Here is a 55,886-nt window from a genome sequence, read left to right as displayed (position 1 = left end):
TTTTACAGCAGCATAGTATTCCATTGTGTAGACGTACCACAGTTTTCTAATCCATTCATCTGCTGATGGGCACTTAGGCTGTTTCCAAATTTTAGCTATTATAAATTGCACTGCTATGAACACAGGGGTGCATATATCCTTTCTGATTGGTGTTTCTGATTTCTTTGCAGTTGACAATACAATATTGTATGACTTTCAGGTGTACAACATGTGATTAGACATTTATATAACTTATGAAATGATCACCCTGATAAGTCTAGGACCCATTTGGTGCCATACATAGTCATTATAGTATTATTGACTATATTCCATATGCTATACTTTATAACCCCATGTTTATTTTTATAACTGGAAATTTGTACATCTTAATCCCTTCCCCTTTTTCATCCAGTACCCAAAACCCCTCCTATTTGACAATCATCAAAATGTTCTCTGTATCTATGAGTTTGTTTCTGTTTTGTTTGTTTACTTATTTTGTTTTTGAGATTCTACCTATAAGCAAAATCATATGGTATATCTTTCTCTGACTTATTTCATTTAGCATAATAACCTCCAGGTCCATCCATGTTGTCACAAATGGCAAGATTTCATTCTTTTTTGTGGCTGAGTAATATTCTATAATATATATGCACTACATCTTTATCCATTCACCTATCAATGGATACTTAGGTTGCTTCCATATCTTGGCCCTTGTAAATAACACTACAATGAATATAGGGGTGCGTGTGTCTACAAGAAAACATTTTAAATGCATCACAGGTGAGTCTGACCTGCATCCCTGACTAAAAATCAGTGCATACAAGTATCTGTTAATATACTACTTAATTTATGATTTAGGCTAATAAAAGAGCAACAAAAGTCCCAGGTATAAATAACTAACTGAGCATGATGCTCTACTAGTACAAATACAATTAAGCTAAAGGTGATATAGATTTTAAAATGGCACTCAGCATTTCCCCATGTGCCAAATTAAACAGTTTTGTGAATAGACAACTTATAAAATGTCTATCTGCCCTAGAATGGCTCTGTATCTTCCTACACAGTTTGACAGAAAAATGTGTTATTTTAATATTCCTATCTTTTTGGAAATAAATGTATGGCTCAGCCTCTCACTTCCATACATTGTCCTTAAGCTGCTGTAGAGCTGTAATTGCAGAGCTGAGGGTGCTCCTGGGCAATACTGAGGTTTACCTGTGTGGGTGCATTCGGCAGTCAGGGCACCTCCAGTTTCAAGGGTTAGAAATAACTCACGAAACCTAAGGAATGTCTCCTGGCTTCGTGTACATTTACCCACTCAACAAATATTGATGGAGCACCTGGTGTCTGCCGAGAAGGATGCGGTGGCGAGTGAGACAATCTCCTGTCTTGTGACCTTCGAGAATGAGCTTGCTTCAGGCATCATTGTTTTCAGAGACTCAAGAAACCTCTCCCCCTTCCTTTGTTTTGGCCATTCCAGCCTCTTTGCTCATTGGCTTTATTCTCATGTGTCATAGAAAGACTCCCTCCAAGTGGGGAGACAGAATTCCTCCTTTTGGCAGCCTCCCTTCCTAAAGGAAGAGAGGACCGCTTCCATCCCAGCATCCTTCCCCCAGGCCTGATGGAAGGACTCTGATGCATCCTGCCTTGGCATTGTCTTTCATGTACCTGAGCCTTACACCCAGGGGAGGGGGCAGGGATACAACCAGTGCCCCGATGAAATCCGAAGGCCAACTCCTGTGGTCCTGGTTTGGACAGCAGTCACGCAAAACCATGTTGGGTGGTCAGGGGTCATTCCCCAACACATAGAAGGATTTTAGGCCCCGAACAAAGACATCCACCATCCCATGAGTGATATTTTAGGGAGTATAACGTGAAAAATGTGAACACTTTTCTGTTAAACTTTAATCTAGCTTAATGTTAGATTATTAAAACACTGTTTTTAAATTTTTTATTGAATTTATTGGGGTGCCACTGGTCAATAAAATTACATAGATTTCAGGTGTACGATTCTATAATACATCATCTGACCCCAAGTCAGGTCTCCTTCCATCACCATTTATCCCCCCTATACCCTCTTCTACTTCCCCACCTCCCTTTCCCTCTGAAAACATTGTTTTTAAAGTGGCAGCAATTCGGTAACTTCTGTGAAATAATTTGAAATCCACTGGGGAAACCAAGCGTGAATCCCCTGCTTATTTTGAGGCAGCCTTCACAAGATGCTTAGCAAAAGATTACACAATAAAATGAGGTCCTTCTAAGACAGCAGTTCTCAACCTGTGGGTCACGACCCCTTTGGCAATTAAACGACCCTTTCACAGGGGTCAATTAAGACCATCCTGCATATCAGATATTTACATTACGATTCATAATAGTAGCAACATTACAGTTATGAAGTAGCAACGGAAATAATTTTATGGTTGGGTCACAACATGAGGAACTGTATTTAAAGGGTTGAGAACCACTGTTACTGGGGTGGGTGAAAGACAGCATTTGACTCTGGTCACTTCCCTGAAGCAGGGGATGGGGTCAAAGGTCAGATGAGGCACTCAAAAGAAACAGAAAACACTAGAAGAGGAGGGTGGGGGGCGGGGGGGGGGGGGGGTCATCTTTCTCTAGGGATCATTCTGGAAAAGTCCCAGAATTACAGAGTTGGGTGAGAATACAGAGGTGGTGGTGAGGAAAAAAAATTATATTGTGAAGTAAAGCACTAATTCAGTGGCTGAAACTTCAGAGCATCAGGCAGCGAGTAAAAGAGAAGGACAGGGAGGGTTCTATTTTTCTATGGAGAGTGTAGGAGGAGAAACAATGAAAGCAGAATTGCCAAAGAGACATTTCAGAGAAAGATAATGCATAGGAAAGGGAAGGGAATAAGAAAAGAGGGCAGGGTTAGGATAATAGCTAACAATTATGGGTTACTTACCCGTGCCAGGGAATGTTCTCTGTGTTTTCATGAACTATTGTATTTATACTTCATAGCAACCTTCTGAGGCAAGTACTTCTAATATTTACATGTTACAGAAAGGAAATTGAGGCTGAGAGAGGTGAAGGAACTTGTCCACATCGCACAGCTGGTAAGAATTAGGAGGTTGGAAGTCAGGCAGTCTGAGTCTAGCACTTGCACTTGTACCGAGTAAAAATGAGAGCGAATTCATAGAAGAATGGTTGGAGAAAAGAACAAGGCCTACAAGGTTTTGTCTGAAGGTCAAAGCTGTCTTTTAATGTGGTAATGACTGTGTATGGAAACAAATTCAGGGACTTGTAATTCTATGGAAACTTACATTACAATAAAAATGGTAAAAGATATCAATCTGCTTAGAGTCAGACAATGACTCAGTTATTCAAACTAAGGAGGAAGATTAGTGGTCAAAGTGAAAATCATATAGTTTGCTTACAACACATAGGATTTGAAAAATAACTTTGATGTGTTCTTTAATGTTATTATTTTAAAAACCTGATTATAATTTATCTAAAGTATTCCAGTCGTGTTGTTCCTCAAGATCAGTGGCTCTCAACCTTGCCTGAACATTAGAATCACCTGGGAATCTTTTTAAAATCCTGATTTCTGGGCCTCATCCTCCGGAAATTCTGTTTCTTTGTTATGGGGTGAGGCCACAACATTAGTAACAAAGAAACAGAATTTCCGGAGGATGAGGCCCAGAAATCAGGATTTTAAAAAGATTCTCAGGTGATTCTAATGTGCACCCAAGGTTAAGAACCACTGCTCAAGATGATTCTTAAAACAAAAATTTAAATGTACAGAGAAAATATGAGATTCTAGGATTTTAAAGAAACATTATTTATATCAGAGAGATCTGAATCCTCATGAATCTTGTATGTAAACTGTATTTATGATTGATCAATATTAACACCACGCAATGTTATTTGTACTGTGTGTCGGACCAGTCATGACTAAGAAAGCCTGGTGTCTGCTCTGATGGTGCTTTTAATCTCATGGCACGTTTAAACTAATTACTAAAATTCTGCGGCACACCAAAACATGTATTTATTGCTGATCTGACAAAAAGTAGGTGTGACTTTGATTCATTCACACCAGATAGCTATTGTGTTGACTGTTGCCATTTTTTTTTATTTGACAGTCTAGGGAAAAGACGTCAGTGCTTCTGACTAAATAGTCAGGTATTGCATGTTTTAAAAATTCTTGCGGTGCACCGGTTTAAAATTGTTGCTCTAGACCCTAATCAGCATCTGTTTTTGCTACCCTGGACCTTGGCAGGAATATCTGGACTTAGAGCAAGAAGAAAAAATGTCGCCTTGGGCAAGTCACTTAACCACTCTGAAGAAATTTCAACTTCATTTTGGTTAGATTTAAAGATTTATAAGAGTATTTTGTAACATAAATATGTGTATTATATATACATATATACATACATATATTCTAGACATTATTCTTATTGTAATTCATAGAAAATTGTTTTTTTTCTTTTAGAGAAAATTTTCAGAAAATAATGTATTTTCATTAAAATTTATCTGTACTTATGAGATATAGCAATAATGTGCTGTGGGATAGGATGTAGAGTTAGAATGGCTCTATATCTAAAATCTGCCTCATTTAGAATAAAAATATTGATTATACACATAGCCTAGAAGATATGAGTTCTCTCAAATGTTTTCCTCCCACTCCTGCAAACTCAACTGCACTTAATCTAGTCTTTCATTCTTTCCTCCCATCTCAGTCTACACGGGGACTTTCCTTCTGACTAATTTTCCCACCTCAAGGAACTTATCTGATCAATTGTCCAAAAAGAGATATTATCCCTCTAGCTATAGGTTTTTCTCTTTCTTTCCTCTCATAGCTAAGATTTTCCACAGATTTCTTGATACCTCTTTTCCCCCTCTGTCCTCTTAAACTCACTGGAATCTTGAAACTGCTATATAGGATTGCTCTTGGCAAAAGGCAACCAATGACCATCCTGCCACTAAAGTCTGTGGACGCTTTATGTTATCTTACTTGGTTTTTCTGTGGAGTTCAAGGACAGAGTGAATTTGAGGTACATTTGGGACATTCAAATGGAAATGTGGGTAGGTAGTTACATTTGCAGATCTAGCGCTAAGGAAAGAAGTCTGGGCTCTTTGGATAGATTTGGGAGTTTTCATTGAAACCATGGAGCGTATCGTGTTAGAAGGAAGAGGACCAAGAAAGGAACCAACATTTAGGAGATCAGCCAAGGAAGTACAGTTCATGAAGTTATTGAGGGGGAGGTATGGTGGTTTTAAAATATGGTTTTGATTGTTTGATACTCTTTCTTAATTCTCTTGAATGTGGGCTGGACCTAGTGACTCCCTTCTAAAGAACAGAATGAGGGTCAGGTGTTGCTAAGTGACTTCTGAGGCTGTGTCATAAAAAGGATGTCTTCACCATGTTTTCTCAATCTCTGAATCTCTCGTTCTGATTGAAGCCAGATACTGTGTTGTGAGGACACACAACAGCCCTGTAGGGAGGCCAGTGCCTGGAGAGGCCACACGGAAAGGCACCAACTTGCCGATCAGATTAGTGAGCTCCTTGAAAGCAGATCTTCCTGCCTCAGTCAAAACTTCAGATGATTCCGAGTCTTTCAGCTGAGACCCCAGAAAATGTGACGAAATAAACCATTCTCGCTTTGCCCCGTTTGACTATTTGACTCATAGAAACCATGGAATAAATAATTATTGTTGTTCCAAACTACTATTTTGGGGTGATTTATTAGACAGGAATAGATAATTAATTCTGAGGAGCCAGATAGGCAGGAAAGAAAAGAATTTGGTATGGTAATTTAAATTAAAAACAAAACAAAACACACAAACTTTATTTTTTCTATTGTTAATTCGTTGTGGATACACAGTGACTCCTTGTATTTCTCTTGTTATTACATTTAAAAAATTGAGACATCATTACATACAATAAACATGCACAGACCTTAAATGCTGTTCAGTGAGTTCTCACAGTTGTTTGCATCCGTGTAACCACCATCCAACGCAAGATACAGAAGACTTCCGTCACCCCACCAAGCCCCCTTCTACTCCTTTCTAGTCAGCTCTCTCATCCCAAGACCAAATCACTTTTTAAATTCAATGATCACAAGTTAGTTTTGCATTTTTATTTTTATTTATTTATTTTTTAATATATTTTATTGATTTTTTTATAGAGAGGAAGGGAGAGGGATAGAGAGTTAGAAACATCAATGAGAGAGAAACATCGACAGGTTGCCTCCTGCACACTCCCCACTGGGGATGTGCCCGCAACCAAAGTACATGCCCTTGACCGGAATCGAACCTGGGACCTTTCGGTCCGCAGGCCGACGCTCGGTCCACTGAGCCAAACCAGTTAGGGCGCATTTTTATTTTTATATAAATGGAATTATGCAATGTTATTTTCTGTCTGGTTCCTTTCGCTCAGCAAACTATTGGTGAGATTCATTCATGTCATTGCCTATATCAGTAGTTCACTCCTACTTATTAGCAAGTAGTATTCCACTGTATGAATATACTGCAATTTACTTATACATTCTTCTCTTCTTATTTCTTTTGGGGAAAAAAAAGTTTGTCTTTTTAAGTTGATTTTAGAGAGAGAGAAGGGAGAGGGAGTGAGAAACATCTGTTGGCTGCCTCCTGCATTCCCCCAGGAATTGAGGCCACAACCAGGGCATGTGCCCTAACCAGGGAATTGAACCAGCAACCTTTTGGTGCACAGAACAATGCCCAACCAACGGACTCACCAGCAATAGCCTCTCTTTATTTCTTAAATAAAATAAGTATATTTCTTCTTCATTATGGTGGACATGTCAAAATTACATGGACAAAACTACATGTACAAAGTTATGTGGAAAAAACTGTTATCATTATAAATATCATATAAATAGGTAGAATGCATTAGGGAACGATTGATAGTAACCATCTCTACAGACTCTTTATAGAATGAGAGTTATAAACGCTCTGTTGACCATAGTGAGTACACTGCCCCTAAGACATTTAACTTGAAAATACGAACTGTTATGCAAAAAATCATAAATAGGTCAATTATTCTGAGAAGAAACTTGAGCCAAAAGACACAGTTAGAATTAATGGCACAGAAATAAAAAAAATGGAAAAGAATAGAGAGTCATTTGTTGTACATACACACACACACACACACACACACACACACACACAGATCAGCAATATTTCTAGACTCATGTATGGAGGCCAGTGAGACATATGAGCCAATGGTGAGTTCAGTTGTTCTCATTGGAGTGTCTGATACTTCTTTAAATCAAATCTGACTGAGCATCTTTGATATATTTAATTACACATTAGAGATTTGATATAGACCTTGGAACTGTAATAATTTTTCCATGAAATCTTTTTTTGTTCTTGGTGAGTCAAAGATCATGTGTTCAGAAATATGTGGGTTTGGAGATTATTTTCAGGTGGATTTCCCAAGGCCATTTTGTTAATGACACTACAGTGGGGTCTTGACTTATGAGTGTCCCGACTAATGAGTTTTTTGAGATACCAGCTGTCTCTCGGCTGATTTTTTGCATTGAGTTGATAATTTGAGTTAACGAGCTCCTCTCGGTCTCGGAACGAATTAAACTCGTAAGTCAAGGCCCCACTGTAGTTTTAAAAAGAGTTATCATCATCCCAGTTCTGAACTTCTAAAGCAGAAACACTTGGAAATAATGTTGAATTTGAGATACAGCAAAGAGAGATACTAAGCTTAATTTTGGCATTTGCCCCAGAGGATCAAAATAATCTCAAATCCTTTATGGTGACTACTCTCCTGCACTTTCTAATTTATAATCTCGTCATTTTTGAGTTATAGGAGCTGCCAATAGAGTATCTGAAAACACTTTGTTTCTACTTTGCCTTTCTTCCCGGTAATATAAATATCTGAAGAGGTTATTGCTTACCCTATAAAAGAGAGGCATTAGAACTTATGAATACTAAAGAAACCACATTCATTTCTGTTAAACTATGTGAAGAGCTGGAAACGGTGATTTTTCTCATGGAAAAGATGTATTAAAGGGAGTGCGCTCCCTACTGTATCCGTAAGGACCTTTTGATCCCATTTTAGCCCTGATTACTTTCTATTAGTAACCTTTGGACAACTTTCCTCACCCTGTTCTTCATTTCTACTTTCCTGTATGAATTAAGTGAAAATATTGTCCTCATAAATATTATCTCATGGTATCGCCAAAGATCAAGCCCTCGGGCCCAGATTCCAGCATGCAGCCAGAAATCTGAGCAGGTGGGAGGCCCCCATACTGCTGCCTGCTTCCCTGGAAGCTCAACACTGGAGTCAGCCTAGACGCAGTGGTCGGCAAACTCATTAGTCAACAGAGTCAAATATCAACAGTACAATGATTGAAATTTCTTTTGAGAGCCAAATTTTTTAAACTTAAACTATATAGGTAGGTACATTGTTATTAGCTTAATTAGGGTACTCCTAAGGCTTAGGAAGAGCCACACTCAAGGGGCCAAAGAGCCGCATGTGGCTCGAGAGCCGCAGTTTGCCGACCACTGGAGAGGATTACAATTTTATCTGGGCTGTTGTTCACTGCTACTGGTTTCATTTGAAACTTGTCTCAGCTAGGCAATTAAAAGGAAGCCTTTAGAAAAGAAAGTATGTACAACTGTTTTATAACTGTGAGCCTCACTAGTTCTGAAACTTAAAAGACAAACCTACAGGAGCATCCTATTATTTTGTTTATTCTAATTTATACCTAATTCAGTGATGGCGAACCTATGACATGCGTGTCAGAGGTGACACGCGAACTCATTTTTTTGGTTGATTTTTCTTTGTTAAATGGCATTTAAATATATAAAATAAATATCAAAAATATAAGTCTTTGTTTTACTATGGTTGCAAATATAAAAAAATTTCTATATGTGACACAGCACCAGAGTTAAGTTAGGGTTTTTCAAAATGCTGACACGCCGAGCTCAAAAGGTTCGTCATCATTGACCTAATTTAAGGTTTTGAGGAATAGGGATATTTTATTCTTTTTTTTTTTAAAATATATTTTATTGATTTTTTACAGAGAGGAAGGGAGAGAGATAGAGAGTTAGAAACATCGATGGGAGAGAAACATCGACCAGCTGCCTCCTGCACATCTCCCACGGGGGATGTGCCCGCAACCCAGGTACATGCCCTTGACCGGAATCGAACCCGGGACCTTTCAGTCCGCAGGCCGACGCTCTATCCACTGAGCCAAACCGGTCCTGGCAAGATATTTTATTCTTAACTAAATGACAGCTCAGCCAGTATGGTTAGCCAATAGAGCCTGTATCTAGTTATACATTTGGAATAGGAATAATGGTCTCCATCAACTATTGTATATAGGGTTGGGCAACGGTAGGTTTACAGTTGTAATATAAATACATAATACAATAATCTATAAATAATAATACAAGAATAAACTGGTTTTGTGTACTCACAACTGTAAGCCTACTGTTGCCCACCCTGTATATTATGGTGGTTAATCAAGATATTTTTGTACAGTTCTCAGGTAGCTATAGGTTCAAGGCCAATAGCTAATTCTGTGATAGATGAAATACTACCCATGATCATTAAATTGTTTTAAATCACAAACAATTTAAACAGCCTAACACCCATTTGTTTGCCTATAGGTAATTCACAAGAGTTCACATTTGGTTACCTTCACCTCCATCCCCAAATAGGGGTGTGACTTATTAATCTGGTTACTTAATAATTCTGATATTCATTTTGCATCTTTAAACGTGGAAACTGTAATTATAAGGTGTTTCTAAGGAGTAACAGTAAAGTATGTAAAGCACCTAGCATGTGTTTGTTACAGAATAGAATAGATACTCAGTATTTGGAAGCTCTATTATTCATACTAACAAATAATTCCAGGTGGTCAGTTAGCTTCCTAAAAATGTTTAGTATATTTACATTGAAAAAAAAAAGTATTGTTCTGTTTCGTTTATGTTGTTCTCAGTCATGCCCAAATCAGGTGGGTACCTTGTGTAACACCAGCTTTTGTCTGTTCTCCCTAGAAATCTTAATGGTGTAATGGCCCCAAAGCAGCTGACAAGGACCCTATGTCAGTGCAACTCCTCAGGTTGAGGGCTGCTTCTGCTGCTCTAGGGGGAACAGGTGGGTGCGAGGTTTGGACTCTGCTTTCCAAGCTATTGCAATGCGTTCCACGGACCTTATTTTTCTCACTGATCCAGAAGGAAGGTGGAAGGAAAACAATGACATTCATAACATAAGGAAGAATATATTTTATATCTTCAAAGGTACCTTTGTGTGGACTAACTAGGCTGTTTCAAGGAGAGCTGATGACAATTAGGGTATAATTCTGAGGAAACAGAGCAGAGTTAGACTTTAAATGTGCTGAGATAGAACAATCTAGGAGTATCTATTCTAGTATCTTGGCAACATCATTTATTTTTTTAATACAGCTTTCTGATTGTTCACATGACCATACCAATGTGATATATAAATACTCCAAAGTGAAGGGATCATTTCTTAGTGGTTTCACTGAAATCCTAAGTGCTACTGAGAAGTATGTGGGAATAAGAAGAATCAGTTTTATTGATTAGTTCTATGACTTTAGGCAGGGGCCACATTCTGTCTTGAACATCCTTAATATTGTCGCACACTGTAGGTGCTTTTAGAATTTCTTAAATGTAGACTGAGACAAATGCGGGAGTCCTAGGTGCATAATAACCTCCCCCTAGGCACGGTTGTGGAAATTAGTGAAGACTGGCTGGGGACTCCACATAAACAGTTAAAAGGGCTTTAAAAAAAGAAATACATGTGAGAGAGTTCACAATGAGCCCAGCATCTCTATAAACAGTTATTTCAAAAGCAAATACCTCAATGGGAGAAACGCCTTTGTCAGTTGGATTGCAGAACTTAAAAAAGAAAAAGAGCCCATGCCTTTGTTGGGAAAGAAACAGTTTAGCTCCTGGAAACGATTTCACAGCTTGGAGCCCAGCGATGCCTATTTTAGATTAAATTGTCTATTAATTAAACTGAAATGATTTAAACATTCGTCACCTTGCATTGCACCTCTCAGAAAACAAACAACAACAACAAAAAAAAACCCTTGGGGTTTGGAATGATGACAACAGACATTCTCCCCCAGCCCCTGCCCCCCCCCCCCCCCCCCCCCCCCCCCCAAGCAGCCCGCCTGTTTAAAGGATTGAAGAGGCCGAGGCACGGCTCCCACGGGCTTTGGGCGAACCCTGCCCGCGGGCCCAGCCGGCGCTGCGTCCCAGCGCGTTGGCAGTTGGCGACCCCCCTCGACTCCCCCCTGTGCTGCGGACTCCCTGTGGCCTTTGGAGGCCCGGCCAGTCGGCTCCAAATGTTTTCCATATTTGTTCAGCCTCCGTAATCCGAATACCAGGGCAGGCTCAGCCCGCCCAGCGCCGCTCGGGGCCCAGTGCGCGCCGCACACGCACGGTCCCACCCACGCCGCCGCCATGGGCAAGGACCGGCAGCCCCGCGGCCAGCGCAGGCAGGGGGGGCCGCCGGCCAGGGACGCCACCGGGCCCGACGACATGGGGCCGAAGAAGGGCACGAGGGCCCCCAAGCAGTGCGGGCAGGAGGAGGCCCGGACGTGCTGCGGCTGCCGGTTCCCGCTGCTGCTCGCCCTGCTGCAGCTGGCCCTGGGCATCGCCGTGACCGTGGTGGGCTTCCTCATGGCGAGCATCAGCCCCTCCCTGCTAGTCAGAGACACTCCATTTTGGGCTGGGATCCTTGTAAGCATCAAGTCTGTTTTGCCTAAGCGCGTTTGCCGAGCAGGAATGCAGAGCCGCATGGTCGAGTCACCACTAACCCAGCTGCATGCGCCCCTCCCCAGCTCCACGCCGCTAACTCGCCCTCTGCGCGGTGCCGGCTGCCTGCCGCGCTGGGTTTGCCGGGGCCAGGCTGGGCGGCCCGAGGACTTGCGCCCGCTCTCCTGCTTGTTGCTCCAAACGCCTCCAACCGGCCTGACTCTAAACGCGCTCTGGACCTGGGGAGGCCACAGGCTGTTTATTTTGATCCAATTGAACAGTTTTCCCCCCCGTAACAACAGCAGATCCACTTTGGCTTTTTCCTTATCCTCGTCCCTGGGCCCCACCCCTATCCCTAAATAAGTAACAAACAGAGAAGTAGTTCATCTTAGTAAAAAAAAAGTAGGTTTGGAAAAATTCTGCCCTTGGAGTTGTCCTATTGGTTCGCATTAATTTTATTCTTCACAGTTGAGGTTCCATTAGTACATCTTTACAAAATAGCGGTCTAAAGCAGGAAACGCGAATACAGCGAGCACAGCCTTAATCTGCTGGAGTCTCCAGTGGGATAAATCCAGGGCTCTGGCCCTGGCCGAGGTTTATTTGGGACTCTGCTAATGGATGTACTGTTCTGGGCAGAACACTGCTCAGCTGTTGTGAGTGTGGAGACGCACCGCATACTTGGCTTAATTAAATGGCTTCTTTGATGTGAAATGGGTGCCATGTATTGAGCACCTACTGTGTGCCTGTCCTGCTAGAGGCCTTACATATATATTTTTTTTCTAATTCCCACATCATTCTTAATCAAAGACTTCTTATTTCATTTCTCAAGTGAGAGAACCGAGGGTCATGAGTTGCCAAAGTTGCCACATCAGCCAAGTTGATTCCCTTCTGCACCAGACTACACGTGCACTTTTCTCATTGAGCCACACTGCCACCACATTTGGTTTGTAATTTATATATATATATATATATATATATATATAGTCTGATTTATTTTTTAAAACCTCTTACAGAATAAGGGTCCGGAATTAAGAGAAATGTCCTAAGGTGATTAACATGGCATTTTTGTATAGAACACAGTTTTAATACTATGCTATATTATGGTGCCTTGTGGTTTACCGAAATCCCATTGATCCATGAAACAACACTTTGAGGTGGGAACTGTGTTTCCTCTTTGGACAGGAGGAAACAGATTGAGAGAAGTTAAGTGACATTCTCAGGATCCAGAGATGAAGAGTGGCAGAGTCAGGCAAGACTGGAATCACACTTCTGGCTCCTCGTCTCATATTGCATCATTACTGCTATTACTGACCACGGGAGCTATAACTCATAGAGCAATCCTCAAAATAATTTTGTATCAGGGCAGATGTTAAAAACAACTGATAAATATGCATCAAGGTAGGGCTTTCCTAATTAAGATTATTTGAACTCACAAATTCTGGCAGAGCAATTTAAAACTTTTAATTTGTGTACTAAGAATCCCCACGAAATTACCATGATTGGAGTTTTCTAAATAAGTGATTTTAAAAATAGCTTTTCACTAAGATATACTGGGTATTTTAGTCACCCCAATGACTGTCAAGTTACGAGAGGACTTTAATGCTAGGCAAATTAAAAGAAAAAAGGAATGAAACTCCTTCATCAGTGGTTTTGAATATCATCTGTGAATGTGTTTTCTATCCTTTCTTTATTTCAACTTTGAAAAGCCCAGTACCAGAAAAGCAAATTAGATGGGAAGAAATTTTGTTTTGATGTTTAAGGCATGACCATACAAATCATGCAACTCTGAAATTTCAGGAGCTCCTGTTTGGAGTATCCCATGGATACTCCCTGGGTGTGGTACAAAGAGTATTATCTATAGCCAGGTCTCTCTTCTTTCCAGTTTTCTAGTTTATAATGTGGGATCTACTTGAAGTTTTTTTTTTTTTTTGTAGTGATATCTGTCCCGGTCTTTATAACCTTAAGCTTTCTTTAGAAAACCTAGAGTGTATTTGTAGAGCAGAGCAGCTCGTGGAGATGCCCTGAGACAGATGAGGAGTGCCTCCGAGGAGCCAGGCAAGGACAAACTCTCACCCCAGCTGGGCCAGCGCTGCAGGCAACATGACACTGCCTCCCACAAACACCGTGCTTGTCGTCCTCATCTCACTGTCTGTGCTTGTGCATGGGGCACTCTTCCAAGCTTTCAGGGGTGGGACAAGGCAGGATGGGGACGGGCAGACGCATAAACACTGCACCTGGTGTTGGCCCTCCCTCGGCCATTATTCACTGAGTAACTTGGAGTGAGTTAGTTAACCTCTCTGGGTTTCCATTTTGTCGTTGATGAAATCTATAGTAATCATAATTCCTACCTCTTAGGGTTGTCCTGAGGATTAAATAAATTAAGACATGTTCTAATACTTAGGACAGTGCTGGCTAATGGTGAGTATTCACTGAGTCAGCTCTTTTTATTAGCAACGAGTGAAACCATCATTGGTAGTGGCACTCTTCAAATTAGAAGTGGCTCTATTCTATCTCTGGTCTTGCAGAACTGTCATTTTGGACATGCTACATTTTTTCCAGACCAGTTTGAACCCCAAAGGAGATATCAATTTGGCTCTCCCTTTTTCTGTTCTCTACCAAGTTACTATTAGCAGTCTTAGTGGTATTACATTGGTCCAGTACTTTCTGAATCTCTCTGGAGGTTTATAAAAATTAACTTGGAGGAAAGACCCCCCCCCCCCCCCAGATCATTTTGCCTAGAAATATGGGGTGCTTCTGGCTCTGTTTAAGAGAACTGTTAGACCAAAGCAGGGCAGGTCAATCCCTGGGGCTAAGGCAAAGTCGAGCCCCCTTTCAGAATTTAGGCTGAATTCAAGCAGGGACCCCACACTGATGCACTCAACCATCAATAGCTTTGCATGCTTAATTCATGTTACTTGTTCATTTTTCAATGACCTGAGGATTTGGGCATTGCCATTCCCATAATTGAATCTTGGTATATGGACAAAGCCACTGAGGTGACTTCTTGTTGACCAATGTTTCAGATGACTTGATGAATATTCAGGAGCTTCCTGGTTATAGATTAAAGAAGCCTTTGGTGATCTATGACCAGAGAGTCACGTCCAGTGAAACTTTAGGAAAACAAATAGGCTGTTTCTTGCCTATCCACAAATGTGACTTCCTCATATCAGAGAAATGACTGAAGTATTTTTACTTCAGTTACAGAAGGTTGCTGTAAAGGAAAAAAATAGAATGGAGCCACTATGGAGACCAAAGTAGCTTGTCAACGTGCCATTCTTCTCTCAGATTTCCTTATAAAGGCTTCAGGATTGTAAGTCATACCACTATGACAATACAAAGGGAGACAGGGTCTTTGAGGATGAACTTGGCTAGAGGCAGGGGATCCTAAGTAGTAGACATTTACTCTGCTTTTTATTCTATCAGTGCTTGAGTAGCTGGGTCAAATAGGCATTTAGGGTTGCTCATCATTCCAGAATTCTTACTGATGAAAAGTGAGTATGGATTGAAGGAATCTGAGAACTTTGGGCCATTAATTACTTCTTACTCAAATGAATACAATTTTGGAGTAGGTGAAGCATAACATGTTTGAACATTGGCTTACTTTTCTTCATTCAGTAACATTTGTTGGGGGTGTCCACTGTGCTAGGTATTGGTTGAAAAATAATGAATTATCTACCAGGAGGAGATCTCCAGAGATCCGGATGGACCTGTGCCTTTACCATATCGGACAGTAATGAATACTTCTGATTACAAAACTTAACCCACACAAACATTTTTAAAGCCCATTTACCTTTCAAAGCATTTCACTTACAGTGATTTATTTGTTTTGGCACCTCTACTCTGAAGTCAATTTAAGAGCAGACTCTTGTCTCTCATCCCCAATGGGGATGCCTAGTATTTGTTAGTCTCTTTGGCCCTTACAGGTAATATTCTCATGAAAAATAGGGGTTTCCTTGCCCTATTGTAGTTTTTAGCTTTCCTCATTCTTTCTCTATTGCTCCCATACCCCACCCAACTGGAATAAAAATCCTGATATATATATTTTCACATCAGAAAGTTTAAGGAGAGGGCTTAAAAGGAAGGGAAAAATATTTCCTTTCCTTAATATCATTCATAAAACTCACTGTATGAATCTGTCATGATTAAGAGTCTTGTCAAGAATCTGACATACTCTAAGGAGTTCAAAATGCAGATTTATTCAATTTTAAAAATCTATTTTTAATTTGACTTAATGGAAGGGAAAATTGAGTGGTTATTTATTTTAGAATAGAATATACCCTGAAATTCACAATTAGGTATATGATATATAGCAAGTAATTGTTATTACCCATAATTTATAAGTAGAGAAACTAAGACATGATGATTTAGCTAAATGATTTGATCACAGTTATGAAAAGAAACTGGAAGTGAAGAAAGCTTGGCATTGGGTTATGGACAGATCCTAAAGCAAGTCAGGAACTAAAAATGGTATCAATTTTCTATATAGGTGTATTGACATTTGAGCAATTTAATCGGGAATTATATTTTAGAAATATATTGCATAATAATGCATTACTTTTTATATTGGGACTTTAATATGCTTCCAAAAATCTAATGTTGCATATATGATACCTCTGGGAAATAATTTTATCATAGCAACTGTCACAGGATTATTGGGAGCTGAGAGGTGATAATCACATGGCCTAACTTAATTTATTATAATAAGTAATGGTAGGAAAATTATCTTATATGTGAAGGCCTCCTACTAAGTATAAATAAAATATAATTGGATTAATGGGGCAAACAATTAAATGTAAAATGTACGTGAAAATAAAAGGGAATATTAATAAATTTAATCACATGTTGCCTGAAAGAATTTTAGGAACACAGAATAAAGAATAAGGCAGGTTAAGAGTGAACAAAATCATTTAAAACTCAGAATATTAGGAGAAATGTATTTTCCCCTTTCAGCTAGCCTCATACTAAGCCAGATACACAAAGGCCATGAGGGAGAGTGCTTAGATAAGGAGACAGTGATCCCTGAATCTTCTTTCTCATTTTAAGATAAGGAGGAGAAGGGAGAGGGCCTGATATTTTCCATCCAGTAGTGTGACTATGTTCAACTCAAAAAGTCAATCTCTGGATACTTTTGAGATGTCAATCATCATTTGGTTTTATTTATTTTTTTTATCATAGAAATACTAGTATATAGAATTTGAGGGTAAGCCAATCAAAATAGAGAAATTTATTCTCTAAATATATTATATGTCCATGGAGATATTATGTATCTCCGGACACATAATGGGTATCTGAAAAGTGTGGAATGGAACTCTATTTGTTTATTCTATACTTGCCATTATCAGAGTTTCTGTTTGAACTTATGAAAAAAATTTTAAACTATGGTTGCAGACAAATTTAAGCTTATTGGTAGCATTTAAAAGAATGCTGAGGTAGTAAAAGAAATCTCGTGGGGTCCTGGGTTCCAGAAGTATTCAGAACACATTAGATTAGTATTGTAGAGACGTTTATTTCATGACATAAAATGCCTGTAGGATTAAAAAAAAAGGAGGAAAAAGAGATTGTTGGATTTATTTTACATTCCCCTAATTAGAATAAATTAGGGCAAATTAGGATGTATATAACTGAATGCTGGGTGTCTTCCTTCAACAAAGAAAGCAATGGCATAGGTTTTTCCAATATTTGGTCTAACAGTTTCTTAGATTGCCAATATAATGTCTGCTTTAAATTTCTTCTGAGGAAATGGATGTTTTCTGACTGTTTCTTGCCTTTAGCCTTGTCTGTGACATTTCTCTGAAGGGTGTTCTTTAACTGGGTCTCTGCCTGTGTTGTACACTGAAGGGTTAGCATCAGCATTAAAGGTTATACACAAGGGTATGTGAAGAGTTCAGTTGCATATTTCCATGTTGCTGTAGGACAGTTATGGAATCTCATCATTAAACTTTAATCAGATATCATTTCACTGCAAAATACAGTTCATTTTTTAGGGCCCAGATCCTGGCAAACTAGAGAAATGCTGATTAAAAGAGCCCATCAAAATCTATAGCTGGATGGCCCTCATGTTGTATTTTAACTCTGTAGTTTTTGCTTCTTGTGAATATTCAAGTCCAGGTTTATTACAGCGAGTTCTTAAGCTGAAGAGGAACATCTTTTTTTTTTTTTTTTAAAAAAAGAAGAATGTTGGCAATAGTATTTAAATCATAAACCATACATAAGCCTTTTTCAGAAGAATCTCTTTTAAACGGTTTGGATGCTGCCTCAGATCTCAGTATATTGATATAAAACTTGGCAGGAGTAACTGTCAGATGCCTGAGCGAGGCAGCACACTCGATCACCCTGGTTAATTTTAAAAATCATATGTGTATGCCTACACATGTGGCAACAAGCAGAATACATTTTCCGTTCTTTCCTGGTCTGCTCCAGCAGCGGCAGGTTCTGGCCAGGGTCCCCTTCCTGGCTCGCAGGAGGCTGCTTTCTCACTGTGCGCTCACATGCCTGTCCTCGGCGCATGCGCGTGGAGAAAGGGAGTTCTCTGTTTCTCTCTTCTTCCTATAAGGCCACCAGTCCTGTAGGATCAGGATCCAATCCTTATGACCTCATTTAACTTAATTACCTCTTTTTTTAATGGTTATATATTGAACATCATTTTTTCTTTATTTTTCCATTACCATTTATCCCTCCTATACCTGCCTCTACCCTTCTCCCCTCCACAATCACCACACTGTTGTTCATGTCCATGAGTTCTTTCTCTTTTTTATTCTTTTTTGCTGAATTCCCCCCCCCCCCCCCCCAACCAGCTCCCACCTCCTTGAGCTGTCAGCCTGCTCTCTCTATATGAACCTTAATTTCCTTTTAAAAGCCCATCTCCAAATTCAGTCACTTTGGGCATTAGGGCTTAAACATATGCAACTGAGTGGGGGGGTGGGGGGGGGGCGGGCACAATTCAGTCCATAGCACTTTCAGTGAGGGATATAAGTGCATACTTTGGTCATTCTTAAGCTTGTCTGTCCGCTTATTCACAAAGGCTCTGTGGTTTTCATGGAACAGCTAGAAGTCTGAATGTTTCTGATGAGAATTCTGAACCAGTAACCTGACACGTGACGGTGCATCGAGGTGGTGTGGCTCTGTGCTCACATGCAACATATGGAGGCGGTTGTTTTAACTGTGTTTAGCGATTTTGTCTTTTGTCAAATTTCTGTAAAAGTAGAACACAGTCGCTAGCGAGTAGTTCTGAGGGTCGTGTAGGCAGTTCTTTGCTGCATTCGCTCTCTAAGGCTGAGGAGCCTCCCTTTAGTGCTGGGAGAGGACTTGTCCGGTTCTAGCTGGTGATGCCTTGGCTTCTGGGGAAGGAAATGAGGGGGTTGCTCGTGGTGCTGTGAGGATGCTCAGATGGCAGCAGTTAGAGGAGCCCTCTGTCCTCTGAGGGGTGGTGATCTCATGCGCGGTGTTTTCAGAGCTCAAGGAAAGCCTCTCAGGCCTTCTTTGCAATATGCAGCCACTGCTTTCATTTTTCATGATGATTCTGAAAATGAGAGTCATACTCTTGGTTTTGTGGAAAGGGCCAGAATGACACCCCCCCCTCCCCCCCGGGTGTTCCCACCTTGGGCCTCTTGATGAAACATCCTCTTATAGGAAGGAGCCTGCCTCTCCCTGGTAGCCCTTCCCTTGGGCAGGCCTTCAAGGGCTGCTGGTAGATCCTGTTTGTCCTGCTTGCAAATTCCCACTGGCCTTTGCTTTACTCTGTCAAGTGCTGCACACACCCCAGCCATCCCAGAGGGAAAGGCAAGATAAGACTGATGAGAGCTGTCCAGTGTGCCTCGTTCCACAACTGGCCCAATCCCAGTTCCAAAATGAGTGGCAAATGAAGGCACAGCCGGCGTTCCAGAGGCACCCAGTACTACCTCCGGTTTGATTTTTGAGCATATTGAAGGTCGATACTCTTGATCTAATGTTGCTAGAACCGTGTGCCCTGCCTAGCACAGTCCTGAATGTACTTGAGTGCTGTGTGTCCCGGGCGCCGGCTAAAGGCCAGCGAGTGAGTGGGCTTTAAAAAGCACAGGGTTTGTCCACTAATAAGCCTTCTCAGATTCTGCCAAAGAAGTGCTACTGGGGCCTGCGTCTGTCAGTGCAGAAATAAGCAACTCCCCGGCTCTGGCGGGGTGGGGGTGGGGGGGGTGTCGAAGGGCTGGGAGAGGCTGCAAGGAAGCTGGAGGATGCTGTTTCAGGGGCATCCCACTCAACTGTTGCTTTGAAAGTGTTGGATTCAGCAATTCATTGTAATGAGCCATGCAACCTCCCCCCTGTAAGATAGGGTATTATCAAGGCTTTTCTCAGGTGGAAGATAGTGACAGGTGACAAGAGAAGAGGGGGAATTGCGAATGTGTTAACCAGACCCCGACTAGGGAGAGAATTTTAGCTTTATTACTGGTGGGTGGGGGCGGGGGGGAGGGGGTAGGAGAGACAAAACGAAACACTTTCCAGCTCCTTCTAAAGCAGTGGTTCTCAACCTTGGCTGCACATTAGAATCACCTGGGAATCTTTTTAAAATCCTGATTTCTGGGCCCCATCCTCTGGAAATTCTGTTTCTTTGTTATGGGGTGGGGCCACAACATTAGCAACAAAGAAACAGGATTTCCGGAGGATGAGGCCCAGAAATCAGGATTTTAAAAAGATTCCCAGGTGATTCTAATGTGCAGCAAAGATTGAGAACCACTGATCTAAAGTATCAGGTGCGGCACACAGATCAGGCTATTAGGCACGGGCTGAGCTCGGCCTCGCATTCAGCTGCGCCAGGAAAGCTATGAAGAAGGCCCTTTCCAGGATAAGGGAAACAGATTCCAGTCGGAATCAGTTCTGTTGGAGGGTGGAGGGTGCGTGCAATTAGGGAGAACACGGGATGACTCTCCCTTGGAGCAGCCAAGGCCAGGAGAGGGTAAACTAGGGCTCATAAGGGGAACACGTTATAATCAATCTAAGGTCATCTCCCCGCGACTGCACTCAGCTTCCAGACAGAAGTGCGTTTACACGTTACTTGTTCAATAGGGCATTTCTCTCGTGCTTTCAGCTGGTGAGATTCCAAACCAGACGGATCCAGCGCACGCTGGTTGGCTCCATCTCATAATCTTTCCATGAACAAGTCGTGTGGGGCTCCTGTTCAAGGGCTTCCATCGAAGAGCTTTGAGACCAAATGTAATTTTTGAAATGAGCATAGGGTGACCGTAACTATTGTGTTACAGAACCCTCGATAAATAATTCTCACTCAGTCACCGAAGCCAGTGCGTCACAAATTTTTCCACCTCGAGACCTCCCTGAAGCCTCGCTCCTCACACACACATCACAAAAAGCTCACAAAAAGCTCAGTGTCTCGCTAACCCACGTTGCCATGGGAGGGAAGAGGAGAAATGTTGGAGAGGATGCAGGCTGCTTGGGGACACTGACCTCGTCATGCTGAAAAGAACAAAAACACTTTTCAAAGGAGAAATAATATCATATATTCCTTAATGTGCTGTTATATTCTGGTTTCTGTGTGTGTGTGTGTGTGTGTGTGTGTGTGTGTTTTAAAGTGCTCTCAATTAGAAAGCCACTTGATAATATTTTTTGAAGGTTGAACTGGATGGTTCTGTCATTCATACTCCTGCTACAGTGTTATATAAGTGAATTTATATTGATTTACTGTATCACTGCTGTATACTGTGCTATTTCCTACGTTTTTATTTATTGTACTATTTCAGATAGATGAACCAGGCATATTAATGTAGAATTATCTCTGCAGTCATTTCTAAAGAGGGACCTAATTTGAGAACCTACTTAATTATGCCTGAGTAATAAAACACAGCTTATAACTATACTCCTAGAGTAGACAAACCCACATGTACATGATTCCTTTCCCTTCTGAGGACTTGAGAAACCCCACAGTAAAACAAATACACTATAGGTTGTTTTATTTTCCTCACAAATATGGAGCAATTATACCCCTCCTGTTGATTCATGAGCAATGTTGGAACACAATCTTCGTTTCTCTTACATTCTTTGAAAATGGATTATTTTGCAAAGTAGATATTTATAAAACTTATTGACGGTTAGCTTTTGATCAGTCATCACAAGGACGAGTTAGGTGGTTGATAAGAAGTAGAACAGAACCCTATGAAAGAAAGAAACTTTTCATATCTTAACCCGTGTCCCTTTGTCTTTCCATATGTCAATCCAGTGCTCTCAGGGGCTCCGTGTCTGGTAGAAGACACACACCTACAACTAACTACAATGCAGTTTAAAAAACCAAGTGCTGAAGTGGTGCCCTGAAGAGAGTATCGCAGTGGAGGGTGGAGTTAGTCCTACCTGGGCGGTTCAGAAAAGATAAGGGGAGGGCAGACTGAGATTGTCGGAGGGGCTCCAGCTTTGCAATAAAGCAAATGTAGGTAGACCTCTGGGTCTACTAGTTTGTAACTATTGTAAAATTTTTTTGGTTATACTTTTTATTTTCATTTTTGTGTGGATTTGAATAAGTCTGAGCAATTCTATGATTATTTTTTAATTAGGAAAATTTCTAAGTCTATAATAGCCTACGTAGAGAATAATAAAACAACCTCCTACTTACATGCAGATTTGTTAAGTTTTATAGGCTGTATTTATTAGTTCTATCATTTGAAATTCAGGTGACTTAAATTCTGAGAGAGAGAGAGAGAGAGAGAAAGAGAGAGAAGACGTGTGTACATGCTTCTATGCTGGCCTTCACTAACGAGTTACTTCTTCATGTGTCTTCTATAATTGGTTTGTGAATTCATTTTCCAAAAGGCTTAATATGTGATAATTTGGTGTGGCCTATTGGATAGTATAACCCTTCCAGACGGTTTGTCTTGCCAGGTGTCCCCCTGGTATCATGAGCCAAGAGCCACAGTTTTCCCTTAACCTACTTATTTCAGAAAATTTCAAGCATACATAAAAGTTGGTAAAATAATTTAATTAACCTCATCAACCAGCTTCAATAATTATTAACTTATAATCAATCTTGCTTCACTTGTATGTCCCTGTGGTCCATCCATATCCATATACTACACGCTGGATTATTTTGAAGTGAATCCCAAATGTAATATCATCTCATCCATAAATATTTCACTATGTAAGTCAAAAGATGAAGACTAAAAATAAAGTACCAATTACACCTAACAAGGATCAAATCAGAGTTCAAATATCTATGATTAATTCATGAATATTTCTTCATAGTGTGTCAAAATCAGGGTCTCAATAAGATCTACAAACTGCAATTGGTTCATATATTTCTTTTTTTTTTAATCAAAGATTTACCCCCTCTCTTTCCTTTCTGTCCTCTCTCTCCCTTCCCTCCCTCTCGCTTCCCTACAACTTATTTATTGAAAAAAGCCAGTGTTTTTCTCCCCAGGATTTCTGTCAAATTATTTTCTACTTTCTTACCTGAAGAGTTTTCAGGCCATTCAAGTAGTAGGAAACCCTCAAAATCTTCACCCCACCATCAGCTGAGACAGAACAATTTTTGTGATGCTGTTCAGTGCTAGTGGGTTAATTATTTTGTGGTCATGTAAGGGTGTAGCCTACCTTTATGCCATGGTCTTAGCTCCATCTCTTCACCTGTAGAAGCTCAGAACATTTAAAAGTGTTTTATAGGAAGAAGGGTTTCACATCAAAGTGAAATTATTCAGAAATAAAATTTCTTGATGCTTTAAAAAATCTTTGAATTAACTTGCACGTTTCTGAACCTTTCTGAGTCACTACTTTCTATAGAATGGGTAATATTATTTTTTATTTATTGCATTGTTTTAGGGAATGAATGATGTAATGTATACAAAGTGGCTGATGCATAAAAGGTAGCCTTTCTGGGCAGAGGAGGTCCTTGAGCAGGGTTTGGAGAAAGAATATTACTGGATTCAAAATGGTTGAAGGAGGAGTACATAATTAAAGGATGAAGTAATTAAAGGACATTTTAGGTCAAAGGCACAATTCGTGTCTTATGACTAGTAAGCTCAGTTTTCATTCAAAACCAACTTAATTACTTCACAATTCTGTTGTTTGTGCACTTTGTCTTTTGAGGATATAATTGCAGAAATTCCCAGCAGTTCCCATATAATATAAAACTTAACATGGATATACAAGTCTGTTCTATTCTTCAAATAAGACCAAACCAAAGGAATTCCACTTGAATCCGTGATAAGTCATACACTAGCATAGTTGTCAGAGTTCCTCCCAGTTTCCTGTGAGTTGATGAAACACTCAGTTGTGAGTTTCATTGATTTAAAATGATGAGCTATTTGCAATCATTGTTAAGCAAAGGTTTGGAATTTACAAATTGCAGCAACTTTGCGCTGGTCCATCTCTTGCAGATCTCTTTGGCTTTCCAGCCTCACTTTGGCAGGAACATCAAGGAAAGCACACTATATCCATAGGATTTGGGGGATTCACATGCCCTGCATCTGACTGCTGGTCACAAGTTCCAACTTCTCAGTTCCATCAGGATCGTTTTCTAGCTTTCTTTCCCCATCTTTCTATGCTTGTACAACAGATCTTGCTAAACTACACGGCAATGCAAAGTACAGTACAACACTGGTTAAGAAAATCAAAGATATATGTCATATGTAAAAGGATATAAACATCTATAACATTCATATATACATCAAAATTGCATATGTATATGTCAGATCAAAATACTTGAACAAATTTTACAGTGTTGCTGACGTGGACTATGTAATAAGTCCTATGATGGTTGCTTCTGTACTGTACATGTTCTGACCTTTTCTTGTCATTATTTCTGAAACGATACAATATAACAGCTATTTACATGGTATTTACATTGGCTTAGGAACTGCAAGTAATCTAGAGATGATTTAAAGCAAGCATGTCAAGCTCACAGCCCGCGGGCCACATGTGGCCCACAACGAATATTTTTGTGGCCCAGCCAATATAAAGGTGTAAGCAGTTATTTACAATTATGAAAGGAAATACGTCTCCCGTCAGATCCAGAATTACTGACATTCGCCTTGGGTCAGTTTTGAAAGTAATCACTGCAAATAAGATTTCCCCCGAAGTAGGAAAGATAGTAGCAGAGAAGAGATGCCAAGTGTCAGGAAGAAAAATTAATTTTATCATTGCTCTTGTTCTTTTTTTTTATACTACACTTTTTGAAATAAACCTACATTTCTATGAAAATTGAAGCTTTTGTTTTTTTGCGGCCCACATAAACTTAAACCTTCTTTATTTGGCCCATGTTAGCCTTTGAGTTTGACATGCTTGCTTTAAAGTGCACAGGAGGATGTGTGTAGATTATGTACAAAACTATGCTGTTTTATATAAGGGACTTGAGCATCTACAGATTTTGGTATCTGTGAGGATCCTGGAACCAGTACCCCACAGAGGAAATCTGTATATTTTTGGTTATGGGATATTTTTAAATCAGGATAAAATCTGCCACTTTGAATTAGAAAGGATGTGACTTACAAAGAATGTCAGCCTCATTCGTAAGTGCTCCTTAACTTCTTGGCCAACCAAGTAGAGCTTTTACCACAACAGAGCAGGCGAATGTGCTCTCATCGCTGGCAATTTCATGAGCAATCATGTCCTTAAGAATTGCCTCATTAAAAAAAAATGATTGCCTCATAAATTCTTAGAAATTTTACGTTTACCATTTATTTTCCAAGGAGATCTAGCTTTAGCAATGTTCTAAGTAAGAGTAGGCCTGCTTTTGTTTTTCAATTCAATTAATAGCACATAAATCATTTATTTTGAATCAGTTTGAATGTCTTTGCATACTCACAGGTGAAAAGTCCCGTGCATTTACAGTAATTCAGACATAAAATCTGTCAGGTATGTACTCCTAAGGCAAAAGGATAATTATAATAATAAAAGGGGAAAATGACTGAATGGAGATGGCTGACCAAGTGTTTTTCTCTTTAGACCCTGAAAATAAATAATTTTCTAGGACATAGTTTCACCTAGATCTCTATCAGCTTTAAAAAAATCTCTGAGGTGTCTTTGTAAAATAAATATTACAAATAGTTCTCTCCAACCGCCACAGAAAGATGTGGAAATGCACAGATGGGATGTATGTTAAACCCAACCTCTTCCTGGGCCGGGTGGAACTTCGTCCTTGCATGAAGACAACATTTCTGCACTAGAACTCCCTGTAGGCAATTTTCACTCTAAAGAAAAATAAGAGCAAAACAGTGAAGCTCTAGGCAAATGGAATATCTTCCTGATATATGTTAGGCCAAGTAAAACAATTCTAAGCAAAAGGTGCTAGCTATAGCTTTGTTTGTAGTGGAAAATAAGCGACTACTTTGAGCTTGGTTTAATAAAAACCAATAATAAACATTTTTTGGTAAATTATATTGTGTCCCGGGTTCTAATGCCTGTACATTAATATCTGTAATGTTTAGAGGCAGATGGTTAGTCTGCTCCCTCAGAGCGATGGTCGACTCTGCCATAGATTCATGAGTTTGAATCTTACATGGCTATTACTTTTGGAATTTCCCATTAATATCAGTGCACTAAGTTTGGCTGAAACAATTATGTTTTTTTTTTCAAATTTAAAAAAGTAATATTAATTTTGGATCTGTTATGGAGAGAAAATTTTTTAGCTGAACAGCATTTTTTTCAGAAATTAAATGCTTATCTTTGTAAAACCACAATAGTAACCAGAGAAATACATACAGTATGGCATGGTTACCAAGATTGGCATTTCCTGGGTAGTGGATAATAAAGAGGCTTGTAGCAGAAAGGAAAGAAGTTGTAAAATGCTAAGTGTTTGTAAACTGTGTATGTCAACACTATTGGAAAGATTTGAGTAAAGTGGGTTCTTGCTATGAAAGCAAAAGTAGCCCAAGTCACTAAATGAAAGCATTCATTTATCTGACAAATATGTATTGACTTCATGCGCGCTGGGTATTTGGTAAGCCCTTTCCATATGCTGTCTTATGTAATCCTCACAGCGATTTATTGTTATCATGCCACTGATGATGAAAGTGAGTCTCAGAGAGTTTAACTTGTCCAAAGCCAAAAGCTGAAAGTGGTGGAGGTGGGTTTTGAACTCAGGTCTGTCAGATCGAGAGCTAAGATATATTGCTTCAGTCTCTGTCTTTTGGGATGCGGCCCATTTTGCTGTAAAACTTTATATAGTTACTCTCTTTTGCCCCTTCTCCGGGGCAGGTATGTTATCTTTTATGGCACCGCTGAGATCATAGATAACTTATAGTGGATACGTGTTGTTAAAATAACAGAACCAGCAAGGCTCTCCTAAGAAACAATCATGAGTCCACCATCTTATTTTTTAAAATATATTTTTATTGATTTCAGAGAGGAAAGGAGAGGGACAGAGAGAAAGAAACATCAATGATGAGAGACTATCATTGATTGGCTGCTTCCTGCATGTCTCCTACTGAGGATTGAGCCAGCAACCTGGGCATGTGCTCTGACTGGAATCAAACCTGGGACCCTTCAGTCCACAGGCTGACACTTTATCCACTGAGCCAAACTGGCTAGGGCCGCCATATTTTTTTTAAGGTGTTGCTGGGCATTACTAATCCAATTCTTAAGAGAAATATATCACTTTAAAGACTTATTGTTTGTAGTTTCCTAATTACTATATATAATATTTATGGGGAAAAAGAAGCTACGATGATAAATGCCATGTTCTCCATAGCCCTTCTCAACAACTGACATACATAGACTTATATGTTTACTAGAGGCCCGATGCACAAAATTCATGCAGGAGTAGGCCTTCCTTCCCCTGGCTGCCAGAAGGCACCTGGGACCCGGGCTTCCCTCACAGCCCCAGCTTCGTCCAGAAGGTCGTCCAGAAGGACATCTGGTATAATTAGCATATTATGCTTTTATTATTATAGATGATCTGCCTCTCCACTTTAAAGCATTGGCCCTATGGAGGTAGTGATTTTTGTCTCTTCTGTTCACTGTAGTATCTCCAGAGCTGCAAAGAGTACCTGGCATGTTGTGGTAGGTACATAATGAATATTTGTTAAGTGAACAGAATGAGGTTATTTCTAAGATGTGATAGAAGCCTACATTTATATGTATCATTTATTTCAGCTGAAACTTCAGAGTAAGTTATAGTAGCACAGTTTGAGGTTATATGAGATGGAAAAAATAATGCCAACTATAATTCCAGGCACATTATTTATGATCCTTAAAACAAATTATAAGCTAAGCATTATTTTCTCCCTTTTATATATGAAGAGACTGGGTATCCAACACTGTGTCCACCTTCATGCAGCTTAGACACTTGTTTGGACCTCAAGGATTGTTCTTTCCACTCTGTCTCAGGAGTGGGCTTCAAGCCACTCAGCACAGGAGAGGAGCAGATGATGGAATGTTCTCCAAGCCTCTGCAGTTCTCACTTCACTCACAGTGCTGTCAGAATCCCACCAGGGAAGCAGCCAGGCCAATAGTTAGGTGGTAGGCTCTGTGCTTTGACAGGTACAGCTATCAGCTCTGTATTTGCTGTGAGATCTAAGAGCATAAAACCTTTCTGAGTTTTAGTTTCCTCACCTACAAAATGGGGTGAATAATAGCAACTACTTTATAGGATTTATGGGAAAGCCAAATGGGATACTTTGCAGAGTGCTTAGGTTCATTCCCGGCATATACAGCAGTCCCCCTTGTCTGTGGTTTCATTTGCCATGGTTCCAGTTACCCACGGGCAATGCCATTCTGAAAATATTCTGTGTAAAATCCCCCAAGTAAACAATTCGTACGTTTTAAATTGGGTGCTGTGCTGAAGAGAATGATGAAATCTCGTGCTGTTGTACTCCATTCTGCCTGGGACGTGAATCATCCCTTTGTCCAGCGTTTCCATGCTGCGGACACTCCCCACCCATTAGTCACTTAGGAGCTGTCTGGGTTATCAGATTGACTGTTGTGGTATTGCATTACTTGTGTGCAAGTGACCCTTATTTTACTTAATAATGGCCCCAAAACACAAGAGTAGTGATGCTGGCAGTTCAAATATGCCAAAGAGAAGCGATAATTCCTTTAAAGTGAAAACATGAAAGTTCTTAATAAGGGAAGAAAAAAATCATATGCTGAGGTTGCTGTGATCTACAGTAAGAACAAATCTTCTATCTGTGAAATTGTGAAGGAAAGAGAAATTCATGCTAGTTGGCTGAGAGAGAGAGGGAGAGAGAGAGAAGGGAGAGAGAGAGACCACATTCACAGAACTATTATTACAGTATATTGTTTAATTGTTCTATTGTATTATTAGTTATTATTGTTCATTTCTTACTGTGCCTAATTTACAAATTAAACTTTACAAAGTATGCATGTATAGGAAAAGACATGGTATATATAGGGCATGGTGCTATCCACAGTTTCAGGCATTCAGTGGGGGTCTTGGAAGGAATCCCCTATGGATACAAATTACAAACTATAATTTGTAATTACAAACCAATCTCACATGGCAACCAGATGCTTCTGTAAGAGAAGGGCCTCAGAGGAGGCAGAAATGTGGTGGAGGTGCAGAAGTGTGCTAGAAGATCTCTGATGAGTTTGTGAAAGCCGATTGTGCACATCTCTTCCTGACTCTGTGAGCAGTGACTTCAATTTGGTAGCTTGGAATCAGCCACAACACAGATATCAGCCCCTGCCCCTGCAGCTGCTGGTTAAACATTTCCCAGCATGCCACTGTAGAGGCGGTGCTGTTTTGGAGGTATGGCTTTGCTTTCACTCCGGTGGAGTGGGCCATGCCTGTCAGCTATAGCAGAGTGTCACATCACACACACCAACTGATGACGAGAGAGGCTTCCCAAACCAGCAACCAGACACATGGAGGCTACAGGCTCTGAAACGAGGTCATATTTAAGTAGCAATGAAGACACAGAGTTCCCCTCCATTTTAAGGACTCCCACAATGGCAAAGACTAAATTTCTTGATGGGGAAACTATTATTGTTACATCTTGTTATTATAATCAACTCTTCCGTAGGAAACTCCACTAGTCAGTGAATCACTCTAGACCCGTGGTCAGCAAACTGCGGTTCACGAGCCACATGCGGCTCTTTGGCCCCTTGAGTGTGGCTCTTCCTAAGCCTTAGGAGTACCCTAATTAAGTTAATAACAATGTACCTACCTATATAGTTTAAGTTTAAAAAATTTGGCTCTCAAAAGAAATTTCAATCGTTGTACTGTTGATATTTGGCTCTGTTGACTAATGAGTTTGCCGACCACTGCTCTAGACCCCTAACCATTCCGATAGACCTCACACCAGGTGTCAGCGTTTAAGAGACTGTTTTTTGCTTAGACTAGTGGTTCTCAGAGCATGGCCTCGTGACCAGCAGCATCAGCATTACCCAAGAATTTGTTAGAAATGCAAATTCTAGGTGCCCAGCCCAGACCTACTGGATCAGAAATCCTGGGGACAGGGCCAGTTTGTACCAGGCCCTTCAAGTGTTTCCCAATCAGGGGCCTAGAATTTGTCTTGCCATCAGGCAGTGGCAATGAGAATCCAGTAAAAAATGCTTAAGTTATGCTAAAATATTCTCTCCCAGCCTTCTGAAATCTTGATCCAATATGCATCCTTTAATAGATCCTCATGAAATGTTCTTTTGTACATTGTTTAAATCTCTAACACACTGTGTGCTAATCAGCAGTTCTCCTGAGTGAGCCTGCATTCAGTTGACAGCTTGCAATAGAGTTATGGTTTCTTGAAAATGATTTCTAATATTCTAGCTTAAATTTTATTGAACAGATGAAAATCCATAGGAATGCTCTTGAGAAATATCCAGAGGAACATTTACAGTTCCACTGTATCTCTGTTCATCAGTGGGCTGTGCAAACATGAGAAGAGAGTTCATCTTGTTAGTATATTGACTGAGTGAAAGCACTTTAAATACAAAAATGAAAAGTTCATTAACTTACAGAAATAGAGTCACATTTCAGGTACACGCATGGCAGGGAGGGGGGTGGTGAAGAAAAAAGGGAGAGAAACCTTCAAAGGCGTTTGACCAGGGAAGGTTGTATTCCCCAGATAGCCCTGTCAAGCAGCTCTGTCGACAATGAAAAGGAGAAAACAAATAAATTGGAGGTTGTGTGAATGTCACAAGACCAGAATATAAATACATAAGACACCGAGAGAAGTAAATACCACAAAATATCACATAGTGTTTTAGGGTGATACCTTCTAGCTTGGCCAAAATGAGAAAGAAAAAATAATATGTAGGTAAATCTCCATCACAGTGGTCCAGCATTCACCTTTTGCTCATAGTGCCAACCTTCAAAAAGACACCGCTGTATAACAAAAACAAAGACAAGATCCGGTGTGTGACAAGACTCAGGGCTCAGACATCTAGAGATGGGTTTAACATTCAGAGAACATTTCAGCCCTGTTAACTTTCTAACTCGCAAGAGAGAATGCAGTCTTCCCTCTGAGCAGACAAAGAATATCTTTAGACAGGAAGCAGAATTCAAGACTTAGTTCTTCTTTTCACCCTAAACAAATTGTAGAAACATGCATCCAAAAATGGGTTGAAAATGATGGTGATTGTCATTTTCTCTTTTCTATTAAAAAGCACTTCAAGCTTTTCTTAGCAACATAACTATCCATCTGGTCAGGAACTAAATCTCAGCAAGCTCTTAAAGGCCAGCGGCCCTTCCTTCAGCACTGGTTTTCCTGATGTCACCCAGTTCGTATATGGCTTTGCAATCAGTGACACCACCTGTCTGCCCCAGGCCTGGCCCAACAAATGCCTTCTTGAAAACCTTACATAACTGCCTTTTTCCTGTTCTACGGGCCTCACGCACCATATCGAATGGAAGCCCTGGCCCAGAATCCAGGAATGTTGTTCCAGATAGGGCTGGCGGGTCTCACTGCTCATTACCATGAGCTCCCCCTCCCCTGCCTGGGAAGCCAGAACACTCTGTCTCCCTGGTGTGCCCACGTCCTGCCAGCTCAGGAAACAAGACCCTTAGTGTGGCGCGAGAAATCTGGTTTCCTCCTTACGGCCATAAAGACTTCATTTTTAAGTATTTAATAAATAAAGAGGTGCCGAAACCGGTTTGGCTCAGTGGATAGAGCGTCGGCCTGCGGACTGAAAGGTCCCAGGTTCGATTCCGGTCAAGGGCACATACGTTGGTTGCGGGCACATCCCCAGTAGGAGATGTGCAGGAGGCAGCTGGTCGATGTTTCTCTCTCATCGATGTTTCTAACTCTCTATCCCTCTCCCTTCCTCTCTGTAAAAAAATCAATAAAATATTAAAAAAAAAAAAAAAAAAATAAATAAATAAATAAAGAGGTGATGTTTTATCATGCAAAGCTGTAGGTAAGAAAATGAAATACCACCTCCTATATCAGTGATGGCGAACCTATGACACACGTGTCAGAGGTGACATGCAAACTCATTTTTTTGGTTGATTTTTCTTCGTTAAATGAAATTTAAAAGGCGAAAGATTTATGCGGTCTGAAGAGAAACCAGAGCATGGTTAAATGAAATTTAAATATATAAAATATCAAAAATATAAATCTTTGTTTTACTATGGTTGCAAATATCAAAAAATTTCTATATGTGACACGGCACCAGAGTTAAGTTACGGTTTTTCAAAATGCTGACACGCCGAGCTCAAAAGGTTCTCCATCACTGTCCTATATCCTATTGAGCCCTATCAGAAGGCCAAGAAATTCTAGTATGTTGAATTAATCAGACTTTATAGCAAATATCATATACAAAGACCTAGAAGTGAAACTTTAAAAAATCCAAAAGGAGCCTTGGCTGGTGTGGCTCAGTTGGTTGAGCATCATCCCATGTACCTAAAGGTCAGCTGGTTCAATTCCTAGTCAGGGCACATGCCCAGGTTACAGGTGTGGGAGGCAACCTATCTATGTTTCTCTCTCAATCTATGTTTCTCTCCCTCTCCCTCTCTATCTCTAAAATTGATACATAACATATTTAAAAATAATAAAATAAAAATCCAAAAGGATGATCAGTTCCATAATATTTAGACATGTCATGATGTACAACCATGATTACAAGAAGTGTATTTGAGGTGCTTTCTGTGCAAAAGAGTTAAAGGTTCTCCATAACTGGGTAACTCCCTTGGCCCTTTCTGTTTTTACTGGACTCTCTCTGGATGGTGCAGCATTTCTGATGATTTCTGCTGCTTTCCGAATGCTGATGACTAACAAATGCTTGTCTCCAGCACACATGGGTCCACAGTTCTGGACTCATGTGGCTGAGCTTTGAGTGGGCATCATCATTTCCCACTCCCAGTCTGCTCCTCTGCTTGTATCTCACGACTTATTAAATTTCAACACCAGCCACGTGGCAGCTCAAGTCAGGTAGCCAGCACCCGCCTGACCCCTCCCTGTCCTTCAGCTCTCACATCTAGTCAGTCCTTAGAGCCTATGTATTCTGCTTCCTGCCTGTCACTCAAGCACACCCACTCTCTATTCCCATTGCTACCCGAGCTCAGTAACTCATCATTTCTCCAGAGATGAACAGCCTCTTAGCAGGTCTTCTTCTCCCAATCCATTCTTCTCAGCCAGAAGGACCATTTTAAAAGTCATTCGAGTTGATCATATCCTTTCTCTGCTTCAAATGAACTAACAGTCCTTTGTGTCCTACTTCCTGTCCATCTCTGTGAGCACATTTTTGCTGTCTCTTCTCTTATCCTCTGAACTGGAGCTGTCGGAGTCTTTGCATGTTTGTTCTGTGTTTCTCCATGCTTTTGCATCTGTAACTACTCCCTCTACTCTTCCTCACCTCCTTCTCCCAGCTAATTTCTTCTTATCCTTCAAAACGCATCTTCCTCCTGGGAGCTTCCCCAAGTTATCCTTGGGTTAATCACCCCTTTGGTATATCCCAGCAAACAGGGTCCTAGTACTCACACAGTATTGTGACTTTATTCTCCTCTCTTTTCCCATGGGGCTGAAAGCTCATCGAAGGCTGAGACTATCTTTTCACCTCAGGTCCCAGAGCTGTGCACAGGGCCTGGCTACTGCACGTCCTCAAAAAAACTTCAGTCTATCGACTAAGTGAAGTCCTCTGCAATGAGGTCATACGCTCCTGTGCAACCTCTTGCTGGAAACCAGCCTAGGTTAAGGCTATGAAGTAGATCCTACTGAAGTGGGAAAATGTGTTCAAACAAGGAACAGAGTTAGATTTCTAAGATGCTACTCAGTGAGACTGATTATTGGAATGTGTCTCTCGTAAACACAAAGAAGAAATCTTGGCAATTGCCAACTTTCGTACAGCAGCCTCGAGGGACAAAGTCAGATATGTGGGAGAGAGCCTGACCATGTGCACCTACAGACAGACACTAACAGGGAGCACAGGCTCGCGCTTAGGGATTTAACAATCCCTGTAGAAGTGGGTTTAGAAGCCTCCATCTTGTTTGTTGCTAATAAACAAAAAGAGGACCTTTTCCCCATTCTGTTCTGTAAATTCTTAATGTGAGAATACATAGTAGGCCTTTCCAGTCCTTATCAAACGTGTACCTCACTTAGATATATGTTTAAAATGAGTTTTGAGAAAGAACTTCATCCCTGACTTGAAAGCATCACCCACGATGTGGGCTACGCAAACAACTTCACTGTCATAATATCCAAATCGTCCAGTCCGCTGCTGGAAACCTGCCTCTGTGGTCCTGTCTGTTTTGCTTTCTACCTGGACTTCTCCAGTCCATACCATGCTCACATATTTTAAGTCTGAGTCTCTCCACTAGGCATGTTATCTACTGCTGTTAAGCCATGCAGCTAGTCCTAATGATGGAAAACCTTGCAAATACCTCTACTACAGAGGCTTGGCTTTTGGCCTCATGGCCCAGTAGAAACTCAAACAACTCTCAACTTGGGAACCCATGAGGGCACAAGCAACTTAATGAGTTTGTAATCAAAGGGTGAATAGGGTAGAAATGTTACCTTAAAATGCTATGTTGGCTTGTAAGCCAACAGCTCTGCCTCCCTAGCAGGAATGGTCCAGGGTTTGAGGAGGCCCTAAGGGCAGGAATTATGAATATCACCGAACTAGTTATTTGATGACTTGCTAGGTGACTCTCAGTCACCCTTCCAACATCTGTCTCTAGGAAAATTGTACTTACCAGAAAAAAATGCAGTACTGCTGCTTATATTTTCCATCTTAAACTAAAACTTAGCAACATTTTAGGGTTTCCAAAATTGAGTGTGAAGAGATATGCATTGATTAGAAACTCTAAAATATAGTTTCAAAAGCTCCAGTAACAAGAAAATCTGGTTTGACTAACCAGTTGAGTATCTTTTTTTCCTCAAAATTGCCATTCCTCCTGCCAACCATCTTCCATCCAGGCACATCCCCTCTCTTTCCATCACTGACACTCAAGAGCTTGGAAGTCGCTCCGTTTCTCCCTCTCTAGGGTTCTCCCTGACATGTGATAGCCAAGATGTACAGCTTCTGCTTTTGCTACATTTTTCCTTTCTGCCTCTTTCTCTGACTTTGCCTGCCACCCTCTGAGCCCTGGCCCACCTGGCATATTAATCTTGCTTCGATTAGTAAAATAATATCCTGATGTTCTCATTGCTAACCCACTTGACATGACACCACTGCTTATTTTCCTAAAACATGTCTTGAATCATGTCATTCTCCTGCTCAAAAGTTTTCAAGGGAGCCCCACTTCTTACTAAATTAATCTTACAACACCAGATTTTTAACCTACCTTTTCTGATGGTTCCATGTTTTAGTCTTTTATTTTTTCCAGGGAGCTCTATTTATCTGTTATTTCAACTTTGGGTACATATTGGCTGTTCTTTCCGCATAATTTGTGAGATCCCGCCTCTGTACTATTGCTCATGCTGTTTCGCTCCAGCTACCTGGTTCAAGTGCTGGTTCCATTATTGACTAGCTTTGTGCTTCTGTTTCTTTGTTTATGATATGACGATTAGCACCTACTTAAGAGGGGATTGTGATAATGCTGTGAAGAAACCCATACAAAGCCCTTAGGAGAGTCCCAGCACAAAGTCAGTATTCAGTAAATGCTAGTGACCATGATTATGATCATCCCTTTCAAGGCCCATTTCAAACCTACCTCTTTAGTGACGCCTTTCCGAATTGCCCAACTCAATGTTATTTTTTCCTCTTTTTGTCCATCTCTGGACAAAAAGCATCTGACATATAATGCCCTGCTCCAGAATAGTGTGTCACTTATCTTGGCTTGGCTTGGACTGGACACTTATTGAGGTTGAGGAACTTTTATTCATCATTGGATACTCTGAAGGACTTTGTATAGCACCAGACTCATCAAAAGGACTTAATAAATCCTGGCTAAACTGATTTTACTATTTTAAAAACTCAATTCCACAAGCTGAGAAAAATAGCAAGTAGAGATAAGTAAACGAAATGCACACCTGGCTCAGAAGGACGTTTCTGGTGGAAGACACTGCGATTGATGCTGTTAGAATGCACGGCTCGCCCCGATAACATCCTTTCTCCCTGTTCTCCATTGCAGGTCTGCTTAGTGGCCTATCTTGGTTTGTTTATGCTTTGTGTCTCCTATCAAGTTGATGAACAGACATGTATCCAGTTTGTTATGAAAGTAAGTTGTCATTTTTCTTTTCCTTTTATTTTCGCATAGAAAGAAACCCAAGTACAAAATAAAGGAGTGCTTTCTAAGGGGTTGCATATCTGATTATCCCAGAAATTGCATTTTTAGGCAGGCCAAAAAATGTTTTAGGAGGGCATTGATCCAGACTCCAAATGTAATGCTAATTTTTTTTAAGTCGTAATTTCCATGAACTGGGTTGGCATATGAAGTCTGTCTTTCAGTGCCCTTAAAAGGAATATTGAAAATTCACCAGTTCCACAAAACACTTTTGCCAGAGAAAAGATGCCCATATCCGTGCCCACTTCCATATCTTGGGGGTTATTTCCAATGTTTTAATAACAAAGCCGTCTAAGTGTATTTCCGCTTGTAGGCAGGATCACTAAAACAGAAAAAGTACATTGGGTGCATCCGAATGATCTGTGCCAAGAATCTGGGGGCAAAGGGGACAGGGGGTTGGGATGTGCACGGTTTAGCAAGTATGTGTGTGTCTTACATGTGCATGTAGTTTTTCTCTGTTAGAGACAGTGTGCTCGGTTGGAGCCAGTTCAAATACCCGGCATTTCCACTGCACATAGAATCTACTCTAAAAGGAAACATACATACACCCTTTTCAGAGTTGAGGAAGATAAACACCCAACTCAGCAACCAGAGTGAGTAGAAACCCAATCCCTACGTTTTCTTTCAACTGCTATAGCAGAGCACAAAAAAGCTTTTTGTGATTTTTTTGGTCCACTCACATCACGTTTACTTTTCTTCTACAAGAAAATACATAAAAACGAGATACTCCTTTGTTCACTAAAACAAGAAAGCATAAGGCATAAGAGTAAGTTAACTATATTATGTGGAAATTACAAAGGTGCAGAAAATAAGATGATTGTATATTCTAGTATAATTGGTGCTGTTGGCATAAAAAAAGTAGTGTGTTGATATATATGTACATATATAATGTTGAAAAGAGTAGTTATTTGAATAAAAAAGTTCACATCATATTAACTGCAAAAACAGGCCACACAAAATGTACAGCATGATCCTACAGAAAGAAATGAGCTCTTATGTGCTTTAAAAAATTGTTGTCTGTGAGTGGTGGGGTGATAGTTGCATTTTTGTAGTTTTTTCTCTAATTTTGAAATGTCCTCCAGTTAGACATCACTTTTCTAATTAAAAATTTAATGGATGTTATTAAAAAAAATCTTGGTGGATATGCCTACAGTTAGAAATTTTACTTTTTCTGAAGGTGTTCCTTAAAAGAAGGCCAGATAAAGCAGGCATCAATCCATGTTTATTTTTTTGTAAGGCAAGGCTTGGTGATGATTTAAAAAAAAAAAAAAAAGCAAAAAGCCAGACAGCCTCGTAAGAAATGGCCTTACAGGGACTTCATCCACCAGGTAAAAAATGCTCTAACCTGGATTCATCATAGTGTGTGAAAGGCCCCCATTCCTCCCCAGATGATCCTAGAAACAGCAGAGGCAAAAGCATCAGCTTCACAGAGTCCTCCAAAGCCTTCTCAACATCTGCAGGTAAAATAAGGAGCAAGGGCAAAAAAGTGTCACTGCCAATGTCAGCCAGGCTGAGAATTCCCCACTAGGAACCTCTCATTAGCTGTCTTTTTCCCCCACCTGTGACAGACACTGACAAACACTGAGGCCCTTTTCTCCTGCAGGTGACCTTTAGTGATGCTTCCTGCCAGCTCTCTAAGATGCCCGCTATCTTATCTTCAGTTAGAAAACGAACTTCAGTCAATCTCAAGGTTTTCCAAAGCCACAACAGGTTACAGCAGACTTTCCTTGTGCTTCTCCCACCATTTGGTGGGGGATGGGGATAGGAATGACATACATCTTTCCTGTGGTGCTTCTCACTGGCATAACCACATTTTAGTGTCCCACGCATTGAAACCCAGGCCTTAGCTTTGAGAATGTATTTCCTCCTATTGAAGACCCTGGTGCCTTGGTATAGCCTGCACACCTGCAAACACACACACACACACACACACACACACACACACACACACACTTTTTTAAAGATACAGTAGCCACGGAGCTTGTCTTTTCGTCTCAAGCTGGTACAGTCTTCTCCAGAGGCCCTTTGGCACACCCTGGATGCCACCATCATGTTCTTTCTTTCTCCCACGGGCCCCTGGGCTTGGCAGGACATTCCCTCGTGGACTGGGCCTCCTGCGGTTCCTGGTGGCCGGCTTTCTAGGGGCTCACCTTGAGGATTTTCAGAAACGTGTCTGATTCATGTGCTTGCAGGAGCTCGGCGGGTCACATTCCCACAAGGGCGTTTAAGGCGCAATTGCCTCCTGCCCTCATCCAGGAGGCCCCAGGGCTGCAGCTGCCGCCTCCTGCGCAGCATGCTGTAGAGGGGCCTTCCCATGCCTGCCACCCGGGAAGCTAATTAAAACGAAGCCCAAACTCCCTCTTCCCGTAGTTCCCAAACGTTGAAGCTGCAGCCGGGTACCAATTAGAGGCAGCAGCGCGAGGAGTAGCGCAGGGGGCTGGGTTACATAAGCGCCCAGGGCCACCGCGCCTCCTCCCGCCCGCTGCCCAGCGCCAGACGCACACCCGCAGACTAAAGCGTCCCCAGCCGGGGCTTTTAGCAAAAGGTATTTGCTCGCATTCCCGAGGTCATCGTAAACACTTTCATTGATAGTTGATTCCTGCCGGGTAGGTAAAACAAGCCACTTGATTTTAAACTACAGATTCTAACCCAGAAGCTTGTTGCTGTCAGATGAGCTAAAGCCGAGAAGGAAAAATGCCACAGCGCTGCAGATGTAGCCCGCAGGCTTTGAGGGGATCAAGTATACATTTATGTTTTAAGATGGATAAGAAACTTGATGCTGTGGCTCACTCCTGTTTGTTTACTTGGCCGGATGCTTTCACGGAGTGGGAGAAGCAGAATTCCAATGTGTGAGGTGTGCACCGCTGACCAGGGTTTGTGCTCTCCCAGGCTGCGAGCACATTTGAGATGCTCAATTAAAACTGAGCAATCTCCGTGTTTAAATGTTTACATTCTTTCAATAAGCTCAGTTTGCACTGTTCCTCCCACACGGCAGAGAATAAGACAAAGCCAGTAGAGTTGATGGCCCGAGTCCTGAGATCTGACAGCTGTTTACATCTCTACTAATTTGTTTATTTCTTTCACAAATACTTAAATAGTGCTACTATGCACCAGACACTGTTCTAAGCCCTTTACAAATACCAGCTCTTTTGATCCTTATAATAATCCTGTGAAGTTATTATGATCATCATTCCAAGTTTACAAAGGAAGAAACCGAGGTACACCTGGGATTGTTTAATGTGCCCAAGGTCCATAGCCAGTGAGGGGAGAACCGGGGTTTGAACTCAGGCAGTTTGGTGCCCTGGTCCATGCTCCTAGCCATCACCAAGTACTGGGCAAATCTTTTGATCTCTGTGCCAAAGGTCATCTTTAAAAAAATAGACACAATTCTCATTTTAACAAATGAATTTTTGTGATGATTATGAAGACAACAATATTTTTGCAATTATTTCAATTGTTTATAGATTGAGAATTAGGGATTATCATCATTAATTCTAGATATTGCCCCAATAAATGCTGTAGAAATCTGCTGTCTAAGGATGTGTGTGTGTGTGTATGTGTGTGTGTGTGTGGTGGAGATAGAAAGGCTATTATAAGACGACCCTCCCTTTTCCAGTTCCATCCATTAATGGCAATAAAATATGTAGAGACAACTCAATTTTGGGCCATTCTACTAAGTATATGATCCTCAGGTGGAAGATTATCTCTTTAATTTGAGCCTTCCCTGCTGGTAAAGTCGTAGATGTACCCATGTTCCCAGAGCAAATAATTCCAAGTTCTGTGTTGGCTGCATTGGAAAGGCAGCCGCAATGGGCACGCGCACACACACAACATGGCCAGCACAATTTAATTTGGCTCTTGGCACCAAGAATTTGAAGTGAGTCATCAAGCCTAAATATTCTAGAACAACCCAGAATATTTCAAATATTCTTCCCAATGATCCCTCAAAATAAACCTGCACTTTTTAGCCTAAGTGTGCCAGTGATGGGAGGAAATATGACCACTGAAAATCTTGGGGATAGGACCAAGACAATGACATTTAATAACACAAATTAACTATTTCCTTCTTAAATTTTATGAGGTGCCATTTTGTATTTATCTGGCTCCCTTTCTCCAAGGTAGAATAAATGTGTTGAGTATAAATTACTCTTGTTATATGCCTGAGATGTAAGATGTTTCAATAAACTGTTTCACAAGTGAAGAAACATGGATTATTTTTGATAATCCTTCAAATTATTTGAAAACTAGAAATAGTGTGCATGGTTAAGATAGCTTTGATGAGAGGATCCAACGAATTCATGCAATCCTTGGCTAAGACAAAATGGTATTAACCAGTTCCACTGTCTTCCTGTTCAAGTGTACAATCAAGTGTACAATCAAGGCAAACCAGATGTACAGTCAAGCTGCCAGGCACACCAGACACATGCTTAGGACACCAGCAACTACATGTGCATCCATGCATGTACACACACACACACACACACCACTCAGAGTAAAAATAACATTTTAAATAGTCTATCTTTTTTAAAAAATATGTTTTTATTGATTTTAGAGAGAGAGAAAGGGAGAGGTGGGAGAGAAAAAGAAACATCAATGTGAGAGAGAAACTTCTATCAGCTGCTTCCTGCATGCCTCGTACTGGGGACAGATCCCACAACCTGGGCATGTGCCTTGATTGGGGAATTAAGCTAGCAGCCTTTTGGTACATGGGACGGTGTTCAACCAACTGAGCAACACTGACCAGGGCTAAATATTCTGTCTTTAAGACTTAGAAACGTTTGAAATTGTTAATGTGTGGAAAAATCACTCATTTGAAGGACTTTTGTACACATATTTTATAATCATAGATATATTTTTTTATTTGAATTACATATAGTTGGAGGTGGGGGAGGGCATAATCTTTTCAGAGCTACTTTATTCTGAACCTAGACATGATTGGAACTAACTTTACTTTGGGGAGTTCACATTCACTGGAACTGCTCCTTGTAAGGAGCAACTTTTAACTATCCTATATAATAAAAGCCTAGGTGGCACGCACAAAGTTGTCACAAGATGGCCACCACAAGATGGCTGGCAGGGGAGGGCAGCTGGGGGAAAACAGCCCAGCAGGGGAGGGTAGTTGGGGGGGACCAAGCCTGCAGGGGAGGGCAGTTGGGGCAACCAGGTCAGCAGGGGAGGGCAGTTAGGGGCAACCAGGCCGGCAGGGGAGGGCTGTTGGGGATGACCAGGTCAGCAGGGGAGGACAGTGGGGGGGGGACCAAGCCTGCAGGGGAGGGTAGTCAGGGGCAACCAGGACGGCAGGGGAGGGCAGTTGGGGGTGATCAGGCCTGCAAGGGAGGGCAGTTGGGGGTGACCAGGCTGGCAGGGGAGGGCAGTTGAGTGTGACCAGGCTGGCAGGGGAGGGCAGTTGAGTGTGACCAGGCTGGCAGGGAAGGGCAGTTGGGGGGCAAGATCAGGCCAGCAGAGGAGAGCAGTTGGGGGTGACTAGGCCTGCAAGGCATGGCAGTTGGGGGCAATCAGGCCAGAAGGCGAGAGCAGTTGGAGGTGATCAGGCCAGCAGGGGAGCAGTTAGGTGTCAATCAGGCTGGCAGGGGAGTGGTTAGGGAGTGATCAGGGTTGCAGGCAGAAGTGGTTAGGGGCAAGCAGGCAGGCAGGAAGGTAAGCGGTTAGGAGCCAGCAGTCCTGGATTGTGAGAGGGGTGTCCAATTGTAGGTTTAGGCCTGTGTGGGATCAGGCCTAAACCAGCAGTCAGACATCCCCCAATAGGTCCCAGATTGGAGAGGGTGCAGGCCAGGCTGAGGGACACCCCCCATGCATGAATTTCTTGCACTGGGCCTCTTGTCTATATATATAAAAGCCTAAGTGACTGTCTGACGGTTTGACCATCCAATGGGCCAGTACCTATGATGCGAAATGACCACCAGGGAGCAAATACTCAATCCAGGAGCTGCCTAGCTGTGGTGACTTGGGAGCTGCGGTTCTCTGATGACGCACCCAGAACTAGAGAGGAGGGAGCCTGATTCTGGGGTGTGTCACTCAAGAACTGCCCTCTTGCAATCCAGGACCCCTCAGGGGATGTCGGAGAGCTGGTTTTGGCCCGATCCCCACAGGCTAGGCTGAGGGACCTCACTGGTGACGAATCTGTGCACCGGGCCTCTAGTAGTAATATAAATCTTGCACTCTGTTGAATATACTAGTCCCAAAGGCTAGGGACTCTTTTCCTTATTTAGAACCTTGATAGACAGAACCATTTAGAGAAATGTGTCCAGTTAATGAGATCAATCACGAGAACATTTCTTGTTCTGTAAAATGGTTTCTATTGTGGCGATGTCAATGAGCACTCACAGTTTTGACCAAAATACTTTAGGTATAAGCTAAATGTTTAAATTGTTCAGACATTTCAGGTTTCTTTAGCAGCAGAGTTAGAGCTTTAACCTGACGTTTCCATTCCAAGGCTAACATGTAGGTCGACAATGTTCAACCTTGGTGGCAGAGGGAAGGTTGAGAGTTTATTTTCATGCTCAGGAACTACATAGTTGGATCTGGGATGAGACTTGTAGGTGATGAAGCTGACATCAAGTCACCTGCCTTATTTTTTTTTCTCCCAGCAACTGCTTATTGGGGACCCTGCTATTCCTGGACACAGTTTGGCAATTACTGCATCAAACATAATCTTTTCTGTTAACCTGTGTTGCTAGTTCACCAATTATTGCCAATTTTGGCCAACACAGAATTTACATTGCAGAAATTTGTTCTTTACTTTCTTTTCTTGTTTCAATTGTTACATCAGCAGTTCTTGAGGTCAAAACAAGCACAGCATGCCGTTTAGAGATGCCTCTTGTGTTTGGGATTCATTGAAGCTGCTTGCTACATCCACACACACACATCCACAGTCAAGCTAATATCCTCAGCTCCGTTCATGGATAGCACCCAACATCTGTATGACAAATGAAAATATGATGAGCATTTAAGGATTGCTCACTGACAAATGTGGAGCCACTTCCATGTCTTGGGTACTAGTTTCTGAGGAGCGATAGCTCCTCCATCAGGGAACTTCCTGGGAGAGAAGAAAAAAAAACAACGGCTTTTATTCATTAGCTTTCTCAAGAGCCATTCAATGTACTTTGTAATCAGAAAGGTTTTCTTCTGCTTTCTTGCAGCTACTGTACTTTCTGCTGAGCGCCCTGGGCTTGATGGTCTGTGTGCTGGCCGCAGCGTTTGCTGCCCACCACTATTCACTGCTCAACCGGGTTACCTGTGGGACCGCACTCGACGCCTGCCACTGCAAAGTGCCCACCTCCGAGCCACTCAGCAGGACCTTTGTGTACCGGGATGTGACTGACTGTACCAGCATCACTTTCACTTTCAAAGTGTTCTTACTCACCCAGATGATTCTTAACTTGGTGTGTGGCCTTGTGTGCCTATTGGCCTGCTTTGTGATGTGGAAGCACAGGTACCAGGTCTTTTATGTGGGTGACAGGATGTACTCCCTCACAACTTCCGAAGGCCAGCAGCAGAAGGTCTAACACTCTTGCTCAAAGGTGGGAGAGAAAAACAGCACACTGACTAGCTGAGGTTAAAAGAGAAACAAAAGAAAAAGAAGAGAGAGTAAAAACTCTGACAATAACTACTATTCACGGTTCTAAAGGAATATGTTTATATTTTTCAGAAAATGAAAGAGCATTTCTTCAAGTTTTCTATAGTATTTCTTACAAATTCTTATGAGAAAAATGAGATCCAAATTGACGTTGGGACAGTAAAAGGACACTGAATGGGGAAAGGCTAGCATAGATTTATCTTCACAGTCTGGAGTTTATTCCTTATACTCATTTTATCCATTACTTGTATAATCTTCTTTCCTGTTAGTCTAGTTTGGAGGTGCAAATTGCCATTTCAGGCCCACGTGCTCAATTTTGTAGAGTCTTTTCCAGGCCTCCTACCTCCCACCTGGACGTCCTCACTATGCCTTCGAGAAAGGCAGGGCCGGGGAAAGCTGATCGGCCAGACATCTCTATTTTCCATGGCAGAGATGTCTTCGAGGAGTGAAACAAGTAAAAGGAGCAGACTAGAAAAGGAAGAGACTTTTGCAAAAGGCTCAATAATTATGAACACCTGGGCTGGGGCAGCAGCCTTTTCTCCTCAGCTGCCTGGGTTCGGCTCTGTAAGTAGATCACTTACTAAATGCTTCAGGTGATTGTCTGCGTCTCCATAATTGAAAGTTGGTAGTAGTTGTATTCTTAATGATGTAGAAGGCTTACAATAATCACATTATGCTTCTATTCTATCATCTAAAACAAATCATTAAAACCAATTTCAAGCTAATTGTTCATTATAATTATGCTCAGAAGTCTATTTAACAAGCCCTAGCTGAACTTAGGCAGCACAGTCGGTGTTAGGAGATGTGACTCTCACAGAGAAGAGGCTTAAAGATGGTTTCTCCTGAAAGCCGCGCTTTATAAGGGAGAAAACAATTTTAATTAATAGCGCAGGTTAAATATACTCATTTAAACAAACACAAGAGCATTTGTAACAGGAATGGTTATACAAATAGCACTTTTGTGATAGGTTGTGAAGTGTCTCTCTTGGCAGCTAAGTACTTTTGAGGAAGATTGGGTAATGCCCATGTGTTTCATTCAGGAAATTGTATTTGATATGCAATCCTATTATTGATTTGTATGCACAGTGAAACCTAGAGGCTAAAACGTTTGGAAGGCCTTATTTGATTGAGCATTTGCACATTGACTTGGAGGGTAGTTTTTGTTTTTAAGTAACTGACATAAAAAAGCACAAATTCCCTATGTAGAGAGACTTTTCTCTCTTAATATTGCTATTATTAAATTTGGAACAATGTCACTGTTTTAAGGAAGGAGCTCAGAATGCAAATTCATGCACCATGAATGTTACCAAGAACTTTTTCTCTTATTATGCTCTGTTGAAATTCAAGATAATAATTGAGTTCAAGTTGCCTTTCCACATTGCTTATAAACTTTACTAATTATAAAATTCTACCCTAAAAGAAAAACATTTTCCTGTTTGCCTTGGAATATAGATGAATATTTCTACTGATGGTGAGAATAGTGTTGATTTCTACACAATGTAAATACTCTGATAAGCCTGGCAGGTGTGGCTCTATGGTTGAGCATCGACCTATGAACCAGGAGGTCACAGTTCGATTCCCAGTCAGGGTACATGCCTGGTTACAGGCTAGATTCCCAGTGGGGAGCGAACAGGAGGCAGCCGATCCATGATTCTTTCTCATCATTGATGCTTCTATCTCTCTTTCTCTCTCCCTTCCTCTCTGAAATTAATAAAAATATATTTGAAAAAAATAACCAAAGAAAAATGTTAAGTCAATTAGTTGGAGGATTATAACAATCTTTTATGTCCTCCAGATAAAACGCCTGATTAACAGATGTTAAAACCTTTTTATGTATTGACTTGCTGTTTGAAAATGGCCTTCTTATACACTAGCTTAGGCCAAGAAGGCACATTGGAGGGATTAGAGGATAAGACTCTGGAGCAGATGTTTGATCGCACACAAGAATTACATGGACAGAACACCAAGCATCCTGATGATGACCTGAAAAATACTTTGTGTCCTGTTTCTAAAAATCTCAATAATTGAATCCATTTTGACTTTGACAGTGTTCTATATAAAGAAGAAAATGACTGAGAATCTGAAATGTTGTAGGCTGTTCTTTAAAGAGTGAGAAACTAGTGCTTTAATGTTAATTCCTAAGAATTCAACACCACTGGAAGCACACACTGAATACCTTTAACAATGTTTTATAGCAAACACTACAGATTTTTATATTCAAAAGTTAGAATTCTACACATTACTAAGGTGCTCTATGCTTTACAAGAGATTCACAGGGTATTTCAAATAGCAAAATACTTTAGCTGATGGACTTGCTTTTTCTAAATAATGCAACCAGTAAGAACTAACATGGCAATAAGCTTGATAATAATCAGAATATTATATATATATGTGTGTATATATATATATATATAATGGGGATTTTGCTATTGTGTAATCGAATCATTCTTAAACGACCAAAGAAATGAAAGTTGTAAGTTAAAAAAGGAACAAAAGGAAAAGAAAAGAAAGAAGCAAAGAAAAGATTCCTGTTCTGTGAACTCACTGTGTATTGATATGTGTAAGAACTGTGTTACGTGAATAACAAACTGCTTTGGGCTTGATTTGAAGTATTTTGAGTTTCTGTTTTGCAAATATTGAAGTTCCGATAACGGCAACAGAAAAGGAACAGACACACAGCTTTACACTTAGCAAAATGTTACATTTAAAATCTGACAGGAAGCCAAGATGGTGACTGTCTCCTCTAAACCATAAAACACTCAGATTTGTGCAATCCTCCTCCTCTTCCACCTCCTTCAGGAGAATTAAATGAATCAAGACTTTGGAAAGAGGGGAAACAGCCTGGACTTGGCAGTACTTGAAATAGGAGGAATACAGCAGCCTAAATGTACCGACTTTGTAACCGAGCCCACTCGATCAGTCTGTGCCTTCACATGACCACCATCTGTGCCTCCCCCGCTCCATCCAAATTTGTGTAGGCAGCTCCTTGGAGCCAGGCCTAAAAATATAGTTATACTAGGCCCTAGAAACTGTAGTCAAGTCACAGGCCTAACTTTTCTCCTTCTTTGGATTAAAAGTCTATATTCTTTCTTGAGGGGTTGGTTCCCAGCTGCGCACGTCAATGTGTTTGTTCTGATGGCCAGGACCCATTATATGTGTGTTCTCTGTTCATGTCCAGGACATCAGAATCTTTTATTATTCTTACTAGAGGCCTGGTGCATGACATTCATGCACTGGGGTGGGGGGGGTGTTTCCCTCAGCCGGGCCTGTACCCTCTCGCAGTCGGGGACCCTGAGGGGTCCTTAGCGCAGCTGCAGGAGCGGGGGGGGGGGGGGGGGGGGGGGGGCGGCGGGAAGAAGCTCCCACCACCTCCACTGCACTCACCAGCTGTGAGTCCGGCTTCTGGCTGAGCGGTGCTCCCCCTGTGGGAGCACACTGACCACCAGGGGGCAGCTCCTGCGTTGAGCATCTGCCCCCTGGTGGTTGGTGCACACCATAGTGACGAGTCATTCAGCCATTTGGTTGATTTGCATATTAAGGTTTTATTATATAGGATACTTCCCTTTTTGCATGCAGTGTATCTTGAATATGTTTATAGGTCTTTAGTAAAGGGTTGGGTAGAGGGTATAAAAAGGAAATTCTGAGGGACAATGGTGAGCAGTATTTAAAGAAAATCATGCCCTAGCTGGTTTGGCTCAGGGGATAGACCATTGGCCTATGTACTGAAGGGTCCTGGATTTGATTCTTGTCAAGGGCACATGCCAGGGTTGTGGGCTTGATCCCCAGTAGGGGCCATGCAGGAGGCAGCTGATCAATGATTCTCTCTCATCATTGATGTTTCAATCTCTTTCCCTCCCCCTTCCTCTCTGAAATCAATTAAACACACACACACACACACACACACACACACACAGACATATAATAAAGAAAGAGAAAAAGAAAATCAGAAAAGAATTTAAATGGATCATACCCTATCGGGGAAGTATACCTTGACCTTTTGTAGGGATTATCTCTGGCCTATTGCTATGTAGCCATACATTTCTATAAGTCATGTTGGCTCCCAGTTCTGACTATCCTCAAATAACTCTATCATTTTTTAGATGTACACTGTATATTCAGGATACTTTTTAAAAGAGCGGATGGCCCTAACTGGTTTGGCTCAGTGGATAGAGCGTCGGCCTGTGGACTCAAGGGTCCCAGGTTCGATTCTGGTCAAGGGCATGTACCTTGGTTGCGGGCACATACCCAGTAAAAACATCAATAAAATATATTTTTTAAAAAAAGAGCGGATGGCCAAGTACATTTACCCACAGTGGAAACATTATTTGGATAAAGACTCAGTGGTCCAGCCTATAAAATGAATATCTTGATTTGTTTCTTCTGATTTTCTAGTAATTTATTATCTCAAATGATTATCCCCTTCAAAAATATCGGTCTGTGCTTTGGTGCTGTGGTTTCATTCTTCCGGCATTGATGAAATAGTGATTAGGAAACACAGTTCTTACCTCTGTGTCTGAGGTGGTTGTTTTTAAAGGGGATGTGTATCATGCGGATTTTCTTTGTTAATAAAATTTTCATAATCCCTGAAGACACTGTGTTTGGATGTGCTTTAAAGTGCGGGAACATTGCATATGAACTGGTATATGTACAAATCTGGCTTTAAGATATACCAGAACTAATATTCATTTTGACCCCATTGTTTCAGGGACTATCTTTACTTTGGTACACTACACCTATCGTAGCAGTTAAGGTGGTAAACGCTCCCCAGGCAAAGGGAGCCGAAGCTGGAAAATATCTTGCCAAAGGTAATTAGAACGCTGATCTTCATTTATATCCATTAATGCCAAGTAAAGCTTGGTCTAAAGAAAGGCATCCATGCTGAGTGTCACATGTTCCATCACAGTATACATTTAATTACATAGAAAATCAGCTGGCCTAGCCCATTTCAAATCAGAACACAAGGAGTCCTTTTTACCAACTCTGAGGCTATTTATATAGTTGATTATGCTATAAAATGCAGGGGTTCTTTTTGTTTAATTTAGTTAGAAAAGCTTGTAGAATGCAAAAGGAAAGAGAGGCTGACTTGGGACACACACTCTGAGCTGGATTTCCTATCCTGATTGTCAGGGCTGTAGGTCTTAGGGCTGGACATCTGTCACTTTCTGGCTCTGTGATTTTGGCTAAACCATTTAGTCTTTCACTTCCTCTTCTGTAAAGTGGAGAAAAACATCACTGTCTCACAGCATCATGGGAAAGTTCAATGAAATGGCACTTAGCAAAGTGCCTGGCTCATGGAGGGAGTTTAATACACATTTGGTTTCTTCCTTCCTTAGCTGAGTTTTACGTGCCTTGTGACATTTCTCATTGATGCAAGCTCTTGTCCCCACATCCAACTAGCAAAGTAGCTCTGTTTTGCTCTTCCCTCTGTGATTTCCTTTTTATAAACCAGAAACATTAGCAAATGGGCCTCAAACAGAAATTCTGCTTTTACTGTAAGATAGCACCAGGTCTTACTGATGCTAGCTCATGGAATGGTGTGCTGGCTGGGTTTGTTGCTTTATACATCTAGATGTTTCTTGAATGCAGCTGTCTTCTCTCAGTTCTTCTCCCAGGCAGAAGTAGGAGCTGAGACCTTTCTCCATATTTTCCTATTACTTCTCATTTAATGTAACAGAAGCATGTGTAACCCCAACTTTAAAAAACAAAACTTTTGAAATAAGCCAATCAGAGAAAGATAAATATCACATGATCTCACTCATATGTGGAATCTAGTGAACAAAATAAACTGATGAACAAAATAGATCCAGAGACATAGAAGCATGGAACAGATTGTGGAATCTCAGAGGGAAGGCAGGGGAGGGTGGGTGGGTGGGTGGGAAGAGATCAACCAAAGAACTTGTATGCGTATATGCATAACCCATGGACATGGACAACAGGGTAGTGACTGCCTGGGGTGGGGGGTAGGGGTGGACTAGAGGAGGTAAATGAGGGGGAAAAGAGGACATATGTAATACTTTCAACAATAAAGATTTTAAAAAAGAGAAAAAAAGAAGTAAACAGAAAAAAATGAAAATGTTGATTTTCTGTAAAAAACAACAACACTGTATTGAGCTTTGATACATTATCCTTATTTATTTAAAAACCAACTATCAAATACCTTCAGTATGCTTGACCCTGCTGATTCTCATTCAAGAATAATAAAAACATTTATGTTTGAGCATAATTGGGAAATACCAACTGGAGCTTCATTCTCTAGGCTGGATATGGAAATACATGAATCTTTACATTTGTAGCAAGTTTTATAACCAGGAATCTACTTTTTTCTCTTAATAGAGTCCATCTTTATAGTTTATAATAAATTATTGTAAATTATTTTTTATTTGACACATTTATATCATTTATAAGTTAGTCTTTATGAAGTGCAGGACTAATATTGGTTATGGTATTTTTTTTAAAAAAATCATATTATAAGCAAATGAACATAAAACTAATGATAGGCATGCCAGCTTGGAGACCATTCATTCTGTCATTTCTTTCCAACAAATATTTATATATGTTTATTCCAAAGCATGGGTTCTTAGAGCAAGTCTTTTTGTTGTTGTTTGGGAAGATCCTTTAACCAGAAGGTGTGGGACACACACTCCTCTGTTATTCTTGGGGAAGAGCAGATACAAGGGCAATAGTCCAAGTACAAAGATTTCAACTGAGGCATGAAGTCTTCTGTTTAACAAGATTCTCTGCCTGGGGATGAGGTGGTGGGGAGGAGGCCTGGAGATTCCTCTGTGGGACCTTGGCTTGTCCTTCCTCTTCCATGTGGAAGCCTGCTGGAGGAGGCAGAGGTTTCTGAGATGGGGTCCAGCCCACCTGCTGCGGCCAGGAACTGTGGAGGAGGCTTGGATCATACCTGATGAGGGGGCTGAACAATGAGATGTCAGCGGGCACTTTGGAGTCCCTAAACCTAGAGACTTTGGCCTCTGTGTGGGGCGTTCCATTTACTCTGTTTGCATTCCTACTTAGACCCCTCTCTTCAGAAACTCTCCCTGGGCAGTCATTGCCAGACCAGGTGTGACTGTAAAGAGTAAGAGGATGTCTCTCAAGGGCCACAGGGAGCAGTGGCACTTGGGACCAGAGAAGATGACTGTAATCTCATGAAGTCCACCGCAAATTGGTCTCCCTACATCTTCTCAGGCATGTGTTTATTAGGCCATTGGTTACAAAGGGAATGCCTGAAAGTGGTGTGCTGGCCACAGTGAGTTGTCAGAAATAGAGGAACCAGAGTCTGAAAAATAGGTGACTAAGGTTGGCACTAATCTCAATGCAAGTTTTCTTTCTCTTCCATTCAGGATCGAATTCGTGGGCTCTTACAGAACAGACAATGTTCCCTTAGGGACCTTTATGGGCAAAAGCAGGCTTTTAATTTTTTATTAAGATTTTTTTCTACGTTGCAATAAAGGTGACCAAAGGATGGTTATGCAATTGAAAAAGAAGAGAGAGCTTACTTTATTTTAATATAGAGAAGCCTAAGACATGGGACATTGAGCTTGGCTATTTAACCAATAGCTGGGTATGGGCACCTAGACAAATGGAGGGAGGAGTGGCTTCATGAGTATATTTGGGGCCTGTATAAGGTGACCACCAGTGAAACCCTGGATGCCATCTGGCCTAGCTTGGGTTAGAGAAAGAGCAATCAGCCCTCACACTCACTGGCACCTAGATTTTAAAGTTGCCCTGGACAGCTCTGGGTAAAATGACCAAGAAGGCCACGTCCACTTCTGGGATTTATATACCTCTCTCCTGGGCTCTCTTGACTCTTCCAGAGAAGAGACTGCTAGTCCCCCTCCTTGCTCCAACCTCATTCCACAGCAAAATCTGCCCCTCCTTTATCTCCTGTCCCCTTTATATGAGACTCGACTGTGGTATTGTTAACTCAAATGCTGGGGGTTAAGGCTTTCAATACAGAGAGCTCTATAAATATTGTTTTCATTGTAATAGCATATTCCTAAAGATCAGAAGACTTTTTAGGCCCAGAGAAATGAGGCATGATGCCGGGGAGGAGACACCTGCCACTAGTCCTCCAAACCCAACCATGTAGGTGGCCACCTACTCTGTCTGATCAGAAGAACCAGTTTCAGAGCTGGTGGAACTTGGAGAGCATTTCCCAGCATCCCCTGCTCCCACTGACACTTGGGACCCCTTGTGGGTCTGTAGCTGAGCAAATCTCTACTCAAACTGGTTGAAGAGAAGCACCCAGAAGTCTGAGGGAAGGGTTTTTTCGTCCTACTATCTCAGAAGAGGGCATTGTATTGTTGAAGGTAGAAAGTAAGAAAAGGGAGAAATTCATGCAGAATCTCTTTGCCCCCAGTGTCGGGCTCCCTGAGCATTACTTGTGACAACTCACCAAGGTTGACTAACTTTGCTCAGACCCGGCTTCTCTATTCATCCCACACAGAACACCCTCAGAGACTGGCTTGGCTTCCCACTGCTGCCCAGAGGAGGACGTGTCAGGCAATAAGCAGGAAAAATGCTCATTTCTTGTTGAAAAAGTCCCAAATTGTAACTTAACAGTGTAATCTTTTTTTTTTTTTAATTTTCAAAATGTGCTTTTCCCCCAGAGTCCTTGAGCACAGACCTGCGGTTTTCTCCCTCCTGGGTTTTACAGTCTATCTGCCTCAAGCCAAGAGACTTGGCTCTGCTCCTCCTGAGTCAGAGTCTCGGCTGGTAGCTGAACCCAGGAAGCCCTGGCCCCACGTCTCTCCCTGGAACCACCAGACCACACAGCCTCCTGTACTCAATCCTTTGGCTGGATGTCCTGCCTCCTCTTTGTTTGGAAAGAGATGTCTTACGTAACCACACAACCTACTAAATGCTCCATTGTCTTCCACTTGGGAGAGCTCAAAATAACCCATTAGTGACTTATGACTTATCAGAAAGATAGACTCTATTACCACGTATCCACAGCCCCAGTGAGGTGAGCCTTGCCTATCTTGCTTAGATCAATAATCAGCAACAGCTCAACGACTGTGGTCTTTGCAAAATTCTGAGTTCAGGACAAGGTGCAGGAAATACGAAGCCTAGTTCATCTATAGGTCACAGTCCTTTGCCCAAGCAGCACATGAAAGTCATTTGTAATTCAAGAGGAAGACAGGCATAAACAATTCTGATCTGATTATTCTTTCATTAATCTGGTTTTGATAAACAGCTGATGAAAATGGAAGGTGTCTGGTCACCAGAGGAGAGATACCCAGGCAGTGCAATCAGTTTCTCTTATCTCCCTGGGCAGGGATTTATTTTGAGGCTCCTATTAATAGCCCACAATGCCAAGGACTGTGATCGTGGCCCTGGACTGCAAGAGCCTTCTGAGCAGAATGAAAGAAACCCTTTGGGTAAGGTCTTCTTCTCCATCTTTATTTTCAGTGAATCTCTGATTAGCCCTATTGGGAGTTCTAGCAATTACTTTGAGCTGGCATGTCTAGAAAAAAATATATACCTCTTAGGATTCAATTAAAAATGAAAAGAACCTCTGTGTGGTGTTGCCAAGGAGCTTTCAGTGTATAAGGCAGGGTGTAGACCAGGAGGAATAAAACACTCTGCATTAGGTGACATTTCCATCTGGTTCTGCTGCCAGAGCAGCCCTGGAGAGAGAAGCTGGAGAGAGAGACGGGACAGCCTGCTCTAGCCTGTTCTCTCTTCCCCAGAGACCTCATAGTCTTTCAAGGATCCCCCACGGCACTTACTTCTTTCTTTCTGCAGCAGACGTTTTCTCATCTGGGATCAGCTACGTGATTAGTTTCAGGTAGAGGAACACTTTCCTTTCCCTGCTCTGTGGCCTGTGAGCCTTCTGCCAAGCTTTCAGAAAGGGCCCCTCCCTGAACTTGGTGAAGTGCAGCCATTTCCAGCAGCCTTGTGAAGCATACCTGGGCAGCAAAGAGGAAAGAGGTGAGGGGCTCTCTCCCCCTCCCACAGCTGCCCCTGCCTAACACCTCCGTTTCATGTACTAATCCACCAAGTTCAGTGCATGGATCTCTGGACAGCAGCAGCCCAAACTGAGCATGTAAAGAATCTTGCTGTGCTGAGTTTTGTGTGCAAATGTGGCTCAGGTCTCATTATATTTAGCTCACTGAATTAGAGAGTGCTGAGAGTAGGAGGGGACTTTCATTCTAGTTTTAAAGAGTGATTTCCACCAGGGTCTCTGAAGCCCAAGCTACTTGCTTAGGTGATAGGGCAAACTTTTATGCCACGTAATTGGAAAACCCCACTAATTTTGAAATATTAAAAAAAATCTACTTCTTTTGTTGTTTTTTTTATTTCCACGACACCAGGTGGAATTCAAGTCCACCTCAAATGAGAAAATGGGATAGTTTCCATTTTATTTGAATACAAGCTGCATCCAAAAATGGGTGGGGACTGCTTGTACAGCAAGAACAACTCAAAAGGCAGTGCTCAGGGTAGCTCATGGAAGTGTCATTATAAGTCCATTTTCCTTTATAATGCTAACTTGCTGTGTAAGAAGGATTTCAAATACACAGTAGGAAGAAATTCCCAAGTACAAATGTATAATATATGGAAGAAATCATCAAGGGAACTTGTAGAAACCCTACCCCTGCATAATCTTATCTAAAGATTATTAATAATATAGCAACACACTCCTTTTTTAAAGAATAGCTTCATTCAAATTCTACCCAAAGCTACAAGAAAAATTTCTTCCAACTGGACAACATGGAAATTTACCAAACCAACAGACTTCTAATTGTGTCGTGATCTCTTCTCATGTGTCCACTGGCCTCTTCCATGTTTAAACATACTTCTGGCATAAGGAATTTTGGAGAGAAGATTAAAAAAAACACAGAAAAATTAAGGGATAGTAGAAAGGACTAGAATTGAAATATCAATAAACTATCACTTCAAGGTAGCAATAAAAATAAAATTTATAGCAAAAATATCCTTAAGTACAGACTACATATTTTGAGCACATACATAAAAATAATATACAAAAATATGGCCCTTTTTAGCTAGACTTGGGAAATCCCAGAATGTTATATTAAGGGCCCTTTGAATTAAGTGTCTGTAAGTCTTTGAGAGGCCATATATTATGCTCATTAAGAGTATGGTTCTGGAATTAGACTGCCTGGATTTAAATCCCAGTGTGTGGTCTCGTGCAAGCCACCCACCCTCTCTGTCTCCCTGCCTCAGTTTCTTCATCTGAAAAATAATAATAGGGTTGTGAATAAATAAATAAATAAATGAATGAATGATGATCTGTACTAGATTTAGACAGTACCTATGGTCGATGCTATGTAAGTGCTTAATGATGATTGCGATGATGAGTATAAACTGTCAACAAATTAAAATTTAGGGTTACATCAGGAAACCAAGAGAACAGTGCTAGCACCTAAAATTTCTATAGCAAAACACTGCAAAAACACACAAATTAATAGATTTTATCTTATGTAATCCCTTTTCCCTAGCAAACATGGGAAGGGCAATACACATGATTTCCTTGTGTTTCTTTTCTAGCCATGATCTCTATTCAGTGGGCAAACTGGATTAGGGCTTCAAAGTCCTGGTATCTGAGAGCCCTGGACACACTGACCTGGGGGGATGATATGCCAGGGCCAGAATAAGACTTTTAGAGCCCAGAGCCATCCTGTGGGCCGTTCTCCCATTCCCATAGATACAGGTGACTCTAGGTTATAATAAATAGTTCATGTGCCTTTAAGGGGGTAAAAAAGTCACAGAGCTTCAAGCAATGGGCTGAATACACTGAGACAAGAAAAACTTCCACCCCTCATTTGGAGACACTGGTGGATTTATGAATTCAGTGTTTGCACAGATACATATGACTTCTTTCTTCAATCCTAGCTGGATGACTATTCTCTTCCTACCCAGGCATCAGCTCTGAGCCCCTGCCTAGTACCAGTGACTCAGTTCCATGCAGGGGCAGAGCCTTGGCAAATTCCTGGCAGAGACCACTGTGTGACAATAATAAAAGGAGTTTTA

The 55,886-nt window shown here is 41.3% G+C and overlaps 1 protein-coding gene across 1 annotated transcript; it reads left to right on the top strand.

The window, feature by feature from the left end:
* Window positions 1-11,397: 11,397 nt before the first annotated feature.
* On the top strand, window positions 11,398-46,492 carry SSPN (sarcospan). The gene is made up of 3 exons (XM_070410529.1): window positions 11,398-11,688; window positions 36,140-36,226; window positions 43,453-46,492. The coding sequence occupies exons 1-3, from the start codon at window positions 11,410-11,412 to the stop codon at window positions 43,816-43,818; spliced, it is 732 nt and encodes a 243-aa protein (XP_070266630.1). The 5' UTR covers window positions 11,398-11,409; the 3' UTR covers window positions 43,819-46,492.
* The last annotated feature ends 9,394 nt before the right edge of the window (window positions 46,493-55,886 follow it).

This window comes from Myotis yumanensis, unplaced genomic scaffold, assembly GCF_028538775.1.
Source record: "Myotis yumanensis isolate MYYU_CA2020_CCGP unplaced genomic scaffold, mMyoYum1.0.hap1 SCAF_3, whole genome shotgun sequence".
Lineage (NCBI taxonomy): Eukaryota > Metazoa > Chordata > Mammalia > Chiroptera > Vespertilionidae > Myotis > Myotis yumanensis.
Note: the sequence above shows the minus strand (reverse complement) of the source record. Positions and strands in the feature narration are given on the sequence as shown.

Excerpts from the sequence above, each read along its gene's own strand:
- SSPN (XM_070410529.1), top strand. The coding sequence starts at position 11,410 with ATGGGCAAGGACCGGCAGCCCCGCGGCCAGCGCAGGCAGGGGGGGCCG. Across the intron at positions 11,689-36,139 it reads CATTTTGGGCTGGGATCCTT|GTCTGCTTAGTGGCCTATCT; the intron begins GTAAGCATCAAG and ends TCTCCATTGCAG. Across the intron at positions 36,227-43,452 it reads GTATCCAGTTTGTTATGAAA|CTACTGTACTTTCTGCTGAG; the intron begins GTAAGTTGTCAT and ends GCTTTCTTGCAG.